The 69,027-nt window shown below is 48.8% G+C and overlaps 5 protein-coding genes across 5 annotated transcripts in view; 4 read left to right on the top strand and 1 right to left on the bottom strand.

Annotated features, from left to right (window-relative positions):
• The window catches only part of FLOT1 (flotillin 1), a 9,222-nt gene extending 4,679 nt beyond the window's left edge, over positions 1–4,543 (top strand). Inside the window, exons 9-13 of the mRNA XM_049765383.1 lie at positions 201–382; positions 553–598; positions 706–843; positions 1,031–1,195; positions 4,224–4,543. Coding sequence (XP_049621340.1) covers positions 201–382; positions 553–598; positions 706–843; positions 1,031–1,195; positions 4,224–4,253 — 561 coding nt within the window. The 3' untranslated portion in view covers positions 4,254–4,543. The remainder of the gene's footprint in view (positions 1–200; positions 383–552; positions 599–705; positions 844–1,030; positions 1,196–4,223) is intronic.
• A 5,243-nt stretch (positions 4,544–9,786) lies between these two features.
• On the bottom strand, positions 9,787–13,915 carry TUBB (tubulin beta class I). Its single transcript, XM_049765381.1, has 4 exons — positions 13,700–13,915; positions 12,234–12,342; positions 11,843–11,953; positions 9,787–11,028 (listed from the first exon to the last, which is right to left on the bottom strand). Exons 1-4 carry the CDS (start codon positions 13,754–13,756, stop codon positions 9,971–9,973), a joined length of 1,335 nt encoding a protein of 444 aa, XP_049621338.1. The 5' UTR covers positions 13,757–13,915; the 3' UTR covers positions 9,787–9,970.
• Positions 13,916–26,544: 12,629 nt separating this feature from the next.
• Positions 26,545–44,068, top strand: MDC1 (mediator of DNA damage checkpoint 1). Its single transcript, XM_049764770.1, has 14 exons — positions 26,545–26,689; positions 28,489–28,866; positions 28,980–29,040; positions 29,651–30,999; positions 31,435–31,509; positions 31,647–31,730; positions 34,688–34,936; positions 35,580–35,620; positions 36,369–38,036; positions 38,116–38,232; positions 38,346–38,528; positions 38,867–38,992; positions 39,088–39,198; positions 43,536–44,068. Exons 1-14 carry the CDS (start codon positions 26,554–26,556, stop codon positions 43,701–43,703), a joined length of 4,746 nt encoding a protein of 1,581 aa, XP_049620727.1. The 5' UTR covers positions 26,545–26,553; the 3' UTR covers positions 43,704–44,068.
• Positions 44,069–51,521: 7,453 nt separating this feature from the next.
• Positions 51,522–52,337, top strand: NRM (nurim). The gene is made up of 2 exons (XM_049765454.1): positions 51,522–51,654; positions 52,135–52,337. The coding sequence occupies exons 1-2, from the start codon at positions 51,522–51,524 to the stop codon at positions 52,335–52,337; spliced, it is 336 nt and encodes a 111-aa protein (XP_049621411.1).
• A 3,742-nt stretch (positions 52,338–56,079) lies between these two features.
• Positions 56,080–65,116, top strand: PPP1R18 (protein phosphatase 1 regulatory subunit 18). Its single transcript, XM_049765344.1, has 3 exons — positions 56,080–58,049; positions 62,935–63,145; positions 64,252–65,116. The coding sequence occupies exons 1-3, from the start codon at positions 56,469–56,471 to the stop codon at positions 64,269–64,271; spliced, it is 1,812 nt and encodes a 603-aa protein (XP_049621301.1). The 5' UTR covers positions 56,080–56,468; the 3' UTR covers positions 64,272–65,116.
• The last annotated feature ends 3,911 nt before the right edge of the window (positions 65,117–69,027 follow it).

Here is a 69,027-nt window from a genome sequence, read left to right as displayed (position 1 = left end):
ATGCCACTAGCTCAGAGGAGAGCCCAGGCCAGGTCTTGGATCTGTGCAAGGAAATGGACTCCTCTGGACTGAGCCCCTGACCCCTCCACGTATCCCCTTCATGCCCCTCTGCTTTCACATCCCACCCAGGTGTCCTGGGCTTGTCTCTTGTTCTGGGTGCTCGCTCTTTAGCTCTGACTCTGCCTGTGCCTCCCACTCAGGTGGCCAAGACGAAACAGCAGATCGAGGAGCAGCGGGTACAGGTGCAGGTGGTGGAGCGGGCCCAGCAGGTGGCAGTGCAGGAGCAGGAGATCGCCCGCAGGGAGAAGGAGCTGGAGGCCCGAGTTCGGAAGCCCGCGGAAGCTGAGCGCTACAAGCTGGAGCGCCTGGCAGAGGCAGAAAGGTAAGGCCCCTCTGGTCCCTCTCGACCCCTTCGCTCACTCTCAGGCTCACCCCACACCCGAGATGAAGAGCCTTCACACCGGATTCATATGCAGATCTGGTCGCTGAAGCTTCTTGTTCTTAGGAATAAAGCCCATTGGAGCCTCTCCCTTTTTTCCTTTCTTTGCCCAGGTCCCAGATGATCATGCAGGCCGAGGCCGAAGCAGAGTCTGTGCGGGTGAGTCTCCAGTGGATTTGTGGAAGAGGTGGGGATTTTACTGCCTGAACTGCCATTCTGTCTTCACTGCTGTCCGCAGTCTGAGTATTTAACCAACCCCTGCCCAGATGCGTGGAGAGGCTGAGGCCTTTGCCATAGGAGCACGGGCCCGGGCCGAAGCTGAACAGATGGCCAAGAAAGCAGAAGCATTTCAGCTCTACCAGGAGGCTGCTCAACTGGACATGCTGCTGGAGAAACTGCCCCAGGTCTGGACTTATGTGGGCCCAGGAGAGGAGGAACAGAACCAGGGAATGAAGAGTAGGGGAGAACCAGGCCGGGGCCCATAAAGCATGGTGTGATTGAGACAGTGACTACAGTGAGGAGGGCAGGATGGTAGGCCCAGGCCTTAGACCCAAGTGACCACAGGCACTCAGTGGGCATGTCACCCGTCAGGTGGCAGAAGAGATCAGTGGTCCACTGACCTCCGCCAACAAGATCACGCTGGTGTCCAGTGGAGGTGGAGCCGTGGGTGCAGCGAAAGTGACCGGAGAGGTGCTGGATATCCTGAGCCGACTGCCAGAGAATGTGGAGAGACTCACAGGCGTCAGCATCTCCCAGGTGAGGCTTTTTAGGATGGGGACTGGGAGCAGAGCTGTGCCTTCCTAGCTGTGGATATAGCAGCTCTGCGGTACTGACATTAATTACTGTGTGCTACACAAAGGGACTTTGAGAGAAATTTTTTCTAATTAAACTTCCCTGGGGTAGGCAATATTTCCAAAGAAACTAAACTCAGTTTGTTAAGTCATCAACCTTATGCTGACAAAGATCCAGACTAGCTCTAGATCTTGTGCACAAGATCACTAACTGGTCCAGATCTCAGGATTAACTGTCACGAATTGGTCCAAGAAACTAATGGCGGCATGTGACAGTTAATCTTGAGATCTGTCATGACTTTCCTTGGCGCTTGTTTGTTTACCTGCATGCTCTGATCCTGGACATGTTATCAACTTCTCCCTACTTGTTTCCTCCCCCTTAAAAATCAGGTTAAGCAAAGCCAGAGAAGTAGTACAGTGAGTATTTTCCTTACATACAGCCGACCCTGATTCGAATTCCCTCCACCCATACGGTCACTTCGCAGGTGTGAAGGTCTCCCTCCCCCAAAAAATCAGGTTAATGATCAAACCTAGCAAATCCCACTAAGTGTATTAAATAATACACAAAAGTACTGAATCCTGGGGTGAAGTGTTAGCTCAGCAGTAGGGTGTGTTTGCCTTGTACAATGCCTACCTAAAATGGACCCAGGTTCACTCTCCAGCATCCCGTATGGTCCCTCGAGCCTGCCAGGAGTGACTTCTGAATGCAGGGCCAGGAGTACCCCCTGAGCACCGCCGGGTATGGCTCAAAAACAAAACAAAACAAAACCCACAACCAAATCAGGGACATTCAGGCTGGGTCCCTGGAGGCCTACAGTTGTGATTTAAATATTAGGGCTCTATGTACCAGGCTCTGGCCTCTCCTTACGTTTTTATTTGGTGAAGCAAGATAGATGTTTTTTGGGAGCCACACCCAGCAATACTCGTATTATCCTGGCCATGTACTCAGGAATGATACCTGCCTGTACTCGGGGAACTATATGGGATAGCAGGAGTTGAACCTGGTCAACCACATGCAAGGCAAGCACCTTACTCACTGTAGGCTCTGACCCTGTAGCAACATTGTTTTTGGTTTGATTTATTGTTTTGTTTGGAACCATTCTCAGCAATGCTCTAGGACTATTCCTAGTTCAATTCTTGGGGTATCTTGTAGTGTTGGGGATGGAACTTGAGGATCCCATATGCCAAATATGCTCTCTAACCCTTTTAGTCACCTTCATAGCTTTTGTGGGGGGCACACCCTGTGGCAATCAGGTTATTCCTGGCTCTGCGCTTAGAAATCAGTTCTGGCAGGTTCAGGGGACCATTTGGAATGCTTGGGATCAAGCCTAGATCGGCCACATTCAAGGCAAACACCCTACCTGCTGTGCTATCTCTCCTGCCACTCTTAACAGTAATTTTTTGTTTGTTTGTTTTTTGTTGTTGGGCCACATTCGGTGATGCTCAGGGGTTATTCCTGGCTATGCACTCATAAATCACTCCTGGCTTGAGGACCATATGGGACACTGGGGATTGAACTCATGTCCGTCCTGGGTCCGCTGCATGCAAGACAAATGCCCTGCTGTTGTGCTATTGCTCCAGCCCCTCTTCATGGTATTTTTAAAGGTTTAATTCTGTCACCAGATACTACTGACTCCAATTAAATAATCTAGCCACTTTAAGTTTTGGAAGGTACTCCAGTTTTCCAAGTACCAATCAGTTACCATAAGTCTTAATTTTTTTTGGTTTGGGTCATACCCGGCAGCACTCAGTGGTTACTCTTGGCTCTGCGTTCAGAAATAGTCACTGCCAGGCACAGGGAACCATATGGGATGCCGGGATTTGAACCACTGTTCATCCTGGATCAGCTGTTTGCAAGGCAAATGCCCTACCGCTGTGCTATTTCTCTGGCTTCCATACGTCTTAATTTTGTTTTGTTTTTTTGTTTTTTTGGGGGGCCACATCTGATAGCATTCAGGGGTTACTCCTGGCTCTGTGCTCAGAAAATACTCCTGGTAGGCTTAGGGGACCATTTGGGATGCTAAAGATAGAAACTCAGTCATACAAGGCATTGCTTGGTTGGCTGCATGCAAGGCAAACGCCCTACCTACTGTGCTATAACTCTAGCTCCTCAAGTCTTAATTTTGAAATGGTACATTTGGGGGATGGTGTGGGGGCTGTGGCCTTACTCACTGTAAGAAGTATCTTATCACTATCTCTCCAGCCCCAGACATAATTTTTATCAAAACTTACTTAGAAAGAAATTTAAAAAAATTTACTTAGAAAGATATGAGGGTAGATAAAGAGAGGAAGTACATGTTTAAGAGATCTTGGGCTTCTTTAGAGTGGAAAAATCAAAAAGCCATTGAGACAAGCATGATATGATACATGTGAAAGGGAGAATAGAGGCTTCAAGAGCAAGCTCCCCTGTCCCTTTTTTAAAAATAAATTTATTTTGGGGGCTGGAGCGGGCACTTGTCTTGCACACAGCAGATGTGGGGACCTAGTTCGATCTCTGGCATCCCACGTGATCCTCTGACCACCTCCAGGAGTAATTACTAAGTGGAGAGTCAGGAGTAACCCCTGAGTATCTCTGGGTATGTGACCCAAAAACAAAAAGCAAAAACAAACGTTTTTTGTTTTTTGTTTTTCAGCCACACCCATTTGATGCTCAGGGATTACTCCTGGCTAAGCGCTCAGAAATTGCCCCTGGCTTGGGGGGACCATATGGGACACCGGGAATTGAACTGTGATCCTTCCTTGGCTAGCTCTTGCAAGGCAGACACGTTACCTCTAGCGCCACCTCACCAGCCCCAAAAACAAACTTTTATTTTAAGCATTGTGATTTACAAAATTGTTAACAGTAGTGGTTGATATTCAGTGTTCCAATTCTACTCACCTTTTTATTTATTTGCTATCATGGATGCCAGAAAACTTCAATATTCCTGAAGATTCCTGGGGGTTGGAGACAGGGTTCCTAGTTTCCAAATTCAATTTCTTTGTCTTTTTCCCAGGTAAACCACAAACCATTGCGAACAGCCTGAGCCTTCATTGATACTACAATACTACCCTCGTGATACAAGTTGTCTGAATGGTCTCCACATTGCATGTATTTCAGCTGACCTCCAAGCATGTCTTTTGACAGTGGGGCTCCACCCCTGTGTCCTTGCCAAATAGCTTGTGCCTTGCCTGGGAGGGGAAGGGTTGTTGTTCCCCTTTCATGATCCCCATACTGCCAAGACTGCCAGTCCCCAGGGGATCCCATCCAGCCTTCTGATGATCCCATCCCACCCCCAACTTATTTAACTTCTTGATTAAATTAGACTGTCTACAATTAGAATGTCCAAAATTCATTCATAAGGGATGTGCTCAGAAAAAGCATGTGCATGGGGAGCTATAGCAAATGATTTTCATGCAGGAAGCCCAAGTTCAATTCTTGGTACCACTTGGTCCAGGCATTACCAGATAGGCCCCCAAAACAGATACAATGCCACCACAACCACCACCATCCCCCAAAACTGCTAGTGTATGCCCTGGAGATTCACAACTGTTTTAAATGACTAATGTGCACTGACACTTTTGAACAATTAAGAAAACAACTAGGGACTGAAAAGATAGTACAAAGGTTAAGGCAGTTTGTCTTGCACACTGCTGACCCAGATATTATCCATAGCACTGCATATGATTCACTGAGCCCTTTCGTGAGCAATCTCAGAGCACAGAGCTAGGAGTAAACAGCATTGCTAGGTGTGCCCCCCCCCAAATAAACCAAAAAGTTGCCTTTAATAAGGCCATACATGCTTTGTAATGCAGGAGGCCCAGGTTTGAACCCTGACACCTTATCAGCCGAGCACCAAGACAGGAGTAGCCCAAGCTTACTGAGTGTAACATCCTCTCCCAAAACAAAACAAAACTATAATTGTAAAACACCACACCCAAGGGTAAAATGAAAAGTTGTAGAATTTGGGGCCGGAGCAGTGGCACAGTGGTAGGGCGTTTGCCTTGCACGTGGCTGACCTAGGATGGACTGCAGTTTGATCCCCTAGTGTCCCATATAGTCCTCCAATCCAGGAGCAATTTCTGAGCGCATAGCCAGGAGTAATCCCTGAGCATCGCAGGGTGTGGTCTGAAAAGCAAAAACAAAAACAAAACAAAATAAATAAAACATGGAATTTGAGCTAAGACACTTAGCCTTGCATGCTATCAAAGGTTGAAATCCCCATACATGGTCGGTCACCTGAGAACAGCCATGAGTACAGAGCCAGGAATAGCACCATTGTAACTCAACACCCCCAGGTCCAAAACTGTAAGACTTGGATTGGTAAGATACCCCAAAAGGCTGGTGTGCATGTTTGAGGTCCTAAATTTGATCTCTGACCTTATGGCCACTCAGCACCACTAGGCCCAAACATTGAACCTTTTAGCCTACTTGGAGATGATATCTTTGGGAATGTTCTTCCCCCCCTCCCACCCAGCATTGCTTGAAAGGTTTTGTTTTGTTTTGTTTTTTGGGTTTTTTGTTTTGTTTTTTGTTTTTGTTTTGGTTTTGGTTTTTGGATCACACCCGGCAGCACTCAGGGATTCCTCCTGGCTCTACACTCAGAAATTGCTCCTGGCAGGCTCGGGGGACCATATGGAATGCCAGGATTCAAACCACCATCCTTCTGCGTGCAAGGCAAACGCTTTATCTCCATGCTATCTCTCCGGCTCCCATTCGTTTTCAAAGTCAAAAGATGGTGATAGTTCAAGGAGTAAGATGCTTGCCTTGCATGTGTCCAACTCTGCTACCTCATGTTCCCCCGAGTAATACCAGGACTGACCACTGAACATAGCCAAGTGGCCCCAAAAATTGCCAAAAGACAAAACTGGAATCAAATGGGTTTTTTTGGTTTGTTGGTTTGTTTTTGATTGCCCAAGGATGCAGAGCCTAGGGCAGGTGTGTCGAGCAAGAGAGGTGTGGAGAAGGAGTGGAAGAAGGGGAGAGAGAAAAGGGGAGAGGAGAGGAGGGAAGAGGAGACAAAGGGAGAGGAGGGGAGAGAGAAGTGAAAAGTTGGGAGAGGACAGGAGAAGGGGGGGGCAGAGATAACATGGAGGTAGGGTGTTTGCCTTGCATGCAGAGGTTGGTGGTTCAAACCCTGACATCCTATATGGTCCCCTGAGCCTGCTAGGAGCGATTTCTGGGCATAGAGCCAGGAGTAACCCTGAGCACTGCCAGGTGTGACCCTCCCCCCCCAAAAAAAGAGAGAGAAGAGAGGGAAGGGGGAGAGAGGCAAGAGTGGAACCAAATGTTAATTGTATTAGTGGGGGCTGGAGTACTTGCCTTGATGCAGATCTGGATGTGATCCTCAACACAACCTTGAGCACAGAGCTGGGAGTTAAAGACCTGAGCACTGCTGGGTATGGCCGAGAAAACAAATTGCCATTAGTGGGGGAATTCAGGCTGAGCATATGTGCTTCTTATGCAGAAAGCTGAGGTTTAAAGCCTGGCACCACATGGACCCCAACCAAGCATGAGACAGTAGTCCAAGTATTATGTGCCCACCCTCCAGAGTAAAATACTATCTCCCAAGTATACCTCCCCACAGATTTAGTATTGCATTCGTCTCTACAATTACTGAATGTGGCCAAAAAGACAACCTGCTTGTAGTGGCTGGCCCGGAGCCGATCCTTGGTCCCCTGAACAGCTACAGTAGTATAGAACTAGGAATTAACCCTCCCCATAAACAAAAAAGGCAGTTCTGAGCCAGAGGGTAGACTTTTTCTTGCATGTGACTGACCTGGGTTCAAGCCCCAGCACCACCCCCCAAAAAAGTAAGTGGTCCCTGGAAACACCAAGTGTAACACAGAAGCAAAGCATGGTGGCTTAGGGGCTGGCCCCTTGCCAGAATTCTTGCTGAATTTCCAAGTATGACCCCTTTGGAAAAATAGGCTGGAAAAGTTGACACATAGGCCTTCAATAAGGCATATTAGGGCATGGAGACAATACAGCAGCTAAGGCACATTCGTCTTGCAGATGTAAACCTGGGTTCAATCCCCAGTACTCTATGGCTCCTGAATACCAGCAAATGGTCCCTGAGGAGCCAGAGCTAGTGTTGTTATATATGGAAGCCTTTATATTTCTTTTTTGGTTTTTGGGGCCACACCCATTTGATGCTCAGGGGTTACTCCTGGCTAAGCGCTCAGAAATTGCCCCTGGCTTGGTGGGGGGGACCATATGGGACGCCGGGGAATTGAACCGCGGTCCTTCCTTGGCTAGCGCTTGCAACACCTTACCTTACCTCTAGCACCATCTCACCGGCCCCAGAAGCCTTTATATATATATATATATATATATATATATATATATATATATATATATATATATATATATATTTTTTTTTTTTTTCGGTCACACCTGGCGGTGCTCAGGGTTTACTCCTGGCTGTCTACTCAGAAATAGCTCCTGGCAAGCACGGGGGACCATATGGGACACCGGGATTCGAACCAATCACCTTAGGTCCTGGATCGGCTGCTTGCAAGACAAACGCCGCTGTGCTATCTCTCCGGGCCCAGCCTTTATATTTCTTTTTTTTTTTTTTTTTTTTTTTTGGTTTTTGGGCCACACCCTGTGACGCTCAGGGGTTACTCCTGGCTATGCGCTCAGAAGTTGCTCCTGGCTTCTTGGGGGACCACATGGGATGCCGGGGGATCGAACCACGGTCCGTCCTAGGCTAGCGCAGGCAAGGCAGGCACCTTACCTCCAGCGCCACCGCCCGGCCCCCTATATTTCTATATAAAATCTTTCTCTGCCTGTTGTCCCACCTACGACCTTCCAGGTGGGGGCGCTGTTGGGAGCCTAATAGTTTTCAAGCAAGGTGCTCAGGGTCTTTTGGGGCAGCTAACTGGCAGGCTCAAGTTTTTGGAGCTGCTGGGAGGCTGACAAAGGATTCTTCATCCGACCTCCTTGCCTTTTTTTTTTTTTTTTTTTTTTTTTTTTTGGTTTTTGGGCCACACCCGGCGTTGCTCAGGGGTTACTCCTGGCTGTCTGCTCAGAAATAGCTTCTGGCAGGCATGGGGTATTCGAACCAATCACCTTGGCTATCTCTCCGGGCCCCTCCTTGCCTTTTTATCCTCCTGTCTGGATTATTTGCAGCACATAAATATTACCAAGACTGCTCCCCTTCCTAGGGGATAGGAGGATGGGAATCAATTTTCATTCTGGGAGCTCTTTGGGAATCCATCGATAACCAGTCTAGGAGTAAACACAGAACTGTAGTACCTGGTTAGGTCATTTGCAAGGCTGACCTTAACTGTCCCAACCCTAGTTATGACCAGGAATAACTTAAGTACAAAGCACTGATTATCATTGTTACCACCCCCTACCACCCCAATCTGGGAATTGCCCCTATCCACAAAATGTCATCCATCCTGGCTTAGGACAAAAGGGGTTAAGGATATAGGTGTAAAAGTTGTAGGACACCCCAAAACTAGGGAAAAAGGGGGGACATAACAATGAACTGAGTACCTACATATGGTGCTAATCTAAGCTTTCAAGTCTGGTGAGTAACAGCCCAAGGTTTTTGTTTTGGGCCTGAGCATCTCTATCTTCTAGTTCCTTTGGGAAATGGTACTATTTAAGCAGATATTCACCTCAGACCCCACTGCACCCCTATAGCCTATTATTCTAAGAATGGTATTGGTGCAGGTAGTTTGAGTCACTAATACTTAACTGTGCTAGAGGTCAATTATGATTCTCAATTTATTTAGAACAAATGTGTAATGGAATTCTGCATCCCAAACCTCCACCAGCGAACTTTCTCTAAATGAGCACACGTCTTGCAACCTTTTTTTCAATTCCCATTTATTTTTGGCTCGTGGGGCAATGTCATCTTTTCAATATGAAAAAAAGCAAGTTCAACACAAAATAGAAACTTGAAATGTAGGGTAGGACATAACCAAGAGAAAAGGTAGTAGAAATGGAAAAGATCAGATGTTGCCAAAGGGAGGTCTCCTGCCCCCTCCCCTCTGGGGTGTGACTTAAAAAAAACAGTAATGGCAGTATATGCTTTCCCACATATATACAGCAAGCAAGGCTGGTTTTGGAAGAGATGCAAAACTAGAAACTTAATGGTCAAATCTTCCCCTTCCTGACCCTCTCTCCAAATAGGGGAAGGAATTCTATCAATGTTCACAGATTAAGAAAGGATTCTCCACTGATAGTGGGATAGACACTGGGAAGAGGAAACAGCAGAGGACAGAGCTTGGAGAGTGATAATGGAGATAATACTGTTACAAAGAATTTGGACTTGAAGAACCTAAAATACCCCACTACTCTCCAAACCTAAGAAAGAAAAACCCCAGCCTTCAATCATAGGGACAGTGCTACCTGCTTCGAGGTAGTTTTTACTCTTCTCATTTTGGCTGCCCTGAGGGCTTGGAATGGCCAGTTTCGTTTTCTGCACCATCTGCAGTGGGATCTGGATAAGATCCAGCTTCTTGGAGAATCATCTCAAAAAAAAGAGAGGGGAATATTAACTTGAGAGATGAACGGGTACCAGAGGAAATACAGGGCTTCCCAGAGTGGAAAGAGAGGAGACATTCAACGAACAAGAATTTATTGAGCGCCTTCTCATGTGCCAGGCACCGTTAGAACTCCCCCCTAGAGAAATAAACAAAAATAAAGGGATGGAAGCAGTAGAAGCAAAATCTGAGGGACAGGAACAGGGTAGTTGAAAAGCTGAGGGAACTGAGAATGAGAAGCCTGGGGTGCCGGGCTCTGCCTTTACGCCTCCTCTTCAGCCTCCTCTCCGAAATCCTCCTCCTCTTCTGCGGTGGCATCCTGGTACTGCTGGTACTCGGAGACCAGGTCGTTCATGTTGCTTTCAGCCTCGGTGAACTCCATCTCGTCCATGCCCTCACCGGTGTACCAGTGGAGGAAGGCCTTTCGGCGGAACATGGCAGTGAACTGCTCTGAGATGCGCTTGAAGAGCTCCTGGATGGCTGTGCTATTGCCGATGAAGGTGACTGCCATCTTGAGGCCACGGGGCGGGATGTCGCACACGGCGGTCTTGACATTGTTGGGGATCCATTCCACGAAGTAGCTGCTGTTCTTGTTCTGCACGTTCAGCATCTGCTCATCGACCTCCTTCATGGACATTCGCCCGCGGAACACAGCAGCCACGGTGAGGTACCGGCCGTGGCGCGGGTCACAGGCAGCCATCATGTTCTTGGCATCAAAGACCTGCTGGGTGAGTTCAGGCACTGTGAGGGCCCGATACTGCTGGCTGCCGCGGCTGGTGAGAGGGGCAAAGCCAGGCATGAAGAAGTGGAGACGTGGGAAGGGCACCATGTTGACCGCCAGCTTGCGGAGATCAGCATTGAGCTGGCCAGGGAAGCGGAGACAGGTAGTGACACCACTCATGGTAGCCGAGACCAGATGGTTCAGGTCCCCGTAAGTGGGCGTCGTCAGCTTCAGGGTGCGGAAACAGATGTCGTACAGCGCCTCGTTGTCGATGCAGTAGGTCTCATCGGTGTTCTCTACTAACTGATGGACCGAGAGGGTGGCATTGTAGGGCTCGACCACTGTGTCGGACACTTTGGGCGAGGGCACCACACTGAAGGTATTCATGATTCGGTCGGGATATTCTTCACGGATCTTGCTGATGAGCAGGGTGCCCATTCCAGAGCCTGTGCCTCCACCCAGTGAGTGGGTAAGCTGGAAGCCCTGCAGGCAGTCACAGCTCTCGGCCTCTTTCCGTACCACATCTAGCACTGAGTCAACCAACTCAGCCCCCTCTGTATAGTGGCCTTTGGCCCAATTGTTGCCTGCTCCAGATTGACCTAGAATGGGTCAGAAGAAAAATGATTTACTAAATACTAAGCGTGGAATTCATAATGACATATCTACTTTTTTTTTTTTTTGTTTTTGGGCCACACCGGCGTTGCTCAGGGGTTACTCCTGGCTATCTGCTCAGAAAATGCTCCTGGCAGGCACGGGGACCATATGGGACACCATGGTCCCCGGGATTCGAACCAACCACCTTTGGTGCTGGATCGGCTGCGTGCAAGGCAAACGCCGCTGTGCTATCTGTGCTATCTCTCCGGGCCCGACATATCTACTTTTAAATGCAGCAGAGGGCTAGAAAGACAAGCATCTCAAAGGTATCCCCCTAAAGCCCACCAGGAGTGATTTTTATTATTTTTTATTTTGGAGCCACTCCTGATGACGCTCAGGGGTTACTCCTGGCTATGCGCTCAGAAATTGCTCCTGGCTTGGGGGACCATATGGGATGCCAGGGGATTGAACCCACAGTTTGTCCTAGGCTAGCACGTGCAAGTCGCCTTACACCCTGTGCCACTGCTCCAGCCCCAGGTGTGATTCTTGAGTATAACTGCATATGGCCCCAAAATAATTAAAATAGGAAACAGAAAACAGGTGTATCCTTGTCTATGATAGATTTCCTTTCAGGAAATGAATTCACAAAGGAAGCTACAAATGTCCTGATCATTTATCATAACCTTTACCCTCCGTAGTTCTCAGAACACATCTTTATAGATCAAGCCCACTGATTCAATAATCATGCACTAATTTTTGCTGGTCCCTTTATAGTCAAATAAACCATGTATGACAGTCATCTACAAGACTGTAACTCACCAAAAACAAAGTTGTCTGGTCTGAAAATCTGGCCAAAAGGACCTGAACGAACAGAATCCATGGTCCCAGGTTCCAAATCCACCAAGATAGCACGAGGAACATATTTGCCACCTACAGAGGAGAAAAAAAGAGTGAAAATTGATACTGGGACTGGGGTATATAGCCAGGAACCCAAACCTGAAATATCAGGCGCTGCCACCAGGTGGCAGCGAAATCTAACGGATCTGGGCATTTTCTTTAAATCCTAGTGGTGAGAAATCAAGTAAGGATTCCAAAGGGGAAAGAAAGGATGGATATTCAATGAGTGTATGAGGTCCTCTAGAGATGGAAAAGGAGAACCAGAAATAACGGGCGAGGAGATGGGCCCCCGGTTTCTGACCACTGCCCTCACCTGTGGCTTCATTGTAGTACACGGAGATGCGGTCCAGCTGCAAGTCGCTGTCGCCATGGTAGGTGCCGGTGGGGTCGATGCCGTGTTCATCGCTGATCACTTCCCAGAACTGTTGGGACACAGCAATGTGCCCTCAATGGATTGGGTTCGGCCACTTATACCTCCCCTGTACCCCAATCATTTTAATTCCGGGCACCAAGGTGTTAAGAGCTAAGCCCAGGGCACCCCTTAGGTGCATGCCACACCCTTTCCCCTAAGGTTTGTTTTTTGGGGGGCTCACACCCGGCAGTGCTTATGGGTTCCTCCTAGCTCTGCATTCAGAAATTGCTCCTGGCAGGCTCAGGAGGACCATATGGGATGCCGAGATTCGAACCACCGACCTTCTGCATGCAAGGCAACCGCCCTACCGCTGTGCGGAGACCCACCCGCTACAGGCCCCGCCCCTCCGCGACTCGCACAAAGGGCCGGAAGTCGAGAAACCCGCGGCTGCCGCAGTCGAACGCCCCGCCCACGTGACTGCGGCGCGCGCGCGCGCATCTAACGGCCGACCAAGGGAAGGGCCGCGTGTGGGCGGGGCCGAGGCCGGATTCGCGCGCCATGGGCGGGGCGGGGCCAGCGCGCTCCCTGGCCCCGCCCCGCCCTCGGGCCGCATTGTCCGGACTGGGAGTGGGAGGCCGGAGCCCGCCCTCGCGGGTTACCCGCCCTTTCTGCTACAACGTAGCCGAGCCACTTCCTCCCACCCCTCCCCCGCTACACTGTAGCAGCGCGCGCCAAAAAAAAAAAAAAAATCCCCCTCCCTCCTCCGCCTCTGAAATTGATTCCCTTGTTAATTTCCCCTTCGCTGTACCGTTCGGTTCAAAAACCCTGCCTGGCCCCTGAATTCAGAATCTGTTCTATAGAAGGGAAAATTCAAATGGGCCATTTTATTTTCTAAAAGGGCGATCATTAATCCTGCACACGTTAGTCCCGTCCCCGGAGATCGCGGGAAATCTTCCCCAATCTTTTGTGCTAGGTAGCACGCAGTGCAGCCCACCACCCTTGGTGCATCGATGCAGCCCCATCTTTGGACCCAGCATCTAGCCCAGCCTCGCCCCTTGCTTGCACCTCTGGCTTCTAGCCTCACAAAAGCCACACCATGGTAGATATGCGGGAGTGGGAAAACCTCGCCTCGCTTTGTTTCTGCACCTTCCTCCCTCTCCCCGTTAGAAGATAGCTTTTTTTAGTGAGATCTTACAGATCCTAGATCTTTCAGTAGCTTCCACCCCCGATCGAGCCTGCCAAGGAAAATACCCATCTTTAAAAAAGCAGATCCTAACGGCTCAGGAGCATTTTACAATATCTAACTTTCTCACCTGGGCAAAATTTGATCAAGGATAGAGCCGATATCCATAAGCATTTTTCATAACATATCAGAACATATTTTCCTTATCAATAGAAATACTTTTTTAAAGGTTGAAAATTCTTACCTTGGCACCGATCTGGTTGCCACATTGACCGGCCTGGATATGCACAATTTCCCTCATGGTTGGAATTGATTTGAATGTGCTCGCCTCAAGGTGTAAACGGGGCAAGAAACTAAGTGATTTTTTTTTTCCCTGTGGCCGATCTCAGGCTGGGAGCCCCGGAGGCTGGAGCAGCGAGGTCCGAACACGGCGACAGGAAGGTTCTGAGAGGGAGAAAGGAGGGGAGGGCGCGGGAGGGAAGGCGGGCAGGGCGGGGCGCGCGTGCGCCGGGCCCAGAGGCGGGAGAACTCGCCTGGCGCAGCGATGGGCAGACAAAGCCCCGGAGAAGCGAGCCCTGATTCGTCGAAGCCGATCAGGCAGTCGGCTTCCATTGGCCCCCGAGAGCGATGCTCCCTGGGAGTCGTAGTTCTCTATTGTTGTCCACGCTGCAAAATGAAGGGGAATGATGATGGGTGGATACTGGATTTTTTTTGCATTTTTATTGTTTTATGGAAAATGATCTTGGGTAAGATTCATTTGCCTCTCTGCCCGAGCTTTTTATATACGAAGGAAATTTTGTGGGTTTTTTGGGGGGGGTGGATTCAGAAATGGGGAACTCCTGGGTGCATGCACATAGAAGCAGCAGCCACTCCCTGAAGCTCCCTTGCTGCGGTAGCTGGACTGCTTAGATCAGCGAAAAGTGGAGCCAACTGCGGAATCCCGCTCTGCCAATAACTGAACCTTTGGTGACCCAGGACTTGAACTCCTAGTAAGCTGTGTCTCTTCCCAAGAGAGCTTAAGAAATAAGATAGCCTTCTGGCCACTTCCTGGGGAGTGTTCTAATAATGTTTAGAAAGAGAAACAATAGTTGCAATGGCTTAAGTGTCTGGAAGATAAAGTCTAAAAATTAAAAAGTATACTGCAGGCTGTCGAGATAATAAAGCTGTCAGGTCCCTGAGCATAGAATCAAGAATAAGCTCTGACCTCAACTGGGTGTGGCTCGGAGTACGACCCCCACTCTAAAACATTTAATGGCTCCAGAAAGCTAAAGCTGTGGTTTGGGAACCTAGAAGTCTCTGTAGATCAGTACCAGCTTTGAATATGGTGAAATACGGTAGAATGCATGTGTATTTACAGCCTAACTTTAAACACTGATAAAATCTGATTTTTTTTTTTCAATTCAGTGTTTTCACTGGCCAGGCAGCTAGTACTATATAGCAGTATTTTTCATTTGTTGTTTTGGAGCCAGAGGGTACTCCTGGCCCTACACTCAGGAATTACTCCTGGAGATGCTCAGGAAACAATATGTAATGGTCCTGAGTCACCATCTGTGATGGAACCTGAGTCAGCCACATTTAGGCAAACATCTGTTTATTATCTCTCCAGGCCCCAACACTGCAGTACTTTCCAAAGTCCTCAGTATAAAATGAAAAGCTGGAACAGGGCCCCAGAGCAAGAACAATAAAGACGATGGTGCACACAGGATGCAGGCACCCCCAATGGTCCCTTACCTCAGAGCAAGACCAGGAGTGATCTCTCTTGCTACTGGGTGTGGCCCAAAAATAGAAAGAAAAAAGAAAAGCAGGGACCTGGGTTTATGGGAGAAAATCATGTGGGTTCAAGTCAGAGATACTAATCTATCAAACCAGAAGGTAGAGATGTGAAAATTATTAAGGTCCAGGATCTGAGAGATAGCACAGCCATAGGGTGTTTGCCCCGGTTCGAATCCTGGTATCCCATATGGTCCCCTGAGCCTATCTGCTCAGAAATAGCTCCTGGCAGGCATGGGGGACCATATGGGACATCGGGGTTCGAACCAACCACCTTTGGTCCTGAATCGGCTGCTTGCAAGGCAAACACCGCTGTGCTATCTCTCCGGGCCCACCAGGAACAATTTCTTTTTTTTTTTTTCTTTCTTTTTTTTTTTTTTTTTTTGGTTTTTGGGCCACACCCGGCGGTGCTCAGGGGTTCCTCCTGGCTGTCTGCTCAGAAATAGCTCCTGGCAGGCACGGGGGACCATATGGGACACCGGAATTCGAACCAACCACCTTTGGTCCTGGATCGGCTGCTTGCAAGGCAAACACTGTTGTGCTATCTCTCCGGGCCCAGGAACAATTTCTAATCACAGAGCCAGGAGTAACCCCTGAGCAGTGCCAGATATGCTGCCCCCCCCCAAAAGAAACAAAACAAAACAAAAAAGAAGTCCAGGGCCCAGAGTAATACTAGAGTGGTAGGACACATCTTGTACACAGGCAATCTGGGTTCAATCCCTGGCAACTCATATGGTCTCCCAAAACATCCAGGAGTGACTCAAATGCAAAACCAGGAGTAACTCCCTGAGCATCGCCTTGTATGACCCAAAAACTTAAAAAAAAAATTACTAATAGAACTAATGAGATAGCTCAATAGAGTGGAGTGTAGGGCATGTAGGAAACAGGAGTCAATCAGGCTCAAACTCTTGGGCAACCACTGGGTTTGGGAAAAAGATTTTTTGAGAGTAGTGAAGGTGTATACCAGGCTATTTGCATAAGGATTATTTCTGACTCTGTACTCATGAATTATTCCTAGCAGTGCTCAAGAAACTATATAGAACTGTGAGGTTGGAACCTAGGTTGACTATGTGCAAGACGACGTCCTATCTGCTGTACTGTCACTCCAGCTACTAAAATAACTTTTTTTGGGGGGGGGGTTTGGGTTTTGGGTCACACCCAGCGGCGCTCAGGGGTTACTCCTGGCTATCTGCTCAGAAATAGCTCCTGGCAGGCAAGGGGACCATATGGGATGCCGGGATTCCAACCAACCACCTTAGGTCCTGGGTCGGCTGCTTGCAAGGCAAATGCCACTGTGGTATCTCTTCGGCCCATACTAAAATAACTTTTAGAAATCACTAAGATCTGGACAGAAGATCAAAGGACTAGTCAAGTGAGAGAACCTAGATTGGATTCCAACCTGGTCCCCCAGTGCCTCTAAAAGCAACTCTCAGGAGTAGCTCATGAGCCTTCCCGGATGTGGACCCAAAACCAAAAATAAAAAAATTAAATTAAAATGATTAGGAATTAATTCACTGATTTGGTGGGGGAGGCAGGGGAGATAGTATAGCTTAGTTGTAGAGCAAACTCATGTGCTCTATCCCTCTAGGACCAAAATTAATGGATCTTTATTGTTTGTGGTAGGTTGGTTTGGGGAATCACACTCCAAGGGTGCTCTGGGGAAGGAGTGTTGGAGAAGCATGTGGTGCCCAAGATCAAAACCTCAGCAGAACAGTTAAAGCATGAGCTCAGCCTCTCTGGCCCAAGATAAACGTTGAGAAGAGATGGTGCAATTTGAAGTAACAGGCAGATAGACAGAAGGACACTGGTAATAAGCTTTTGAGAAATAATAAAATTGAAAAGAGGCAGAGCAATAGCACAGTGGGTATGGCAACTTGCTTTGCACAGTCGACCAAGGTTCCACCCCTGACATCCCATGAGGTCCTCCAAGCCTGCTAGCAGAAGTAATTTCTTTCTTGGAGCGGGGGAGGGTTGGGGTCACATCCGGTAGCGCTCAGGGGTTACTCCTGGCTCTATGCTCAGAAATCTCTCCTGACAGACTCGGGGGACCATATGGAAAGCCGGGATTTGAACCGCTGACCTGCATTCAAGGCAAACGTCCTTCTGCATGCCTTGCCTCCATGCTACCTCTCCAGTCCCTGGAAGTAATTTCTAAGCAGAGGTAGGAGTAACTCCTGAGGACTGCCAAGTGTAATAAAGTCCAGAGATTTGTGACAATTCCCAGGTTAACGTGTTTGCTTGCTTTTGTTTGGGGGCCACACAAGGGCTATTCCTGACTCTGCCTTCAGAAATGACTTCTGGCAATCTCAGGGGACCATATAGGATAGTAGGGCTTGAACGAACCCCAGTCGGCTGCATGCAAGGCAGACTCCGTACACGCTGTGCAATCACCCCCAATACTTCCTAAATTAACTTGTTCAGGCCTAGCATGAAATAATAAAATGTTTTTCTCATTTTTCTTTCACCCCTTGACAGACTTTGGTTATTTTTTTTTATGTTAACAAAAGTCTCTGTTCTGTTCACTTTAAGATTTTTATGGGGCCAAAACAGAATGATAGTTACATCAGGTTTTGCCAGATATGATCCTTGAGTGCAGAGCCAGGAGTAAACCCTGAGCACAGCTATGTGCTTCTCCCAGGCAAAAAAACAAAACTTGCTTTTAGGAAAATATGCACCAGAATGTCTACCAAGATGTCTTTTCACTGATGACAATACATGCCTTCTACAGAAAGCAAAATCAATAGGGAAGTCATGGTTTCCAGAACACAGCTTCCTAGCCACGACTGCAAAACCCACAGTCGTTTCTCCTGAGTCAGCGGATAGCCCTCCTTGGGAGAACCGAAGAAGGGCGCTATGGCCGCAGACTGGGGCGCGGACTTCGGTGTGCCCATCTAGCCACCGCGAACGGCCAGACTCGGTGGTTGCGGTTGCGGTTTGGAATTTGCGCGGGAAGTGGGCGTCGCTGTGTGGGGCGATGACAGGGCTGTCCTTTAGCGCCGCCCAATCGACGTGCACTGCCCTGTTCGCTTGCGGCGCCCTCTGATGACGACACCACTTAACCGCTCTGAAGGTTCCCGGGAGACCACGCCCCTTGGAGCTCCGAGGGGCGGGACTCGAGGAGGGGGAGGAGTTTAAATCTAATTTTTGCGGAAGAGCTCAGCCAATGAGCGCGCAGCACGCTCGTGACAGACAGCGGCTGGAGCCAATCAGCGAGACGACGCCGTTCTAGAACGCGCCCTCGTGCCGTTCAGCGCGTGGTAACGGTTAACTGGAAGCGCTGGCGCGCGCGGGCTCTCCAAAGTCAGTGCGTTCTGGGCGCGTCTCCGCGCACACGTCGCCCCGGGTGCCATCTTGCTTCTCCCGGAAGAGCGGGAGGGGCGTGCCTTATTTAGGGGTGTCTCTGGGCGGAGAAGATTTGCGCTTCTCGGATTCGAATCCTCATCCCAGCTTGACGCCCCCCCGCCCGAATTTAGGTAGGAATACGTAGTAGGAACTGTGGGGGGCCCTGAGGTAGGGAACCTTTCTGAGGTGAGAAACTGGCGTCTGGGCCCTTCCTGAGCTTTCATCCAGAAGGCTGATGGAGAGAGTTTGCTTTCTGTCCTGAAAGACGGGAAGGAGAATTTGGGCGGCCTGTTGAAGTGAATGCCACCCCTGTCATTCGAGCTTTGCGTCCTTCCCGTTAGTTTCCTGTCAGGGGACTCTGAGGTAAATCTGGGGGAAGGCGTTTGATTCCAAGTTGGACGCCACAGTGTATACTTCAGGTACTTGGAGCGGCGCCAGGTGCTCCAACTCTCCTTGAGTGGTGGGGTGTCAAGGAAGTGCCACCCCTGTCGTCTCATCCTTCTGGTTAGTTCTCTGAGGTAATCTGAGGGAAGGCGAGTTGACTTCTCCAAGTTGGACCCTCAGGTACTTCGACCGGCACGAGGTGCGCTCCAACTATCCTTGAATGAGTGAGATGGAAAGCGAATGCCACCACTGTCATCTTAACAGTTGGTTTTCTGTCAGTGAACTCTGAGGTAAATCTGAGAGGCAAGTTGGCTTTTGCAACTTTGGCTCCAAAGGTTTGGGTTTTTTTTGGGGGGGGTCACACCCGGCATCGCTCAGGGGTTTACTCCTGGCTCTACACTCAGAAATTGCTCCTGGCAGGCTCAGGTGGGATGCCAGGATTCGAACCACCGTCCTTCTGCGTGAAAGGCAAACGCCTTACCTCCGTGCTATCTCTCCGGGTCACATCGGGTTTCGGGCCACACCCGTTTGATGTTACTCCTGGCTATGTATCAGAAATCGCCCCTGGCTTGGGGGGACCATATGGGACGCCAGGGATCGAACCCCGGTCCTTCCTTGGCTACCGCTTGTAAGCAGAAACCTTACCTCTAGCGCCACCTCGCCGCCCCGGCTTTTGCAACTCTGATTCCACATTGTAGCTCAGGTACTTCAAACCAGGTGCGCTCCAACTATCCTTGAACGAGTGGGATGAAGTGTGAGGTGGGGAGACCGAGTTCTACAGGTCTGCGACTGAGGGCTTGGAAAAATAGTAGAAATGGAAAGTTGGGAAGCATTAAGTGGTAAGCTTCCCCCACTCTAGAACATGAGAAAACTGCAAGAATTGACTTTTTTAAAAAAAAAAATTTTATTGTGGCCAAAGTGAATTACAAATCTTTTCACAGTACTATTGAAGGTACATAGTGACAATGAGTCACGGACATTCCCACCACCAGTGATGTCCTCCCTCCCTCCATCCCTGTTCCCAGTATGCATTCCATATCTCCCTTCTTTAACCCCCCTCCCCAGAATACTAGTGTAACTGGTCCCCACTTGTACAACTTGCTGTGGATTAGGTATAGATTCTGTTGTCGTTGACTTTGGGTTTGATATTCAATTCTGATCATTTTATTTCCACTAAATGTTCATGCAAGTGTCTGGACCTGGTACCAAAGAATAGACTTTTGAATTGTAATGGGAAGCTAGGGGATGAGCTAGAAAATGCCAGTGAAGAGTCAGGATATGAAGATGTTGAGGACAATAAGGATCTGTGGTGGTTTTCTTTTTTTGGTTTTGGGGGCCCACACCTGACAGTACTCGGGCATCAATCACTCTTGGGGAAGTCTTTTGGATGCTGGGGATCAAATTTGGTTCGGGGGTGGGGCTGGAGGATATAGCACAGGATAAGGGCACTTGTGGAGTACACTGTGGTCCATCTCAGGCACCCGATGTGTTCTCACAAAACGAGTGACTCCAGAGCACAGAGCCAGGAGTAACCCTCGAACGCAGCGCATGTGGACCACAAATAAAAAAATTTTTTTTTACTTTTTTTGTTTTGTTTTAGAGGACTCTCTACTTGCTCTATACTCAGGATTCGTTCCTGGCTCAGGGGTCACTCAGGACCACACATCAGGTACCACATGGGGATATGAGAAATGGAACTCTGGTCAGCCTTGTGCAAGGAAAGTGGAGAACCTTATTCTCTGTACTATTTCTCCAGTTCCCACTAATCAAATAATTTTAGAGAAGAGACATTTGGACAAGATATTTTTTTTGGGGGGGGTCACACCTGGCAGCGCTCAGGGGTTACTCCTGGCTCCATGCTCAGAAATTGCTCCTGGCAGGCTTGGGGGACCATATGGGATGCCGGGAAGATTTTTCTTTTTTTTTTTTTTTTTCTTTTTTTTTGGGTCACACCCGGCGGTGCTCAGGGGTTACTCCTGGCTGTCTGCTCAGAAATAGCTCCTGGCAGGCACGGGGGACCATATGGGACACCGGGATTCGAACCAACCACCTTTGGTCCTGGATCGGCTGCTTGCAAGGCAAACGCCGCTGTGCTATCTCTCCGGGCCCTTTTCTTTTTATTTTTTAGTTTTTTAGTTTTTGGGTCACTCCCAGCTATGCTCAGGGAGTTCTGAACTTGGAAATTGCTTTTGGCTGTGCTTGAAAAACCATATAGGCTTGGATCGAACCTTGTCAGGTGCATGCAAATCTCTAGCACCCAGCCACACCCAGTGGTTCTCAGGGACTCAAAATCACTTCTGGCTCTGGGGACCATATGGGATGCCAGAGATTGAACCCATGGCTGCCAAATGCAAGGCTAATGCCTTACCTATTTTACTAACACTTCAGCCATAGGACAAGTTTTGTTTTTTAATTTTTGTTTTGTTTTGGGGCCACACCCATTGACTTCAGAAATCGCTCCTGTCTTGGGGGGGACCATATGGGACACTGGAGGATCGAACCGCTGTTTGTCGTAGGCTAGCCCTTGCAAGGCAGACACCTTACCTCTAGCGCCACGGCTCTGGCCCCAGAACAAGATGTTTTGTTTGTTTGTTTGTTTGTTTTCGGTTTGGGGTCACACCTGGCAGCACTTGGGTTACTCCTGGGTCTGTGCTGAGTGTTAGCAAGGCAAAGTGCTCTACTCTCAGTACTTGGAAATTCCAAGTACTGCCTTTTCAATTCACCATTCTCTCTCTCTCTCTCTCTCTCTCTCTCTCTCTCTCTCTCTCTCCTCTCTCTCTCTCTCTCTCTCTCTCTTTTTGTTTGAGCCACATTTGGCAATGTTCAAGTAGCTTCAAGGACCATATGGTATTCTGGGGATCAAACTTATGTCAGCTACATACAAGGCAAGAGCCCTACCCGCTGAACTACAGCTCCAAGTCCCCAGTTCTCTCTCTCTCTCTCTCTCTCTCTCTCTCTCTCTCTCTCTCTCTCTCTCTCTTTCTCTCTCCCCTCCCCTCCCCTCCCCTCCCCTCTCCTCTCCTCCCCTCCCCTCCCCTCCCCTCCCCTCCCCTCCCCTCCCCTCTCCTCTCCTCTCCTCTCCTCTCTTTTCCTCTCCTCTCCTCCTCTATCTCCTCTCTTCTCTCTCCTCTCTCTGTTTTGGGGCCACACCCCGTGGCGCTCAGGAGTTATTCCTGGCTCTGCACTCAGAAATCGCTCCTTGAGATTCACTCAGGGGACCGAGGTTCCTCAGGGGTTGGCCATGTGCAAGGCAAATGCCCTACCACTGTGCTACCGCTCTGGCCCAGGACAAGTTTCTTAAACTGTCTGTGCTGAGGTGATTTACTTGAGAAATAGAAGATTTATACTTTATTGTGATGATAAAATGAGTCTCTGAATGTAAAGTAATAGCTAACTTCTCTCTCTTTTTTTTGTTTTTGGGTCATACCCATTGACGCTCAGGGGTTACTCCTAGCTATGCACTCAGAAATCACTCCTGGCTTGGGGGGACCATATGGGACGCCAGGGGATCGAACCTTTGTCTGTCCTAGGCTAGCGCTCGCAAGGCAGAGGCCACCACTCTGGCCCCAATAGCTAACTTCTGTGTGTGTTTATTTTGACGATTATTTGTGCCTAATCAGACCATATTGATATGATCTAGTAATGTATGAAATGATGAAGCCTAAAAAATAGGAAAAAAAAAGAAGAAAAAGAAATGGTGAAGCTTGCAGCCAGAAACACCTTTTTTTGTTTGTTTGTTTGTTTGTTTTTGGGCCACACCCATGAAACTCAGGGGTTACTCCTGGCTATGTATCAGAAATCGCTCCTGGCTTGGGGGACCATATGAGACTCCAGGGATCGAACCGAGGTTCGTCCTGGATCAGTCGCGTGAAAGGCAAATGCCCTACTGCTGCTCTATCACTCCAGCCCTCAGAAACACCTTTACAACAGTCCTTTCCACATATCTGTTGTATTATATCAGCATATTATATAATATTTTTAGCCTTAGTATCTTAAATGTTTTTGTTTGTTTAGTTGATTTTTGGGCCACACCTGGCTGCGCTCAAGGGTTACTCCTAGCTCTATGCTCAGAAATGGCTCCTGGCAGGCTCAGGAGACCATATGGGATACGGGAATCAAACCCAGGTTCATCCTGAGTTGGCCGCGTGCAAAAGCCCTGCCGCCCAATAGCCTAAATGTTTGCATAGTTACTATGCCTGATGTTACACAATGCCTGGGCCACAGCTAATATTGGTTAAAAAAAAAAAAAAGCCTTACTTTCTATAAAAAGGTGTGGATTACAACCATTTGTGGATAATGAAATCAGCTTAGTAGGTTGCAAATTGACATTTAGAAAAATAAGAGAACTAGGAAGGGGCCAGGGTGGTAGCGCATTGGTGGTAGGGTGTTTGCTTTGCATGCAGACTTATCTGGAATGGACCTGGGTTCAATCCCCGAGCCTGCCAGGAACAGTCCCCAGAATACCATATGGTCCTTGAAGCTGCTTGAACATTGCCAAATGTGACATGTGGCTCAAAGCGGGGGGAGGAGAGGGGAGTGGGAAAAAGGGAGAGGGGAGGAGAGGAGAGGAGAGATAAGCCTACCTTGCATTTGGCTGATCCAGGTTCAATCCCTGGCACCCCAGATGGTCCCTCAAGTCCCATCAGGAGTTATTTCTGAGTGTAGAGCCAGAAGTAAATCCTGAGAACTGTTAGGTTATGCCCCCAAGTTATTATATAAACATAGCAGATATGCATGTAGTTGGGATCCTAATTTCTCCCCACCCTTTCACTTCTCTGTTAATATTCATGTTTTGATAAGCACAGATTGCACATTTATGGATATTTATAGATAGCCATTGATGGATATGCAATCACAGATTGCACCAACAGTTATGGTGGTTACACATTTGGCTGTGGTGCTTGCTGGGGTTCACACATTAGGCTGCATTGCTTATACTTCGCCATATTGCATCCCAGGCAGGATTTATACTTTTTAGTTATGTTCAAGCACACTCTGTTTATAGTACTCTCTGGGGGTTGCCCCTTTAGTGATAATGTTCATATCATCACTTTTATTTTATTTGCAGGGATGGGGATCATGGAACTCAGGCATCTTTAATCACTTGCTGTCCAGGAATCACAGACGGCATAATCATCAGAATTGTGCTCAGCCATCCAGGTAGCCCCAGGGATCAGATTCAAGCCTCATGCTTACAAGGGTGGCGTATCTCCCAGCCACCTAATTATTGGAGCAGAATTGCACCTTACAGTGATTAGGGGTCATTTTTTGTATGCTCAGAGCACCATGTGGTGTTAAGGTTCAAACCTTGGACTTCACATGGAAAACATGAACTCCAACCCTTTAAGTCATTTGTCTGACCCCAGCAACCTATTTTTTGGGGTAAGGTTTGGGTCACACCTGGCAGCACTCAGGGGTTAGTCCTGGCTCTGTGCCCAAAAGTCGCTCCTGGTAAGCACTGGGGACCATACGGGATGCTGGGATTTGACCCACTGTCTGTCTTGGTTCGGCTGCATACAAGGCAAACACCCTATCACTGTGCTATCTCTCTAGCCCTACACTAATTATTTATTTTTAGTTTTTAGTTTTTGGCTAACACCCGGTGATGCTTAGAGGTTACTCCTGGCTATGTGCTCAGAAATTGTTCCTGGCTTAGGGGACCAGATGGGACTCCAGGGATAAAACCCAGGTCCATTCTGGGTCAGCCTCATGCAAAGCATGCAAAGATGGTTGGTTCGAATCCCGGTGTCCCATATGGTCCCCCGTGCCTGCCAGGAGCTATTTCTTTTATATTTTTTTAGTTTTTGGGTCACACCTGGTGTTCAGGGGTTACTCCTGGCTGTCTGCTCAGAAATAGCTCCTGGCAGGCATGGGGGACCTTATGGGACACTGGGATTCGAACCAACCACCTTTAGTCCTGGATCGGCTGCTTGCAAGGCAAACACCACTGTGCTATCTCTCCGGGCCTGCCAGGAGCTATTTCTGAGCAGACAGCCAGGAGTAACCCCTGAGACCGCCGAGTGTGGCCCAAAAACCAAAAAAAAAAAAAAAAAAAAAAAATTAGAGTGGAGGCCACACCTAGCACTTCTTTTCTTTCTTTCTTTTTTTTTTTTTTTTTTTTGGATTTTGGGTCACACCCGGCGGCGCTCAGGGGTTACTCCTGGCTGTCTGCTTACAAATAGCTCCTGGCAGGCACGGGGGACCATATGGGACACCGAGATTCGAACCAACCACCTTTTGTCCTGGATCGGCTGTTTGCAAGGCAAGCACCCTATCTCTCCGGGCCCGTATCTCTCACTTTTTTAAGGGCAAAACATACAGAGTGAGGAGTAAGCCCTAAGTACTACTAGTTATGCCTCCCCTCACCACCAGAATAAGGGCTGTTGGAGAAGATAGAACAATAGTTAGCAGGTAGGGTGTTTGTCTTGCAGGCTGCAGACTGAGGTGTTTTTTTTGGGGGGGGTTTTTTTTTTTGGTTTTTGGGTCACACCTGGCTGTGCTCAGGGGTTACTCCTGGCTATTTGCTCAGAAATAGCTCCTGGCAGGCACGGGGGACCGTATGGGACACCGGGATTTGAACCAACCACCTTTGGTCCTGGATTGGCTGCTTGCAAGGCAAACGCTGCTGTGCTATCTCTCCGGGCCCCAGACTGAGGTTTTATCCCCAGTACCTTACATGGTTTCCTGAGCTTGCCATGATTGATCACTGAAGCACCACCAGGTATGGCCCAAAAAGAAAAAAAATAGCTACTAGAATACATACTTGCTATGCATAGGTCCTGGACACTGGCCATGGTAGTATCACGTGACTTTCCAGGTACTGCCAGTTATATAGCCCAGGTAACTTAGCTCTGCAGAGAGGCCACCCAAATATTTGTGTATTTGTTGTTGTTTTGGGCACCCCACCCAGTGGTGCACAGAGCTGCCTCCTGACTCTGAATTCAGGAATTACCGCCGTGGAGCTTAGGGAACCATATGTGATGCCAGAGATCAAACCTGAGTAAACCAGACACCTAACCCACTCTACTGTGTCTCATGCTTCAAATAATATGTAGATATAGATTTATATAAAAAAATTTTTTTTTTTTGGTTTTTGGGCCACACCCATTTGATGCTCAGGGGTTACTCCTGGCTATGCACTCAGAAATCGCCCCTGGCTTGGGGGGACCATATGGGACGCCGGGGGATCGAACCTCGGTCCGTCCTTTGCTAGTGCTTGCAAGGTAGACACCTTACCTCTAGCGCCACCTTCCTGGCCCCTAAAAACAATTTTCTTTTGAGGGGGAGCCACACCTGGCAATGCTTAGAGGTTTCCTGGCTCTGTGCTCAGAAATTACTCCTGGCAGGCTTGGGGGACCATATGGGATGCCAAGGACCAAACCAGGTTGGCTATGTGCAAGGAAGATGCCTTTCCCACTGTGCTATTTCTCAGGCCCTAAATTATTATTTTTAGTGTATTCAAAAATAAGACAGGATGCTTGACCAAAAAAAAAACACAACCATCAAGCTTCAAAACTCAGTTCTCAGTCTCCTCTCTGAGGCTATATGTATGTGTGTGAAATAGTGTGATATGGATGATTATAACATTTTCTTTCCCAGATCATGGAAGCCACCCAGATTATTAAATGGGAAGATGAAGAAGAGGAGGAAACAGAGGGACCCAGTGAACCCTTAGGGTGTAACTTGGAACCTGTAGGGCGACTGCATTTCTTCAGTAGTCCCCATGCACCAGAAAAAGGTCAGGGTGTATTGCATGTTGAAGTAATGATCTGGATCTCTAATTTGTGTGGGGAGGTAGTTGGTGGGGGAGGGGGATTTGCAAGAAACTTATAAATGTTTTAAAGAGATCTTAGGGAAAATTTGGGGGGGAATAGAGAAGACTGATGAAGTTGATTGTTCCAAATGACTATCCTGAAATGAATGTAGGTAGTTTTACTTTGATAGAAGATAAAGAGAATCAAATAAATCTAACATGTAGTAGTGAGTGAGAAAAATAGAATGCCTGTCTCAAAGACAGGCAGGGGTTGGGGGAGAAGGGAGATGGAGGACATTGGTGGTGGGAAGGTTGCACTGGTGAAAGGGAGTGTACTTTTCTTTTTTTGTTTTTGTTTTTGTTTTTTTGGTTTTTGGGGGGCCACATCCAATGACGCTCAGGGGTTACTCCTGTCTATGCGCTCAGAAGTAGCTCCTGGCTTGGGGGACCATATGGGAGGCTGGGGGATCGAACCTCGGTCTGTCCAAGGCTAGTGCAGGTAAGGCAGGCACCTTACCTCTATCGCCACCGCCCAGCCCCAAGGGAGTGTACTTTTCTATGACTGAAACCCAACTACAAGCATCTTCATAATCATGGTGCTTAAATATATATATTAATTTTAAAAATCTAATATGTGGGGCCCGGAGAGATAGCACAGCGGCATTTGCCTTGCAAGCAGCTGATCCAGGACCAAAGGTGGTTGGTTCGAATCCCGGTGTCCCATATGGTCCCCCGTGCCTGCCAGGAGCTATTTCTGAGCAGACAGCCAGGAGTAACCTCTGAGCACCGCTGGGTGTGGCCCCCCCCCCCAAAAAAAAATCTAATATGTGGACAACAGAGGTGGCTCAAGGGAATGAGCTCATAATTCATATTCAGAAAGTCCATGTTTGATTCCCCAGGTGCTCATTATCTCTCACGTACCAAAAAACAAAGTTCTAGTGTAGTTTAGAAGCAGATGGTAGTTGGGCCGGAGAGATAGCATGGAGGTAGGGTGTTTGCCATGCATGCAGAAGAACGGTAGTTCGAATCCCAGTATCCCATACAGTCCCCTGAGCCTACCAGGAGCAATTTCTGAGCGTAGAGCCAAGAGTAATCCCTGAGCACTACGGGGTGTGACCCAAAAACCAAGAAAAAGAAGTAGATGGGCCCGGAGAGATAGCACAGCGGCATTTGCCTTGCAAGCAGCCGATCCAGGACCAAAGGTGGTTGGTTCGAATCCCGGTGTCCCATATGGTCCCCCGTGCCTGCCAGGAGCTATTTCTGAGCAGACAACCAGGAGTAACCTCTGAGCATCGCTGGGTGTGGCCCAAAAACCAAAAAAAAAAAAAAAATGAAGTAGATGATATCAGTCATTACATAATGATGTGAATGTATTTAGTACTGCTAAATTGGACACTTTAGGTTGGTGGAGTTGCCCACACTCAGTAATATTCAGGGGTAATTCCTGCCTCTACACCCACAAATTATTCCTGAAGGTATTTGGGCACCATGTGATATGCTGAGGATTGAATCGTGTCAGCTCTGTGCAAAACACAACCTACTGTACTATGGCTCCAGTCCCAAGAACATACTGTTTATTAGGTATACACTTTCCAAATAGTTTGAATATGGGCTGATAATAATAAACTGCATATATGTTCTTCAATTCCCAGATGTCCTATGACCTATGGTTTTTCAAATGTGTGTGGGAATCTTGAGTAGTGTGTTTGCTACAAAAGTAAAAGTTAATTTCCTAATAGGCCAGGCCTCTGGCCTTAGAACCTCTCTCCCTTTCTTTTCCATAGATTTCTCACTCTACCTGGGGAAGAATGTGGTGGGTCGAATGCCTGATTGCTCTGTGGTTCTGCCCTTTGCATCCATCTCCAAACAACATGCAGTGATTGAAATCTTGGCCTGGGACAAAGCACCTATCCTCCGAGATTGTGGGAGCCTTAATGGTACACAGATTCTGAGGCCTCCAAAAGTCCTGAAACAAGGAATGAGTCATCGCCTGAGGGACCTGGAGTTAATTCTGTTTGGTGATTTACCCTGCCAGTATTATCGCCTGAATGCCCCCAAGCCTTTTGTTTCCAGAGGCCCTCTAACTGTAGAGGAGACACCGAGAGTTAAGGGAGAAACTCAAAAGGGGATCCTGTTGGTTGAGGACTCAGAGGAGGAAGTAGGTATGTGTATTGGGGAGGGAGTGAGTTTGTGTGTTCTTGTGTCTTGTCTGTCTGTCTATCCCTCTGTCTAGATAAGGATAGTGAACCAATTTAATCCTTTCTGTTCTTGACAGAACCTACTATTGAAGAACCAAAACACACATCTTCCTCTTTGACATCAATAGTTCCAGAGAGGTAAGTGCCAAAGGGTCAAATGTTCTTGAGCCTTCAAAAGGAGCCATTTCTAGAGAGCGTTATTGTAAAAGTGAAAGGTTACACTTACTCTTTAACCACTTAGCTGAATTATTTTTTTATTTACTTATCATGTGTCTGGGCATAAAACTCAGTGGTGCTCAGAAGACCATGCAGTACTGGGCATAGAATCTGAGACTCCCATCTTCATTCCTTGGCTGAATTTTTTGTTGTTGTTTTTCGTTTTTAGGCTATATCCAGTAGTGACTGAATTTTTATTGTGTATTTTTCTTTTCCTTTGTGGTTTTTGGGCCATACCCAGTGACCCTTAGGGGTTATTCCTGGCTATGTGCTCAGAAATCGCTCCTGACTTGTGGAACTCTGGGGATCGAACCATGGTCTCTCCTAAATTAGCCTCGTGAAAGGCAACCGTCCTACGGCTGCGCTATCGCTTCGGCCCCTTGTTGTGTATTCTTGACATGTCATATAGAAAACTGTTTACTGAGTATAGCAAAACAAATACTAACTCTGCCTCCTAAGAGCTTACAGTAAATAGGGTGTCCTTCCTGGGATATAGATTCTTTAGACTGTTTCCCTTTTATCCTCTTCTCAGTGATGAAGAGGGTGGGATACCTACCTCACCTATTGTCTTCAAATTGGACAGTGACACAGATGAAGAAGAAATTCAGTCACCAGTTTTAGCAGCAAACTTCTTTAATTCCAGAAGAGGTGCCACTACAGAAACAGAACAGCCTAAAGCTGATGGAGCTGCAGCTGAGTTCCAGATTGCAAAGAATCTGTGTGCAGTGAAGGAAAAAGGCCATGACAGCAAAGTTAATAGGGATGCAAAAAAAGAGGCAATTGCAGAAGGGATGAACCTGGAAAATATCAAAGTTGTCAGTGAGGACAGTGACACAGATGTAGATGATGAGAGCATATCCACAAGTCAGCTTGCTGGAATCCATATAGAAATAACACAGCCTTTTGACTTCAGTGACAATGATACTGATGTAGAAGAAGAGATACCTGCAACCCCTGCTATAGTTCCTGTGAAGAAGAGGCCAGTCATCCGTGGAATTGGCACGAAGGGCCCTGGGTTACCTGACGTGACACATCAGCAGGAGAATCTGACAGATGTGGAAGAAAGTAAGGCCCCACTGTTGGCTCTTTTGGAGAGAAATCAAGGCTTCATGGCAATTGACAGCAAGAAGGATGAAAAGGAAGAAATCTCAACAGCTCTCACTCTTGCACCTCTAAAAGAAAGCCTCGCCATTACCTGCAACATAGAAGGGAACAGAGCACAACCTGTGGGTCTTCTGAAACAGAACCAAACCTCCACTATGAGAAACAGTGACACAGACATGAAGGAGCAGGGATTCCCTGTAGAAAAGCAAGGGAGAACTGTCTCTGAGGATCACCCAGACAAGGCATATCTAGAAAAGAGCCAACCTCCTCTTGGGAACAGTGATAAAGGGATAGGTAACAATTTACCTGTGGTCTTCTTGGAGAGAAGCCAAGCCTCTGCTACAGGGGTCATCAACAAACAAGTAGAGGAAAAGCAGCCTATACCTGTGATATCGACAAATCAAAGAGATGTGGAAGAAGGGGATCCAAGAAAACTTTTTGTAGCAGCCCAGCCTCCTCCAGCTAAAGCCTGTGAAACAGACGTGGAAGAGGGCACATCCTTACCATCCTCAGCAGTGGCAGATGCAAGCAAGAGCCAAGTTGGCACAGAGGGGAGTATGGCCACTCTTGAGCAAAAGAGAACACTTGAGGCAGGAGTTCTGGGTGGGTTACCCATTATACAAGTGGAGCAGGACCATCGCCCTTTCTCAAAGGAGAACCCAACAGATCTGGTGGTGAACATAGGTATTCCATGGGAAGAATCCACTCAGAGCTTCCTAGTAAAGGAGGAAAAGCATGATGTCAGCAGAACCAAGGACTCAGGAGATAACCATGATGGTAAGGAACCTGCTTTTCCTCCCATGGCCCCTAAATAAACTTCATCCATCCATTTGATAAAATAATTACCATAGACTAGGTGGTTGATAAATAAGCATTTGTTTCTCACAGTTACAGAAACTGGCAAGTCCAAGATCATTATATTGGCTGAATCATTGTCTGTGAAAGCCTGCCTCCTTATTCATAGGCATCCACCCTTTCAATGTTCTCATATGGCAGAAAGGCACAAAGGAGCTAAGGGTCTTTTTTACGAGGTCATTAAATTCATAAGATTCTACCCTCACAATCACCTCAAAAGGCTCCTGTATCTAGGTTGCAGCATTTGAATATTGATTGAATACAAACAGTCCTTTTGCATAGGGTTTTGAATTGGGTGAGAATGATGAGATATGAGTTCTGAATCAGATGTGATTACTTATTTATTCTATGTTCCAGCTTTACCAAATTCTGAAGATTTAGACTTGCAAGCCACCCAATGCTTTGTGAAGAAAGAAACTGAGAGCCCGGAAGGTGAGGCCAGCTGTGTCATGTGACTACAAATGCAAATGAGAGCTGGGAGATTAGACTGGTGGGCCTTGAAGGAGCCGAAGGTTGACAAGGCAGGGAATAGGAGACTATAAAGACTGAAACCATCTTTCCTTTTGCAGTAGTCCATCGTGTGGAGGATGAATCCACTCAAGCCTTCCTGTTGCACCTACCCAAGGAACCTGGACCTTCCTTGCAGGTCCAAGGTATAAGCAATTTACAGTTCCTCTGAGCCTCTAATTAGCATTTTTGTTTTCCTCCTTCTGCACTTTTATGTTGTTATTTTTGTTTGTTTATGGACCACAGCCTGTAACAGGGCCCGGAGAGATAGCACAGCAGCGTTTGCCTTGCAAGCAGCCGATCCAGGACCAAAGGTGGTTGGTTCGAATCCCGGTGTCCCATATGGTCCCCCGTGCCTGCCAGGAGCTATTTCTGAGCAGACAGCCAGGAGTAACCCCTGAGCACCGCCCGGTGTGTGACCCAAAAACAAACAAACAAACAAAACAAAACAAAACAAAACAAAAACAGCCTGTAACAGTGCTCGAAGGACTATGCAGTGGCAGAGATAGAACCCAGGCCTCCCATATACAGAGCATGCACTCAGCATGAGCTACCTCTGTAAGTCCTCTGACCCCAAAATAAGAAATGTTTTTGTTTGTTTGCTTGTTTTGTGGTTCCAGAGACTGAACCCAGTTCTAATCTCATGTATTCAACACATGCACATTACCACTGAGTCACATCCCCAACTTTTTTTTTGGGGGGGGTCGTCACACCCAGCAGCACTCAGGGTTACTCCTGGCTCTCTGCTCAGAAATCGCTCCTGGCAGGCTCAGGGGACCATATGGGAGGCTGGGATTCAAACCACTGTCCTTCTGCATGCAAGGCAAATGCTTTACCTCCATGCTATCTCTGGCCCCATCCCCAACCTTTTTGATTGATGTTTTATTGATATTTCTTCATTTCATTGGGGGGAAAATGACATTAAGACAGACCCATTGAGCAACTATTCTAGCATCTTTTTTTATTTGTTTTGGGCCACACCTGGCGGTGCACAGGACTATATATTCCTGGCTCTCTACTCCTAGAATCATTCCTGATGGGCTCATGGGACCACATGGAGTGACAGAGATAAAACCCAGATCAATTGTGTATAAAGTACTCTACCCACTGTACTATTGCTTCTGACCTTCTAGCATAATTTTTTGGGTGGGGAAGGTTTGCCAGTGATCAGGGGTTAGTCCTGCACTCATGAGTCACTCCTGGCAGGCTCCAGGGAACATATGGGATGCCAGAGATAGGACCTGGGTAGACTGTGTACAAGGCAAATGTCCAACCCACTGTACTATTGCTCCAGCCCCTCTCTAGCAATTTATTGTTATTATCTTTTGGTTTTGGGGCCACACCGGTGGTGCTCAGGGATTACTACTGGCTCTGTGCTCAGAAATCGCTCCTGGCAGGCTTGGGTGACCATATAGGATGTTGGGGATTGAACACAGGTTGGCAGCATGCAAAGCAAGTATCCTATCTACTATACTATTGTTCAGACCTATTTGGCATCTTTTTTTTCTTTTTCTTGATTTTGGGCCACATTCAGCAGCACTCGAATTACTCCTGGCTCTGAGCTTAGGAATCACTCCTGGCAGGCTTAGGGGGGACCATATGGGGTACCATAGATCGGACATGGGTCCATCCTGGGTCAGTAACATGCAAGGCAAATGCCCTACCACTGTACTATTTCTCCGGCCTTATTTGCATCATTTTGAAGGGGTTACTATGAGAATTCTATGTGAAGGTATATAGTCTTTGAGTGATAGATTTTTGAGCCACACCCATTGGTGCTCAGGGACCAGGAGCTAGAGTACCTAGCTCTCTGTTCATGATTTACTCCTTATTGTGGTGCTTAGGGTTCATCTGGGTAAATATCTTAGCCCCTATAACTATCTCTCCAAGTCAAAGGTATAGTCCGGATAAATATTTATTGTAGAACTCTTCCCCTTTTTTGTTTTCTGGTTTTTGAGCCACACCTCTTGGTGCTCAGGGATCATTCGGAGTGGGGCTCAGAGGACCATATGTAGTGCCAGGAACTAAAAGTAAGTTGGCCTTGTACAAAGCAAAAGCCCTACCTGTTTATCACTCTAGCCCTGAGCTTTTCCTCTTATCCCAGCTTTCTCTTATTATTCATTCATTGTAATCTCTTTCCTTTGTTGTTATTGTTGTTTTTGGGTCACACCCAGTTGTACTCAGTATTGTGGAGTTATGCAAGACAAATGCCCTACCTGCTACACTATTGCTTAGGTCCCTCATCCCTTTTTTTCATTTTGTTTTCGGACCACACCTGGCAGTGCTCAGATCTGACTCCTGGCCCTGTTCTCAGGAATCTAAGTGTCCAATCTTCGATATTATCTTTTTTTGTTTGTTTTTTTTTGTTTTGTTTTGTTTTTTTTTTTTGTTTTGTTTTTTGGGCCACACCCAGCGGCGCTCAGGGGTTACTCCTGGCTGTCTGCTCAGAAATAGCTCCTGGCAGGCACGGGGGACCATATGGGACACCGGGATTCGAACCAACCACCTTTGGTCCTGGATCGGCTGCTTGCAAGGCAAACACCGCTGTGCTATCTCTCCGGGCCCTATCTTTTTTTTTTTTTAATTTAAACACCTTGATTACAAACATGATTGTGGTTGGGTTTCTGTCATGTAAAGAACACTCCCATCACCAGTGCAGCATTCCCATCACCAGTGTCCCAATTCTCCCTTCTTCCTACCCCACCTCTGCCTGTACTCTACACAGGCATTCTGTTTCCCTCATACATTCTCATTGTTAGGATAGTTCTCAGTGTAGTTATTTCTCCAACTAAGCTCATTACTCTTTGTGGTGAGCTTCATGAGGTGAGCTGGAACTTCCAGCCCTCCTCTCTTGTCTTTAAAAATTATTGCAAAAATGTCTGTCATTTTTCTTAAAACTCATAGATGAGTGAGACCATTTCGCGTCTTTCTCTCTCTGACTTATTTCACTCAGCATATAGATTCCATGTACATCCATGTATAGGAAAATTTCATGACTTCATCTCTTCTGACAGCTGCATCATACTCCATTGTGTATATCGATATTATCTTTTCAGCCCTGTTTTAACTATAACCTTTTCTACCTTTCTCACCCTCTTTCTAGATTCCCTGGACAATTCATGGGATGTCTTGGCTACTCAGCCATTCTGTCCAAGAGAGTTGAAGGCCCTGAAGAGTGAGCCTACTACAGACTTCCCTGAAAACAAGACTGAGTCTTGCCCCTTTTCACCTGGAGTAGCACTGCAAGACCAGCATCCTGAGAGTCCTGTTCCCACCGAGCCACAGGGGATTAAAGAAAAAGAGACACAGATGATACAGACTATGAAGAAAGACTTGAGTATACCAAGAAATGGTAGGGCCCAAGAAAGGGTTATATTGGCAAAGGAAATCAAGGAATTACCACTGGGGGAGAGAAGCTATGATGGGGAAGAACAGCTGGGCCTCTAGGGTAGAATAAAAAACAAAGACAGATTAGTCCAAGAAATGCAAATAGAATAGTTTAAGAGAAGAGAAAAATATTAGTTCTGAAAGGGATATGAATATCTGAAGATAGTAATTGACAGCCAGGAAAGTACCAGAAAAAGCACTAGAAAAACATGCTCTTGTAAGAGAAGTATCTAAAAGAGAAACAAGAGAAACTAGTTCATGGAGAAAGTGGGAACTAGGGGAGTTTGAAGTCAAGGTTCCTGGGGTGATGTTGAGGAGAGCCCCACCAAGAAGGGAGAAGGGGGACAGAGCCAGGATCCACAAGGGCAGGACTCCAGTACCACAGCAGAACTTGGAGTGGGGCCAGGGACTCTCAGGTTCTGACTTTAGTCCTGATAGTTCTGGGAACTAATCAGGTGGAACAAGGGGAGTCTCAGTGAATCCCATTAGGCAGCATAGAGATAAAGGAAGGCAGAGACGTGCCCAAGGTAGTACACAGATGTCATGTGTAATATGTCAACTCCCAAGGCTGCTTAGACCTTCGACTTACTGTCTTTACTTTCTGTCAGGCGTCTTGAATTGCTGGATACCAATCTCTGAGATTTCCGGGGTGAGTGCTACCTTCTCCACCATGACATCACTGCATTTCACTGCCTTTTCCTCAACCTTAACCTTAATTGACTCCTTTCCCCCATATTCTCTTTCTCTCTCTCTTTTTTTTTAATATTCTCTTCATTTTCATCACTTTTTAGGGGGAGAAGGGACACAACACACCTGACAGTGCTCAATGACTAGTCTTAATTCTGTGCTCAAGGACTGCTTCCATGCAGTGCTAGGGATTTAATCCAGGTCTTCCACATACACTCTCAACATCTATTTTCCATCTGTTTTTCAAGTTTGTCTCTAATTCAAAGTTTTTTCTTGATGTCCCTTCTCTCCTTCCCCAGCTACACTATTCATTATAGTCACCCATATATGGGGAGCAGTAAACTGGTTGAGTTATTGGGAGAGGTTTATTGAAAGAGGATTGTTTCTATTCCAAGAAGTTTCCTATCTTTTTTTTTTTTTCCTTTTGGTTTTTGGGCCACGCCCGGCAGTTCTCAGGGGTTACTCCTGGCTATCTGCTCAGAAATAGTTCCTGGCACGCTCGGGGGACCATATGGGACACCGGGATTCGAACCAACCACCTCAAGTCCTGGATCAGCTGCTTGCAAGGCAAACGCTGCTGTGCTATCTCTCCAGCCCCGAAGTTTCCTATCTTAATAAAGAGGTCACAGAAATGCAAACACCCCTCCTAGCTATGAACTAGTATTTGAGTCTCCCCCTCTTCTTTCCTCACTTGCTTTTCTCTCTCCTAGGGTGATCAGGAAGCTCCAGATGTTTCCCTGCCTTCTGCAGTACCTGAACCCTCAGCCTCACACCAAAACCCCCTCATCTTTCAGAACCCAAAACTAACTGGATCTCAGGCCCTACTCTCTCCATCTTCAGAGTGCCCCAAGACCAGGCAAAAAAGGAATCAGAAAACTTCTGAGACTCCCTTGTCTGCAAAGCTGAAACCACTCCCCACAAAACCCAAAGTTAAGACTCGGGAGTCTTCTAGAAAGGCTCCCTCTCTAGTTTCTTCACTTGACCTTGAGTCCCACCTTATCACTTCAACAGACCAGCCCATTAGCTCTGAGCCCACATCTTGTGTCACTAGAGGCAGGTCATGCAGATCTTCTGTTGAGACTCCAGAACTAAGCATCCCTATGGCCACTGAGCTCCAGCCTTCTGCTTCCACAGACCAGGCTGTCATCCCCAGACTCACATCTCAGGCCTCTAGGAGAAGGACACGTAGATCCTCTCTTAAGACTCCAGAACCAGGTGAATCTATAGCTCCTGAGCTGCAGCTTTCCTTCGTTGATGACCAACCTGTCGCTTCTAAGTCTACATCTCACATGATCAGGACCCGTAGATCCTCTGTCAAAACCCCTGAACCAGTTGTCCCCACAGCTCCTGAGCTCCAGCCTTCTACCTGTGAAGAGCAGCTTGTCTCCCCAAAATCGACATCCCGGGTTACTCGGAGAAAGGCTAATAGGTCTTCTGTCAAGATTCCTGAACCAGCTGTCCCCTCAGCCCCTGAACACCAGCTTTCCACCACCCCAGTTTCCCCTGAGCCCACATTTCATGCCACTCGAAGTAGGACACGAAGTTCTTCAGCCAAAACACCTGAACCAGCTCTCCCAGCCTCCAGACTTCAGCCTACTGTCCCCACAGATGAACCTATCCCATTGGGGATTATTCAGGGCAGAACACATAGATCTATTCAAAATCCCAAACAAGCTGATCCCCAAATCCCTGAGCTTCAGCCTTCCACTTCCACAGATCAACCTGAGCCCTCATCTCGGACTACTCGAGGCAAGGCACGTAGGTCATCTGTGCAGACCTCCCAATCCTCTGAACCTACACTCTTTGAACTTAGCCCCACAAACCAGTCTCACATCCCTGAGACCAAAGCTCAGCATGGTCAGAGCAAGATGCCGAGGTTGTCTTTAGTAAGTGCTGTGCCAATGCCTGCCACCCCTAAATCTCAGTTACCCATCCTCACAGAACAACTTACCCTCCAGCCCATCCCTCAAGCGTACTGCAGCAAGAAGCCAAAGGCCAGTAAGAAACATGGGTCCCTCATGGTTACTGATGTCCGTGAAGTGTGCTCTGCAACTCCTGAGCCTAATTCTCAGTCATCAAGGAGCCAGAGACTAGCTATGAGAGCAGCCAAGACCCTTCAAACCACACCTGAGTCTGTCATTGCTCAGTGTCCTCATTCACTTGCTCATTCTTCTAAAATCCAAAAAGAAGAGGCAACCTGTAGATCTGGACATACCCCACAGTCCCAACCTAAGATCTCTCAAAGTCTAAAGAGGTCTTTTGTCACTGTGGATTCACCCCCACTTCAAAAACGACTCAAAAGAGGGAAGATTTCTCAGAAGACAACATTCCTCAAGGAAAAGGAAGAAGAGACAACAGTGAACCCTGAAAACAAAAAGGTGAGAAAGGCTGGGGCCTCAAAGCTAAGAAAGGGTTAGGGGACTTAGAAACTCTCACCAAAGTCTTTCTTGATCCCAGGATGTTGTGATGCCAGAAGCAGGCAAGAAGAGAGCACAGGCCAAGGAGGAGCCAGAGGGAATAGCGAAACGAAGCCTCCGACACAACAAACCAAACCAAGATTCCACAGCCCCTAAAGTAAGAATAGTACCGGTCTTCCTGAGGGACAGGTGGGAGGAGACCAAGGGGGTCTTGGGGGTGGGGTCAGAGGGCCTGGGTGGCAGGAATCAGCCCAGCTAATTCCTCCACAGGTGCTTTTCACAGGCGTGGTGGATGAGCGAGGCAAGCAGATACTGCTAGATCTTGGGGGGAGCCTAGCCAATTCAGTAGCAGAAGCTTCATACCTGGTGACTGACCGAATTCGACGAACGGTTAAGTTTTTGTGTGCCCTGGGACGGGGCATTCCCATCCTCTCCTTGGACTGGCTGTACAAGGTAGGAGACCATTCACAATTGCTCAAAAAAGTGGTAGGGACCTGAGCTGTAGTACAGTGGGTAGAGTGCTTGCCTTCCATGTAGCCAATCCAGGTTGAATTCCTGGCATTCTATATGGTCCCCTGTGCACAATATGGAATAATTGCTGAGTATAGAGTCAAGAAACCCTGAGCACTGCCAGGTATGGCCCAAAAAGAAAAAAAAAGGTTGTGGGTGGGGAATAGTAGTCAAGGAGAAAACAAGGAGGCAAAATGTTTTTTGATCTCCCTGAAAATGTTGGGCGGAGAATTGGGGAACAATTTGGACTGAGCGTGAATGTTGACTGCCACTGTCTTTAGTCCTATAAGGCTCGTCGCTTCCTACCCCCGGATGATTATATTGTGATAGATCCTGAACATGAGAAGAATTTTGCCTTCAGCCTTAAAGAATCCCTGAATCGGGCTCAAGAGCGGAAACTGTTGGAGGTGAAGTGGTCGTCAACCCCAGGCTTTAGCTCTCCTGGAATTTCCTCACTGGCCCCAGTTTCTCAGAGTTTATATCTCTGTTTCCCTCCTCTTAGGGTTATGAGATTCATGTGACCCCTGGGGTTCAGCCACCACCAGCCCAGATGGGAGAGATCATCAGCTGCTGTGGAGGCACTCTCCTAACTAGCATGCCTCGGGTCTATAAGGTATGAGGGGCAGGTTCTGGAGCAGGTGAGATGGCTGAAATGGGAAAAGGTTGGAAGACAAGATAGATACAGATGGGAAGTTTGGTTGGGGGGGGGAGATAGATACAGATGGAAACACAGGAAGAACATTTGGAGAGAAGGCTTTGTTGTAGAAGGAAAGAGGACTGAAGAAATCCGGTGATAAAATGGACTTAATTTATACGTTAAAAAGCTTCCAAAGAGGGCCCGGAGAGATAGTACAGTGGCGTTTGCCTCGCAAGCAGCCGATCCAGGACCAAAGGTGATTGGTTCGAATCCCGGTGTCCCATATGGTCCCCCGTGCCGGCCAGGAGCTATTTCTGAGCAGACAGCCAGGAGTATCCCCTGAGCACCGCCGGGTGTGGCCCAAAAACCAAAAAAAGGGGGCCGGGCGGTGGCGCTAAAGGTAAGGTGCCTGCCTTGCCTGCGCTAGCCGAGGATGGACAGCGGTTCGATCCCCCGGTGTCCCATATGGTCCCCCAAGCCAGGAGCAACTTCTGAGCACATAGCCAGGAGTAACCCCTGAGCATTACTGGGTGAGGCCCAAAAATAAAAAAAAAAAAAAAAAAAAAAAAAGCTTCCAAAGAGAAAAGGCTACTGCAATAAGCCTCTCTGGATCAATCAGGCTCAATGAATGTAGATTTTAGGGGCTAAAGAGAAAGTACAGTGGGTAGGGCACTTGGCTAACCCAGGGTCAATTTCCCAGCATCCCCTAATGTCTCTGAAAACCACCAGGAGTGATTTCCTGGGGCCGGAGAGATAGCATGGAGGTAAGGCATTTGCCTTGCATGCTGATGGTCGGTGGTTCAAATCCCAGTATCCCATATGGTCCCTGAGCCTGCCAGGAGCAATTTCTGAGTGTAGAGCCAGGATTAACCCCTGAGTGCTGCCGGGTGTGACCAAAAAAAAAAAAAAAAAAAGGAATGATTCCTGAGTGCAGAGCCAGTTAAGTTGTTACCCCTGAAGCATCACCAGATGTTGTTCAAAAAGTAGAGGATGATCGAGGGTGGTTGGAGAGATAGTGTAGGAAGTCATCTATGCAGTCAGTCTAGTTTGAATTTCAGTATTATATGTGGTGCCCCAAGCACCACCATTCCTGAGCACAGAGCGAGGAATAGTCCCTGAGAACTGCTGAGTGTTGCCAGAACTATCTCAACAGATAGTTTTTAAGAAAAGGTGTTTTGGGGTTATTTTTTGGTTTTGGGGCTACACCCAGTGACTCTCAGGGGTTACTCCTGGCTATGCACTCAGATATCGCTCCTGGCTTGGGGCACCATATGGGATGCCAGGGAATTGAACCACAGTTCATCCTAGGTCAGCTGCGTCCGAGGCAAACATCCATCCCACCACTGCGCCATCACTCCAGACACAAGAAAAGTATTTTTCTTTTCCTTTTTGTTTTTGGGCCACACCTGGTGACACTCGGGTTACTCCTGGCTATGGGCTCAGAAATTGCTCCTGAGTTGGGGGACCATATGGGACACCGGAGGTTCAAACCGCAGTCCATCTAGGCTACTGTGAGCAAGGCAGATGCCTTACCCCTTGAGCCACTGCTCCGGTGCTGTAAGCGTCTTGAGTCTCAGCAATTCTCGTGGGTCATAGTCCATAGAGGAAAACGGGTAACACAAGCAGCCAAATATGAAATATTAAATAAATGAAATCACACAGGGAATGTTTTTTTGTTGTTGTTTTTGGGCCACACCCGGCGTTGCTCAGGGCTTATTCCTGGCTGTCTGCTCAGAAATAGCTCCTGGCAGGCACGGGGGACCATATGGGACACCGGAATTTGAACCAACCACCTTTGGTCCTGGATCGGCTGCTTGCAAGGCAAATGCCGCTGTGCTATCTCTCCGGGCCCAAGTTTAATTTTTTAAGCAGGGGATTTATAGGGGTAAAATTAGCCACAGGTGAAGAATAATTGTAATCACAAAGCCTAGTACAATAATAACAATACCTAAGCTATGGGTATGACTGTAAAAATTCTAAATTACAAGAGAGAAGGTCACAACTCAAGGTAACTCCTTGCAAGCTTACTTTAAATGCAAAATCAGGATTAGGAGGAAGTAGGAAATATCTTGAAACTTGATCTTTCTAGGCTGGACTCTATAGTTTTAGAGGTTAAGTGAAGGGAGGAATTAAATCCCCAATAATGAGCTTCCCTATTTCTAAAGGAGGGTCAATAGTCAAGATCTGCATTCTGGTTACGCCCTTGATTATCAGAAATTGCAGTTGCAAAGAGAAAAATTATCTTTGCTTTTAGGGCTGACTATATCCAGAAAAAGGGGTTCTCAAATAATCTTTGGTGCTGGAATTTCTGAGCCAAATTATTTGATATAGGCTAATATTTTGCCTGATATATACAAAGGAGAGATAGTCAAATACTGGCTGAAAATGTACTGCCAGGCATTTCTTTGGAAATTCCTCAACCATCCACATAGGGGAAAAAGGTGTCCACAGCGGGCCTTTTGAGGAACCCCATGGGGGTTAAATTAGTTCTACCCACCAGGAAAATCTGAGGATACATCTGGTAGGCTGAGCCCCCCTAAAAGCTTAGGTATGCCCTAGCACTCCTGCTCTCCAAGAAAAGTTTTTTTGTTTTTGTTTTGGTTTTTTTTTTTTTTTTTTTTTTGGTTTTTCGGGCCACACCCGTTTGATGCTCAGGGGTTACTCCTGGCTAAGCACTCAGAAATTGCCCCTAGCTTGGGGTACCATATGGGACGCTGGGGGATCGAACCTCGGTCCTGATCCTTGGCTAGCGCTTGCAAGGCAGACACCTTACCTCTAGCGCCACCTCACCGGCCCCCAAGAAAAGTATTTTATTTTTTGTTTTGTTTTTTTTTGTTTGTTTGTTTTGGGTTTTGGGCCACACCCTGCGGTGCTCAGGGGGGACTCCTGGCTGTCTGCTCAGAAATAGCTCCTGGCAGGCACGGGGGACCATGTGGGACACCGGGATTCGAACCAACCACCTTAGGTCCTGGATTGGCTGCTTGCAAGGCAAACACTGCTGTGCTATCTCTCCGGGCCCAAGAAAAGTATTTTAAAGAAAAATACAAACATTTTTTCCTGTATACTCAAAAATATGGGGCAAGAGCAATATATTTTTTTGAGATGCTGAAAAGATAGTACCGTGGTTAAGGTGCTTTCACATGCAGCCCATGTGAATTCATCCATGGTATCCCATATAGTTCTCCTAGCCTCAGAGGGACCAGGAGTGATCCCTGACCCAATCACAGAGCCAAGAATAAGCCTCTATCACAATGGGTGTGGCCCAAAAACAACAAAATATATCTGAGAAGAGCATATTATATATCTGAGAAAAGCATACTAAGTAATCGCAGTAGCATCAGACGACCCATACAAAATTGACAATAGTTTTTGGTCATTTTCTTATTGTTTATTTTTTTTTTTTTTTTTTTTTTTTTTTTTTTTTTTTGTGTGTGTGTTTTTTGGGTCACACCCGGCAGTGCTCAGGGGTTACTCCTGGCTCCATGCTCAGAAATTGCTCCTGGCAGGCACGGGGGACCATATGGGACACCGGGATTCGAACCAATGACCTTCTGCATGAAAGGCAAACGCCTTACCTCCATGCTATCTCCCCGGCCCCTGTTTATTAACTTAATTTCTTCAATTCCTGCTATACAATCTCTCCAGCTCCACCTTACTTTTCTTTTATTTCTTTTTTTTTTTTTTTTTTTGGTTTTTGGTTTTTGGGTCACACCCGGCGTTGCTCAGGGGTTACTCCTGGCTGTCTGCTCAGAAATAGCTCCTGGCAGGCACGGGGGACCATATGGGACACTGGGATTCGAACCAACCACCTTTGGTCCTGGATCGGCTGCTTGCAAGGCAAACACCGCTGTGCTATCTCTCCGGGCCCACTTTTCTTTTATTTCAATGTATTACCCTAACCTTACAGTCTAAGCACCATCAGATCACTAGCTATTACTCCTGAGCACAGAACCAGTAATATCACTGGGTATGACCCAATAACAGGAAAAAAATAAATTTACAATCAATAGTGCAGTGTACTTCATTTGACCTAATATCAGGATGCTGATATGTGGATATAGGACCTATTTTCTTGGATTTTGGAGTGAGGGGAACAGTTGGAACACTCTAGGCAATGCTCAAGCATTGTCCTAGCTATGCACTCAGGACTAACTCCTGCCAAGCTCAGGAAACCAAATGGGATGCCAGGGATTAAACCGGAGTTGACCACATGCAAGGCCAATACCCTTCCCACTGTGCTATCACTCCAGCCACTTGGATTCTTTTTCACCTTTGACTTTGTCTTTGTTGTATCTTTCCCTGTCTTTCCCCAGCCTCAGAGAGTTGTGATCACATGCTCCCAGGACTTTCATCGTTGCTCCATTCCATTTCGAGTTGGACTGCCCGTCCTTTCACCTGAATTCCTACTCACAGGAGTGTTGAAACAGGAAGCCAAGCCAGAGGCCTTCATTTTCTCTACTTTGGAAAGGTCATCCACCTGAAGACCACATTCCCCAGCATCCTGCTTCCCATTACCAATAGAAAATATTTGGGAGGAAAAAAAACAAACAAACAAACAAAATATTTGGGAGAAAATTTAGGAATTCAGAGAGGATTGAGGTATACTAATCTGATATGTCTGGGCACATGGTAGTGTCAAAAAGGATTATGAGTTAACAAAGATAAGGATATTTAAGGCCTTGGGTTTTCTTAAGTAACCATTAAAAGTTGGCAGATATTATGTTTGAGTATCTTTAATATCTGCTCAGATTTAGCTAAACCAATGTCTTACTGCTTCATGACACACGTTATCTAAGCTGTCTTCCTGTTTGGTAGCTATCTCTCTTTTTTCTTACTGTGATTCTTTCTCATCCTTTGAAAGATGTTGAACATAGTTTAGCATCAGAAACTTGAAGGGATGCTTAGGGTCAGTAAGTTGGAAGGTCGAGTTCTCCAGTGTTACTAAACTTCTCCCTCCTGATCTTATCATGTTAGAAGTGTTCCTTAGCTTTGACTTTAAACAAGTCACTATTTTCATGGCTGCTTTTCCAGTATTTATAAAGTTATAGCTTAAGTTCATACTCCATGATAAATAAATATTCATTTTGCCTTATGGTGTCTTTTTTTTTAAATAACTTTGAAGGGTGGGTGGTGGGTGATCACATCTAGCAGTATTCAAATGTGCTACTCCTTACTAAGCATCTCTAAGGATCATACTTTCTGGGAATTCAGCCTTGTCCTGAATGTAAAATAGGAGATCACCTATCTTTCTGTTTCTTTTTTTACTCCCTGCCCCCTTGTCCTAATTATGATGTCCAGGAGCCATATACTAGGTTGTATTGCACAGTGCTGTGCTAGAATCACTAAAAGTGATGTGGGAATATACTGATGGGGTCAAGCTCTGCCATCAGGCTCTCATTCTTGGACTTTGAATTTTTTTTATTTTCCTAGATTTTGGGCCACTTGACAGTACTCAGGTCTCTATCCTCAAGGATTACTTCTGGCAGAATTAAGGGACTATGTGGAGTGGTGGGAAATAAAATTCTGGTGAACCATGTATAAGGCAATCACTGTACCCTCTAGCACCATGTTTTTTCTTTTTTCTTTTCTTTTTTTTTTTCTTTTTTTTTTTTTTATGAGGAGACGGAATAATACCCAGAGTTTCTCAGGAACTACTACTGGCTTTTGAGTTCAGGAGTTTGGTGGTGGTTCTTGGGGGACCATATATGGTGCTGGGATTGAACTGAATTGTTTTTGTTTTGGGGCCACACCCGGTGACGCTCAGAAATCGCTACTGGCTTGGGGAACCATATGGGACGCCGGTGGGATCGAACCGGGGTCTGTCCTAGGTTATTGGACGCAAGGCAGACACCTTACCACTTGTGCCACTGCTCTAGCCCCTGAACTGAATTGTCAAGTGTGCTTAACCCTTGTACTATCTCTAGTTCTCCTAATGTAACTTCTTTTATATTACACTTCTTTTTCCCTGTTTGGTTTGTTTTTTTGTTTGTTTTGGGGGGAAGTGGGAAGAGTTGGAACACATACAATGGTGCTGTGGGCTATTGTTTGTTCTGTGCTCCTGAATTATTGGGTGGTGTTGGGGTACCACATCCAGTGCCAGAAATTGAACCAGTGTGAGAAAGTACAAAGAAAGAACCCTGGACTGTTTCTCTGACCCACATTTCTTTATTTGGGGGGGGGGTTGCACCCTGCAGCTCTCAGGGGTTACTCCTGAGCTCTCTATGCTCAGAAATTGCTCCTGGCAGGCTCAGTGGGACCATATGGGATGCTGGGATTCGAACCACTGACCTTCTGCATGCAAGCCCAACGCCCTACCTCAATGCTATCTCTCAGCCCTGACCCACATTTCTTATATTTAAACATTTGGGGCCAGAGTGGTAGCACAGTGGGTAGGGCTTTTACCTTGCACACTGCTGACCCCGGGTTTGATCCCTGGTATCCCATTTGTTCCCCTAAGCACGACCAGGATTGACCCCTGAGCACCACTGGGTGTGGTCAAAAAATTGATTAGAGGAACTGGAACAATAATACAGTGAATAGAGTGTTTGCTTTACATATGGCTGACCCAGGTTTGGTCCCCAGCATTCCATATGGTTCTATGAGTGCTGCCTGGAGAGTTCCCCTGGGGTAAAGTTGGTATACCCTTTCTTCCCCCAGAAAATAGCAGACTCTTGCTTTCCATGTGACCAACCGGATTCAATCCCTGGTACCCTATATGGTTCCCCAAGCACCTCCAGGAGTTATTCTTGAGTGTAGAGCCAGAAATAACCCCTGAATGTTGTTTGGTGTAGCCCAGAAAAAAAATTTTCAGAGGCCAGAGCAATAGCACAGTGGTAGGGCTTTGCACACAGCCGACCCAGGATAGACCCAGGTTCAATTCCCAGCATCCCATATGATCCCCTGAGCCTGCCAGAAGCAATTTCTAAGCACAAAGCCAGGAGTAACCCCTGAGCACCACCAGCTGTGGCCCAAAAACAAAAACAAAAATAAAAGGAAAAAACTCTTCAAATGAATGTAAATTGAACTTTTTGTTTGTTTTATTTTTCTCTGTTTTTGTTTTGGGGCCTGAGTTCAGGACCTTATCCCTAGTTCTATCCTCAGGTATCACTCTTGATGGGGACTATGTGTTTTGCTGGGTATTAAACTCAAGTCAGCCATGTGAAATGAAAACCTTACCCACTGTACACAGTTTCTCCTCCATCATCATTAAGCACCAAGTTTTTTGTTCATTTTTTACACTTACAATATTCCTGATGACATGACATCTCTAACCTGAAACTCTGCCACAATCCTTGGCTACCACACAAATGCAACTGAGCACTTTATTGGGTTTCCCAGTCAATTTTATAGACGTCTACTCAGGTGCTAGAGAGACAGAACACAGGTTAAATCTCTTGCCTTGTACACTGCTACTCCTGCTAGATTCTTTGATTGCAACAAGAAAGCAAACAAACAGGCCTTCCCAGGTCCTAGTTGATTCTCCTACTTTCTGGTCATCACCTTCATGAGAATGACTTCCACCAACTTACCACATAGATGTTTCACAGTTGGATGTTTGCACACAGAGTTGTTTTGGTTATTGTTTATGTTAGGTAGCTTCTTGAATTCCAGTTGTTGGGCCACTGTGGATGTGATCAGCAGCAGCACCAGCATCTCTGGTGAGTTACTATTAATGGCAATTATATATCCAATAGTAATATGTTCTCTGGCGATGGCATTGTTTATTAGGGATGCCAAATTTTCAGTGTCCCAAGCCTCCATCTCTATATAATTTGGTGATGATGAAAGTTAGAGTGTGGGGCTGGAGAGATAGCATGGAGGTAAGGTGTTTGCCTTTCATGCAGGAGGTCATCGGTTCGAATCCCGGGGTCCCATATGGTCCCCCGTGCCTGCCAGGAACAATTTCTGAGCCTGGAGCCAGGAATAATCCCTGAGCACTGCCGGGTGTGACCCAAAAACCACAAAAAAAAAAAAAAAAAAGAAAAAAGAAAGAAAGAAAGAGTGTTTGGGATAGACCTTGGTTTGAATCCTGGCATCCCATCGCCTGCCAGGGGCAATTTCTGAGTGCAGAGCCAGGAGTGACCCCTGAGCACTGCTGGGTGTGCCCCAAGAACCAACAAATCAATAAAAATAATATATATATAACTTTATATATATATATATAAAGTTTAAAAATAAGATCGCTCTGGCTTGGGGGACCATATGGGATGCCGGGGATTGAACCAAGGTCAGTCGTGGATGGGCTGCATGCAAGGCAAATGCCCTACTGCTGTACTATCATTCCAGCCCTTCCTTCCTTCCTTCCTTCCTTCCTTCCTTCCTTCCTTCCTTCCTTCCTTCCTTCCTTCCTTCCTTCCTTCCTTCCTTCTTTCTTTCTTTCTTTCTTTCTTTCTTTCTTTCTTTCTTTCTTTCTTTCTTTCTTTCTTTCTTTCTTTCTTTCTTTCTTTCTTTCTTTCTCTTTCCTTCCTTCCTTCCTTCCTTCCTTCCTTCCTTCCTTCCTTCCTTCCTTCCTTCCTTCCTTCCTTCCTTCCTTCCTTCCTTCCTTCCTTCCTTCCTTCCTTCCTTCCTTCCTTCCTTCCTTCCTTCCTTCCTTCCTTCCTTCCTTCCTTCCTTTCTTTCTTTGTTTTTGGGTCACACTCGGCAGCACTCAGGGGTTTCTCCTGGCTTATGCTCAGAAATCGCTCCTGGCAGGCACAGGGGACCATATGGGATGCCAGGATTCGAACCACCATCCTCCTACATAAAAGGCAAACGCCTTACCTCCATGCTATCTCTCCGGCCCTATCATTTCAGCCCTTCTAAAGTTATTTTGTTTTGTTTTGTTTTTTTGGGGGGACACACCTGGCAGCGCTCAGGGGTTACTCCTTGCTCTCTGCTCAGAAATAGCTCCTGGCGGGGGCAGAGAGATAGCATGGAGGTAAGGCGTTTGCCTTTTGTGCAGAAGGTCATTGGTTCGAATCCCGGCGTCCCATATGGTCCCCCGAGCCTGCCAGGAGCAATTTCTGAGCATGGAGCCAGTAATAACCCCTTAGCACTGCCGGGTGTGACCCAAAAACCAAAAAAAAAAAAAAAAAAAAAAGCTCCTGGCAGGCACGGGGAATTATTTGGCATGCTCGGATTCAAACTGTTGGTCCTTGGTCAGCGGCCACTTGCAAGGCAAACGCCCTACTGCTGTGCTATCTCTCCAACCATAAAGTTAATTTTTTAAAAGTGTGTGCCTATTTAATTTGTCATAAAGGGGCCGGAGTGGTAGCGCAAGAGGTAGGGTATTTACCTTGCACGCACTAACCTAGGACTGACCACTGTTCGATCCTCTGGCGTCCCATATGGTCCCCCAAGCCAGGAGCGATTTCTGAGCGCATAGCCATGAGCAACCCATGAGTGTGAGCAACCAGACGTGGCCCAAAAAGAAAAACAACAAAAATTGTCATAAAAGTATAAAAAATTCCAACAGCCTTGTTGGAATTCCATGTAGAAAACCCCTCTCACTAAATCTGGGGTCTTTCTGCTGTCCTGTATGCTTTTTTCTTCAGTAAACACTTTTTATGAGGGCTGGAGAAATAGTACAGCAGGTAGGGTATTTTCCCTGTAACTGGTAGACCTAGATTCAATCCCTGGTATCCCATATACTCTCCTGAGCACCACCAGGAGTAATTCTTAAATGCAAAGCCAGGAGTAAGCCCTGAACATAGCCAGGTATGACCCCCCATCAAACCAAACAAAACAAAACAAAAACTTTTTTTTTTTTTTTGGATTTTTTGGGCCACACCCGGCAGTGCTCAGGGGTCACTCCTGGCTGTCTGCTCAGAAATAGCTCCTGGCAGGCACGGGGGACCATATGGGACACCGGGATTCGAACCAACCACCTTTGGTCCTGGATTGGCTGCTTGCAAGGCTAACGCCGCTATGCTATCTCTCCGGGCCCAACAAAAACTTTTTGCTCTGTCCTCAATCCATTCCTCCCATCATAATTTTCGGTGGCAAGAAATTATTCAAAGTAACAGAACACTGGGTGTGTCCCAAAAGCAGCAGCAAATACAAGTTGTGAATTTTATTGATATTTCATTCAGTACAACTTCCTGGAACAGGGTGTAGAGTGAATCTGGGAGAAAACAAACTAGTAAACTATAGAGAACAGCGCAGAGAAAGTAGGCTGTTTGCTTTGCATGATCCCAGGTACCACATACGGTTCTCCAAGTTCTGCTAAGATTAAGCCCTAAGAACTGTCAGGTGTAGCCTCAAAATAAATAAAAATTATGGGAAAAAATCTTTACTTTTACTTTGCTATTTGGATTGACTATTATTCCAAAAGTAAAGTTTTCTTGTTTTGTTTTTTTTTCATTTTTTGTTTTTGTTGTTGTTGTTGTTGTTTTTTAGTTTTTTTGGCCACACCGGTGACCCAACGATTCTACCATTCCGCTCTGTGACACAGAGATCAGGGGTTACTCCTGGCTATGCGCTCAGAAATCGCTCCTGGCTTGGAGGACCATACGGGACACCAGGGGAATCGAATTGTGGTCCATTCTAGGTTAGTGCATGCAAGGCAAATGCCCTACTGTTGTGCCACTGTCCCAGCCTCTGAAAAGAAAGTATTTTAAGACAAGATACTGGTCATTTATTTAGTTTTGTATTTTGTTGTTGTTGTTTTGGCTACACTTGCCAGTGCTCAGGCTCTGCATTCAGCTTCTATAGGTGATTTCTGCTGGTAAGTGGAATCAAAGTAGCTGAGTGAAGTCAGTTGTTTATCACAAGCTTGAGTATCCTTATCTCAAAGTTACACGTATGATAAAGTTATATATATAAACATATATAATATATACATATATGTGTGCATATATATATTTATATATTTTGGGGACACACCCAGTAGCGCTCAGAAGTTACTCCTGGCTCTACGCTCAGAAATCGCTCCTGGCAGGCTCAGGGGACCATATGGGGTGACGGGATTCCAACCAGGGTTCGTCCTGTGTTGGCCGCGTGCTAGGTAAATGCCTTACCGCGGTGCTATCGCTCCAGCCCCTCAAAAAATATTTTAACAAGGGCCAGAGCGCTAGTACTGCAGCCAGGGCCTTTGTCTTGCACACTGTCCAACTGGGTTCAATCCCTAACAATTATGGGCATTCCCTATGGTTCCCCAAGTGCAGAGCTAGGGGTGAGCTCTTGAGCACTGCTGGGTATAGACCCAAAACAAAATAAAACAAAATTTTAACATTTCAACTTTTTTGTTTTGTTTTGTTTTTGGGTCACACCTGGCAGTGCTCAGGGGTTATTCCTGGCTCCAGGCTCAGAAATTGCTCCTGGCAGGCACAGGGGACCATATGGGGCGCCGGGATTCGAACCGATGACCTCCTGCATGAAAGGCAAACGCCTTACCTCCATGCTATCTCTCCGGCCCCCACATTTCAACTTTTTAACATGATTACGAATGAACAACTTGACATTTTCTTTCTTTTTTTTTTTGGGGGGGGGAGTCACACCCGGCAGCGCTCCGGGGTTACTCCTGGCTCTATGCTCAGAAGCCGGGATTCGAACCACCGACCTTCTGCAAGAAAGGCAAACGCCTTACCTCCATGCTATCTCTCCGGCCCCAACTTGACATTTTCTGTAAGAAATCTCCCGGTATTACAGTTCTCTGCCCTTCGCAAGTGAAAAAGCAAGCAACACAAGATGAGCATTCATTTACCCTGTGAAAGACGTGAGTGTATGTATGCAACCCGGGGTTCTGCCAATACAAGAGCCTCATTCTACCGCTGACTTTTTTGTTGGTGGTGATGGTGGGGCCGGCTCTGTGGGCAGGGATCACTCTCGGTGGGCGCGAGGAGCAAAGCGTGCAGCTCAATGCGAGTTGGCTGCTCGCAACTGTCACCGACTCAGTGACTTAATTGGCTTTCAGCCTGGAACTGCTTCTTCACCTTATTAGTGTTAACGGAAGTTTTGTAACTTCTTTTTTTTTTGCCCCGGAGCCCCAGTTTTGTAACTTCTAACTGGTTGTAAAAGAAAAAGGACTCGGAACACCTTTTCCACAAAACCCCTGCAAGACACTGCCTTCATTTTAAACAGCGCCCGGGTCCTTTTCCCCACTCACCAACGATTCTCCCATTCCGCTCCGTGACGCAGAGATCAGGAGCCGGGGAAACGCACTCCCCCGGCCCCGCAGCAGTCGCCCAGCGCCCGCGGCCAGCTGGCACCGGAGCCTTCCCACCGGGGCGGCTCCCAAGGGCGGAGGGGCGGGCCGGGGCGGAGCCTGCGGCCGCGGGAATCCCAAACCCTCCACTAGGCCCGCCTCTTCGCTTCTCGCCATGGCCCCTGCGCTGCTCCTGATCCCTCCTGCCATCGCCTCCTTCATCCTGGCCTTTGGCACCGGAGTGGAGTTCGTGCGCTTTGCCACCCTTCGGCCACTTCTCGGAGGGAACCCGGAGACCGGTGATCCGGGTGAGCGGGAGGAACCCTGGGTGGCTCCTGGGGTGGAAGGTGGAGCGGGAGCGGGGCGGGGTTTGGAGACAAATGACAGGGGAAGTCGGGAGAGGGATATGAAACCGTGAACCGCGCGGGGAACTGAGCGTTAAGTGGGCACTTTGAAAGAGTGGGATAGGGAGTATTGAAGGCGAGGGAAAGGGCAGAGACTTCTACGTTGAAAGGACTGAAAAAGGGGTGTGTTTGAGAGTCCCGAAATAGGAGGCGCCATCTAACCAACGCTGCCTCTCGGGCCCGCCTTTGTGACTGCCCGGCCTGAGGAGTCCCTTTTCCCAGCTCTGAGTAGACATAAAAGATGGGAAGGGGAGAGAGGAAGCATTAAGGTTCAAGTTATCACCCATGGCCTTGAACTAGAGGATGAATCCCTAGGGGCGTGTGGGGGAAGAGGAGGGTGTGTCCCACCTTCTTGATCTTGTTCTTTTCTCCGTACCCCCCTAGAAACTCGCCAAGGCTGGCTGGCTGCTCTGCAGGATCGCAAGGTCCTCGCTTCCCTGACTCGGGATCTGGGGCTTCTGCTACTATTTGTGGTACAGCACAGCCTCATGGCAACCGAGACAGTGAAGGCGTGGATGTCCCGGTACTTTGGGGTCCTTCAGAGGTCACTGTATGTGGCATGCACTGCCCTGGCCTTGCAGGTATGAGGCCTTGCCAACTTAATCCTGAAGTCTCCCGGAGGGATGGCCAGATTGGAGGAAGAGCCCTAGTTTCTGATAAAATGTAATAAGGGAGACTAAGCTCAGTTTGCAGTTCTTCACAGTACATACCCTACTTCGTATCAAGTGTGAAACTTGATATTCCCCAAGTACCAAATGCACTTTCTCATCTTTGTAACTTTTTTTATGTTGCACAGAACAAAATCCCTTCTGAACGCCTCAATCCTAATCTGTTTTGTTGTTTAGGGCCACATCTAGCTGTGCTCAGGGTTTACTCCTGGCCATACTCGTGGGAGCATAAGTGGTTCTGAGGACCAAACCCAACAGGGTCTGCTATGTGTAAGACTAGAACATAGCATCTTACCCACTCTACTATCACGTCAGTTCCCTTTGAACTATCTTATTTTTCAAAACTTTCAGGGCCGGAGAGATAGTACAACAGGTAGGGCCTTGCAGGCTGTCAACCTAGGTTGGACCGCCGGCATCCCATATAGTCCTCTGAGTCTGCCAGGAGTAACCCGAGTGCCTCCAAGTGTGGCCCTCCAAACAAACTCAAAACAAAATCACTTTCTACATCTCTTAGGAACTGGAGAGATAGTGCAGTGGTTAGGGAGCTTGCCTTGCAATCAGCCAAGCTGTGATCCATCCTGGTACTCTACCCCCTGAATCCCTTTACCCCACCTGAAGTGATCCCTGAACCCAGAGCCAGAAGTAAGCCCTGAGCATTGCTGGGTGTAGTCCAAACAAAAAATAACTGTAGATTTCTACAGAATGCTTAGCCAAAGGCTACTTTATTTGCCTTTAATCAACTCCTTTCCCTTTGGAAGTCCTCAGGACAGAGACAGGTCAGCTTTTATCCGTGGGCATCCTAGGCGTGGGTATGCTCATGGTGGGTGTAGAGCTCTAGGCCAGCCTGCTCCAGCAATCTCTAAGCTTAGGTGTCTCAGGGTAAGGTGCTAGCATACCCATCCTTTTCCAGATTGTAATGTGGTACTGGGAGCCCATACCCACAGGCCCTGTGTTGTGGGAAGTTCAGGCAGAGCCCTGGTCCACCTGGGTGCCGCTCTTCTGCTTTGTGCTTCATGTCATCTCCTGGCTCCTCATCTTCAGCATCCTCCTAGTCTTCGACTACGCCGAGCTCATGGGACTCAAACAGGTGAGGCTCCCACATCCTTCTGCTGCTTCCTAGGAGGTCTCTTTGCCTTCCAGGAATGTGCCCCTCCTCCCATGCGGTTGGTCTCCGTCCTCTTTCCACCCCCTGACCTACCTCCTTTTCTTGTGAAATATTCTCCTCCTCCTCAAAAGCCTGCTCCAACTGGGGCAGGTTCAGGAACCAGAGATGAGGGTAGGGCCCCAGGCCACTGAGGGTATTTTCTGTGCCTGAATAACAGGAATGTTAGGGCTGATGGCTGCATTGCAAAGGGTCTTGACTCCATTTCCACCTGATCTCCCGCTCCTAGGTGTACTATCATGTGTTGGGACTTGGTGAGCCTCTGGCCCTGAAGTCTCCCAAGGCTCTGCGACTCTTCTCCCACCTGCGCCACCCGGTATGTGTGGAGCTGCTGACGGTGCTGTGGGTGGTGCCCACACTGGGCACTGATCGCCTCCTCCTTGCGCTCCTCCTTACCCTCTACTTGGGCCTGGCCCACGGACTTGACCAACAAGACCTACGCTACCTCCGGGCCCAGCTGCAGAGAAAACTCCACTTGCTTTCCCGGCCCCAGGAGGGCGATGCTGCCGAGTGACAGAGTGAGGGGCCCTGCTCCTAAGCCCTGCTCTTCCTCTCCCTCTCAAGTTCCAAACCCTTGATTAACCTGTGCTGCCTGCTTCAGCCCCGAAGCCCAAATCCATGAACTGAAGGAGCTGTCCCTTGCCCTGATCACACAGCCACTCCATAGCCTAAATCCAAGCACTGCTTCTCAGTGGCCAGGAAGGAGAACAGAAATACTGTCTCTTGAACAACCTTCTCCCCAGGAGATAGGTCCAACCTGTTGGTAGTTTCCTCTGAACCTCAGGGATCCCCTTCTTCACTTCACCTTCCCTTCCTAGAGAGCCTGCAAAGTTGTGAGTCGTGGGCCTCTACGGCGAGCATCTCCTTACACTCACCGGAGCACCGTCCTCGAACTCCAATTTTTTGTTGTTGTTGTTGTTGTTGTTGTTTTGGGGCCACACCTGGCATTGCTCAGGGGTTACCCCTGGCTGTCTGCTCAGAAATAGCTCCTGGCAGGCACGGGGGACCATATGGGACACCGGGCAAGGCAAACGCCGCTGTGCTATCTCTCCGGGCCCTCGAACCCCAAGTTAGAGCAGTCTCCCGGCCCTCCAACTAGCTTCCCCCGAGTTGCGTTGCAGTCCAATAAACTTCTGCTTGGTCTTTTTGCACATGGAAGCACTCCTGGGAGTGTCCCGCGCGGCAGGGCTGCTCCAGAGCCAAATCGCGGAGGCCGGGCGCCCCGAGTTCGGGCCACGCGGCAACCGCGCCCTCTGGCGATCGCAGGCGGCGGCCACTCCCCGCGGACCCGCCCACCCGAGCGGCCTGAACCCCGGCTGCCGAGACCCCTGATTTTCCTTCCGCGGCCACCCACCCAGGGGGTTGCTGGGTGGGCGCCGGGTCCACAGAGAGAGGGGCAGCTCCCAGCTAACGGGACAGCTCGGCACCCGCGTGGCCCGCAAATGCCCAAGCTCCCCGAAGCCGGGCCGCCAGCCGCCCTGGACCCCGCTGTAACAAAGGCTGTCGGGGAAGGCAGCGGCGTGGGGAGGAGCGGCGGGCGATGGGAAGGGCGGGCCCGGCTCCGAGCAGCTGCAGCTTCCTCCCGGGTCCCTCGAGGGACTGAGTCACGGGCCGCCGCCCTGGGTCGGCGGGCTGGGACCTGGGGGGTCTGGATCTCCGGGTGCCCGACACCGCCGGGCGCACGCGGCGCAACCAGGGAGTCCTAAGACAGCGGGGACGGGGACGCCCCGGGGCCCAGACCCGCACCCACACGCGGGGGGTCCGTGGGCGCGAGGCCACGCCTCTTCCTCGGGCCCGGCCGGCGCCCCCTTTCTCCTCCCCATTGTCCTCAGACAAAGCGGTCGCCGCCCCCCGCCGGCCCCCGGGTCCCGGGCTCCGACCCTCCTCCCCGCCCCCCGACTCCGGATCTCCCTCCAGTCCTCTCTCTGTCTCTCCTCCTCTTCCTCTCTCCGGACGCCCGGCTCCGGGGAGCCCCCGCCCGGCGTGTGAGTTGACAGGGGGGTTCGGCCTTGGGGTTCGGTCTGGGTCTCCTCCGCCGGCCTGATCTCGCTGTCCGGGGCGGCTCTTCTTTGGGCCGAGATTGCTCTAGGGGGTGCCGGGGTCTCCCTAAGCGGGGAGACCCGGCTCCGGCGAGCAGAGGCCCAGCCGCGGGGTGTCCGGGTCCGAGGGGTGGACGGCGGGGTTCAGGCGCTGGCAAGCCGGTGCGCACCGCCGGTTCCGAAAGCCCCCCCCTGCAGGAGGGTTTTCCCCCCCTGGCTCGCCCGGGCGGTGCGGGGCAGTGGGTGGGGGCTGAGGCCGGAGAGGCGGGGCCCAGCGGGGCTGAGAAGGGGAGCCCGGCCCAAGGGGACCCGCGCGGAGACGCGTCCGCCGCTGCCGCCTGCTAGCTAGCTCCCTCTGGCCCGTCGCCTTCGCCGCCGCCCGGGCTGGCACCCTTCCTTCCCCCGGACCTGGCCACTCCGCCTCCCCTTTCCTCCTGCACCCCCTCTTCCTTCTGTCCTCCCAAACTCCTGGCCTCCCTCCTCACCCCGTTGGACCGTTCTGAACCCCTTCTCGAACCCCGGCCCACTGCCCCTCTCTCTGCCCAAGCGCTTGCATCCTTCTTGGGACTGTCCTGGTCCCCTTAGCCCGGTCCATCGGGACTCCTGCCTCCAGCCCGTCTCCACTCTCCTCACTCCAACGCAGCCCAAAGCTTTTCCTTCCCTTCCTCAGTTTCCCCTTCCTCTCTTCTTCCTTCCCACCAGCTCCTCTGCGCCCTGTGTCCCACCCAGCTCGGGCTCCCCCACTTCCTCTCTCCTTATCCCCAGCTGCCCTCCCGAGCCCTCCAGGAGCCTCTCCTTCCTGTTCTCTGCCCCCTAGTGCTCCCCGTCCTCCTCCCCATCCTGGACACCATGGCCACCATGCCTGACTGGAAGCTCCAGCTGCTAGCCCGGCGCCGGCAGGAGGAGGCGGCCGTTCGAGGCCGGGAGAAGGCCGAAAGGGAGCGGCTGTCACAGATGCCAGCCTGGAAGCGGGGGCTCCTGGAGCGGCGCCGGGCCAAGCTTGGCGTGTCTCCTGGAGAGCCTAGCCCTGCCCCTGGGCCCACTGAGGCAGGCCCTCCAGCCCCCGATGAGTCGGCTGTGCTCCTCGAGGCCATCGGGCCGGTGCACCAGAACCGATTCATTCGGCTGGAGCGACAGCAGCAGCAGCAGCAGCGCAATGAGGAGCTTGCGGAAAGGAGAACTGCGCCTTTGGAGTCTCGGGAGAGGAGACCCAGCCCTGGGGAGATGCGGGATCAGAGCCCCAAGGGAAGAGAGTCTCAAGAAGAAAGGCCCGCTCCCCGAGGGACTGGGGGAACCCGAGAGTTGAGCCCCAAGCCTTTGGAGCCTAGAGACTGGAAGCAGAGTCCAGGAGAGTCTGGAGACAGGAGCTCCAAACTCTCAGAGACCTACAAATGGAGATTGAGTCCTGGAGAACCCGCAGAGCGGATTCCGAGACCAGCAGAGCCCGGAGAACAAAACCACCGGAGGAAAGAAGGGGAGGAAACTAGAGTGAGTTCCCCGGAGTGTGACGACCCGAAGCTGGGCCTGCCAGAGGCCCATCAATGGAGGCCTGACTCTGGAGAGGAGCCAGAACAAAGTTTGGTCCATCTGGAGGCATCTGAGTGGAGGCGAAGACGGGGTGAAGACCGCAGAGACTGCCTAGAGGAAAATGGGGACAAATGTCAGCAGCAGAGTGCCAGGGTGGTCCCCGAAGGGCCATCAGGATCATCGGAGGTTGTGCTCCGGGAGGGGCCAGACCATAGCTCTGGGCAAGTGGAGACAGCTGAGTCGAGGCCCAGCCCTGTGGAGGATGGTGACAAGGGCTTGAGACTGACAGAGGGGTGGAAATGGACCCTGAACTCTGGGAAGGTTCGAGAATGGACACCCAGAGACACAGAGACTCAGACTCAAAAACCAGAACCTCCAGAGAAGCACATGGTACCCAGCAGAGCAGAGACCGTGGACGGGGAGGCCAAGGAAGAGGAGGCGGGCGCTCAGAGCTGGCCTCTGAGCACCCTACAGAGCCGAAGCTCTGAGCCCGCCCCCCGCCCAACAGAGCACGCTGGGACTGAAGGCTCTAGACAGCAGGAGGAGGAAGCTGGGGTGCTCAGGTCCCCACTGTCAACCCCGCTCTCTCCCACACCTCCAGCCCCACCTGCCCCCCAGCCTGCTGGGGATCCCCTCATGAACCGTCTGTTCTATGGAGTGAAGCCAGGGCCAGGGGTGGGGGCCCCCCGCCGCAGTGGACACACCTTCACAGTCAACCCCCGTCGGTCGGTGCCCACCGCGGCCTCCGCCTCTCCAGCCAGCCCAGCCTCAGCTGATGCAGCAGCCCCCGGAGCGGGCAAGAAGCGGTACCCCACTGCCGAGGAGATCTTGGTACTAGGGGGTTACCTCCGCCTCAGCCGCAGCTGCCTTGCCAAGGGGTCCCCAGAGAGGCACCACAAACAGGTAGGGAGCAGCTGAGCCAGACTACTTGACCCCCTTCATCTTGTCTGCAGCCTGAGTCTGTTATTTTTGTTTGTTTGGTTTTGGTTTTGGGATCACACCTGGCAGCGCTCAGGGGTTACTCCTGGCTCTATGCTCAGAAATCAATCCTGGCAGGCTCGGGGGACCATATGGGATGTCAGAATTTGAACCTTTTGCATGCAAGGCAAATGCCTTACCTCCATGTTATTTCTCTGGCCCTGAATCTGTCATTTTTTGTACCTTGTCTCCTCTGTTCTTCATTCCTGCTTCCACCCTTCCTCCTCAGCCCACACTCCCTTCCTCCGCTAACCCAAGGATCCTGTCTGCTCACCCTGCTGCTCTGTCCATGGGTGTGTCTCTGCCTGTGGGGCGAGCCTGGCCGCTCCCTCTCTCTTCCCTCAGGCTCAGAGTTCCCCCATTTCTTTCTTCCTTTCCTCTGAGTTTGTGACCCAACCCAGCCCATCTGACAGGATCCTGAGCCCAAAGCTGAGCCTGGAGTTTCTCAAGGCATGACCCCACCCTGTCCCCAGAAAGCACTTGCAGATTCCAGAGGAGAGAATGTGCTGGAAGGTTTTGGGAGAAAGGAGAGGGAGGAAGACCTCAGTCTTGAGAAATAGAGGGCAGAGCTGAGAAAACACATCCCTGGACAGTGCAGTCAAGGGGTGGAAGAAGGCTAGTCAGAACGAGCAGAGAGAAGGCTTTTGAGCCCCAATTCGGCCCCCAGGGAGAGACACATAGAGGCCATTTGAAGTGAGTGACCTCGGGGTTGCACACCCCCCTCTGGGCCACAGCCTCAGACAGTGCTCCCTTCTCTGCTGGGACAAGAACGCCTTCTCCTCTTCCCAAATGCACCCCCCCCTCCCGCCTTGCAGACTCCCTCTTGATGCTTCCAGCCCCAGAAGTGGCTTAGTCCTCAGTTTTCCTTTCCCTCTTCCCCCCTTCCCCTGGGTTAGAAAAGAGAAGTGAATTTGGACATTTTGTACTGAGTGCAAGGGCTGGCTGGGAAGTACCATGGAGTTGCAAATGGGTTGGGGCCCAGGGCTGGAAAGTGGGAGGCCTTGGCGGAAGGTCGGTGCAGCAAGGGCCTTCTTCCCCACCTTCCTCCCCACAAAGCTGGCATCATCCTTCACTGCTTGCCAGTCTTTTCTCTTGCAAATCTCTGAAGGAAGAGAATTCCCTGCATATAACCTCTCTCCCAGGAGCGGCCCCTCTTAGAATCCAATCCTTTCGTCCAATTTGTGTTTTGAATTCTCAGTGCGAGTGAGAAAACACAAGAACCAAAGACCTGGGAGAAGCTTTGTTGGTCAGTTGATTTCCCCTGTTCAGCTTCCAGGGTAGCTTCCTTCCTGCCCAGGTAGAGCCAGAGCCTGCTGTAGGTCAGGAAACTGTCTTGAGGGCTTCAACAAAGTTCTTTCTTTCCACTGAGGTCAGTGCTGCCCCTGGGGGAAATGAGAAGGGGAGACATGGCACTTTGAGGCTCCAAGCAGAGACCTGCTGCGTGCAAGGCAGGACCTGTGATGGTGACCATTACTGACCATACTGAGGTCAGAGAGCAGTGGAGCCGGAAGCAGATCGCCCAAACAGGAAGCCTGGGTGGGGGCCGGAAGGCCGGTGGGTGCATGGGGAAGGCTGGGCCCTGGGCCTGCCAAAACTATGCTCAGGATGTGGTGAGAGAATAAGGAAGCGACTGCTCGATGGGGGTGGGAAAGGGGAAGAGCTGCTCAGTTCTCCAGCCCAGACAGACACCTGCCCTTCCTACTGGCCAGCTCAACCTTCAGCTCCCAGCTCAGCTGCCTGGCATGCCCCCTGCTGCCTGTCCCAACCTGCTAGCTCAGGAAGAGGGGAAGTTCTGGCCCCACTTCCCTAAATAACTCCTGTTTGCAGTCTCATTCCATCAGACAAATCCTATCAGCAGAGTTCCAGGGCTGGACTGTTCTGATGGGGCCCTTCCCCAGAGGCCCCTCTGCAGGGAAGACAGCTTCTCTGCTCCCCAGCCCCCTTGTGACCTTATATAGCTGATGAGAGGAGTTAGTGAGTCACCCCACTTGTACTCACTCCCCCTCCCATGCAGACTCTGCATTCCTTAGTAGCCCAGTCAGAAGCTGGTATGGGGGGAGATGAAATTGAGGGGGGCAAGGGAGAGACAAATCTAAATTGAGTTCAAATGAAATGAATCCTTGTTTAGAGTGGGTAATAACTTAGAGAGCTTTTTACCCATCCCAAAGGAGTTCCCAGAAGGTTGGTTAGATCTCTCAGCGACAGAACTAGAACTTTGAAGAATTTGGGGTGTAAAAAAAATCTGGTCAGGGCCCGGAAAGATAGCACAGCGGTATTTGCCTTGCAAGCAGCTGATCCAGGACCAAAGGTGGTTGGTTCGAATCCCGGTGTCTCATATGGTCCCCCGTGCCTGCCAGGAGCTATTTCTGAGCAGACAGCCAGGAGCAACCCCTGAGCACTGCCGGGTGTGGCCTAAAAACCAAAAAAAAAAAAAATATCTGGTCAGTTCTACTGACCATTCCATAGATTGTGTGTGGGTGTGCAGGAGTTTTGGACACACACACACACACACAATGTACAGCCTAAACTGACCTTTCCCACGTTATTCCCCCAGCATCCAGACCTCTTGTTTAACCTTATCTAGTGTAACAATTTCCATGTCCTATTTTGGGGGGTGGTTGGGGAGGAGTTTGGGTCATACCCGCTGGCATTCAGAATTTACTTAATGGCTCTGCATTTAGGGATCACACCTGGAAGGCTCAGAAAACTATATGTGGTGCTAGGGATTGAACCAGGGTTGTCCACATGCAAGGCAAGCTTCCTCGTAGTGTTTCTCTGGCCCCTCTCTCCATGGTCATATGATAGCAGACACAGGAAAACAAATCAGTAAGTCATATGATAGCAGACACAGGAAAACAAATCAGTAAATTCTCTAATCAAGTTGAAGGTGGTAAGTGATTAAGGGGGAATAACTGGAACCCAGTGTGCTGGATATCTGACCACTTTATGACAGCATGAAAGGATGGCTCTTTAGGGGAGAGTGCTCTAGGCAGAGGGAACTGGAGAGGGATAGTGCTCCCAGAGGAAATGAGGGTGTGTGGCTGTAGAGAGGAGTGGGGGAGGTGCACTGGGAGCACCTGCACATCCTGGTCAGACTGACTTTTGTTCCAGTGAGATGGAAGCCAGTGCAGGATTCCCGATCAAGGAATGTCACTGGCCAGCAGTTCAGCTTCCCAAGCTACCACCACCCAGCCTCATCCTAGCCCCCTTTTCCCCCTTTGGCTATGCAGGGCCACTGCCCATGTTTTCTGGACAGACACTGGAAGGCCTGAATAGATCACTTACTTGGTCCTTTTATTTTTTTTTTTTTTGGTTTTGGGTCACACCCAGCAACGCTCAGGGCTCAGGGGTTACTCCTGGCTCTGTGCTCAGAAGTCAGTCCTGGTAGGCACTGGGGACCATATGGAATGCCAGGATTTGAACCACTGTCAGTCCTGGGTCGGCCACTTGCAAGGCCCTACCTACCACTGTGCTATCTCTCTGGCCCCACTTGGTCCTCTCTGGGTAGCTCATCTGAAATCCTGTGCTTCTCCTTAATTGCTTTGCTTCCCAGAGTTAATCACACTTTATTTTTCCCCACACACTCCTCCAGGAGCTGCTTAGGAGGAGTGAAGGCAGAGGAGATGGATGGACAGGCTGTGAGGACAGCTGGGGCTCCACTAGTCTGATGCTAGGGTGTTTCCAGAGGAAGCACCTGCCCTCTGACGATCCTCTCTTTGGTCTTTTGTCTCTGTGTGTCCTCGCGGTGACGCCACCCCCCCATGTTTGCATGGACTTTCCTCTTTGCTCTGTTACCCACAGCTCACCGTCTCCCCTCTATCCTGGGGGAAAGAGTGCTTCCTCTGAGGCTTCTGTCATTCTCTACTCTCCAAAGCTTTTGACCTCTTGCAGGGGTCCACACCAGCTACAGGAGGAAGTGAGGAAGTTAGGAAGTGAGGTGTCTAGAATTCTGGGTTTCTCAGGCATAGCAAGGGATTTAGTATGGAAAACAATGCATAACCCTTTGCCTGGCACTCCTTCCTCAGCCAGCTCAAAGCTCACCTCCTCTGTAAAGTCTTCCTTTCCTGATTTCTCCCAGGGCACCCAAAGATTCAGTTCTGATCCCAGGGCTTATTTCAGTGTAGTTTCCTTCCTTCCTTCCTTCCTTCCTTCCTTCCTTCCTTCCTTCCTTCCTTCCTTCCTTCCTTCCTTCCTTCCTTCCTTCTTTCCTTTTTTGGTTTTTGGGTCACACCAGCAGCGCTCAGGAGTTCCTCCTGGCTCTAAGCTCAGAAATCACTCCTGGCAGGCGCAGGGGACCATATGGGATGCTGGGATTCGAACCACCGTCTTTGTGCATGTAAGGCAAACGCCCTACCTCCATGCTATATCTCCAGCCTTAGTTTTATTTCTTTTTACCTCTAAAGAGTAGAAACTTGGTGTGTATTACTCACTTCTATCACCTAGGACACTGCCAAAGCTCAGGCCAAAGTATTGTTTTTGAAATATGATGGGTTGGGGGAACTTAGGGGGACATGAAGTTATAAAGGCAGCATATTTTATTTTTGTCTTAGAGCCACACCCTTGGTGCTGAGCATCATTCGGTGTGGGGGAGGGATGCGCATGGAACCTGGAGCTCTTGCATGCAAAGCAAGCACTCCAGCACTCCCAGCCACCTCCCAGCCCCAGAATGGCAGGCCTTGTGGAAAGGAACGTTGAATCCCAGAGTGAATGGGAGGCAGGATGACTGTGAACCTCAAATCCTCCTTTGCCCCACCCTGCACCTGCTCCTATTGACCGACCATTCCTCCTCCTCCGTCTCTCCCATTCTCAGCTCAAGATCTCCTTCAGTGAGACAGCCCTGGAGACCACGTACCAATACCCTTCGGAGAGTTCGGTGCTGGCGGAACTGGGCCCTGAGCCTGAGGCACCCTGTTCCCCCAACCCCCCAGCTGCCCAACCGGATGACGATGAAGATGAGGAGGAACTGCTGCTCCTGCAGCGGGAGCTCCAGGGCGGGCTGCGCACCAAGGCCTTGATAGTGGGTAAGCAGGGGTTCCATTGGCCTCAGCGTGTCACCTGGTGTTCAGAGCAGGCATTGCACTCCATGAAGACTGAAGAAAGGGAGGAATTTTCTTTTTTTTTTCTTTCTCTCTCTCTCTCTCTCTCTCTCTCTCTCTCTCTCTCTCTCTCTCTCTCTCTCTCTCTTTCTTTCTTTCTTTCTTCTTCCTTTTTCTTTCTTTCTCTCTCTCCTTTCTTCCTTCCTTCCTCCTTCCTTCCTTCCTTCCTCCTCCCTCCCTCCCTCCCTCCCTCCCTCCCTTCCTTCCTTCCTTCCTTCCTTCCTTCCTTCCTTCCTTCCTTCCTTCCTTCCTTCCTTCCTTCCTTCCTTCCGTTTGTTTTTGGTTCACACCCAGCAGTGCTCAGGGGTTACTCCTGGCTCAGCACTCAGAAATTGCTCCTGGCAGGCTCGGGAGATTATATGGGATGCCGGGAATCGAACCGGGATCTGTCCGGGTTGGCTCCATGCAAGGCAAATGCCCTACCACTGTACTATCGCTCCGGTCCCAAAGAGGAGACTTTCTGATATCCCTCCTGAGAGAAGCTCAAGCTCCAAGTCCAAACCACTCCTTCAACTGATGTCCAGAAAGCCAACTTCACAGAAAATCCTTAAATTTCAAAGCCAGGACGTTTTAGGGCCAGAGCGATAGTACCGAGGATAGGGCACTTGCCTGGCACGTGAGCAATTTGGGTCCCATCCCCACCACCCCAAATGGTCCTCAGCATGCCAGGCATGATCAATCCCTGAGCACAGAACCTGGAGTAATCCTGAGTACAGCCACGTGTGAAACAAAACAAAAACCAAAAAACCTCAGGACTTTGGATGGTTAAAATGCAGGTTATAGGGCACTTGCCTTGCGTACGAGTTTGATTCCCATATGGTCCTTCGAGGACTTCCAGGAGTGCATACTGAGTGCAGAGCCAGAAGTAACCCCTTAGATCATTGGAGGTATAGTCCCAAAACAAAACACAACAACCAAAAATAACGTGGAAGATCTGATCAGATGACTGCCACCTGGTCCTCAGTGGAGGGATAGCTGGGTGGTGGCTGCCCTCACTCACTCTCCAATCATTATTGCCTTCTGTCTCGCAGATGAATCTTGCCGGAGGTGACCCTCTTCCAACATGGGGCCCTGCTACTCTTCTTTACAGAACTGAAGATTCTAGAGCCTCAAAGATTCATAGCAGATGGACCTTGAAAATGAGCCTGGCAGGGGAGGGCAACCAGTGTCTTCTAACTTGCTTTCCTCATCCTGTTTTTTGGGGCCTATTGCCCCATTTCTTCCCTCACCCCAGGTCATTGGGGTGAGAGTCACAATAGTGTGCTCTAGAGTAAATATGAGCCCTGGGAGGTACAGAGATGATAGGGGCCAGGGTGGAGCACCCCTCCTTCTCTATGGGCAGGGTTCACCCTCCTTACAGCCCTCCTGACTCTCCACCACCCCCCCAGGGGCTCTCAGGATGTAAGTACTCATGTAAGCACCCTGTGAGGCCTGGCCCCTCTCACACCCAGGCACCTCATCCTCCTGTCCAGTGTCACTGGCCCTCTTGTTTACAGCTCCCACCTCCTCCCTGCCCACACCACCAGCTCCCAGCCCCACCTGCCAAAGTCCCATGTTTACAAGCTATGCCCACTTGCCATGTCCTTGTGGACTCCTCTCTCGTCCTCTAGTGTCACCTCCCTGGACTGAAAAGTGTGGCTTCCTTCACTTTTGCTCAGTATTACCGTGTCTCAGTTTTCTCCAAGAGGGAAGACTGCGGATCTTAGCTCTGACTTCCCCAACGGTTATTTAATTCTGTTGTCCTCGTGATTCATCCTACACTTTGCAAATCAATTCAGCTGCAAGGTGTGGGGTGCTCAACATGGCACCTCAACTTTCCCTATTTCTACTTATCAATTGCCCGAGTTTTGATGTTCTTTTTTTAAACTTTCTATAATAAAATGGAGTTTTCTCCAACTCGTCAGCTGTTTTATCTTTTCAGAGGGTGCAGTTGGGGGAGTATATTTTGAGGGAGGCTCTAAGTTCCTCATTTCCACCCTTTCCATGCTTCCTACTGTCCATGAAGAGGAAGTAGTCATGGCAGCCGGAGGGAAAGATGGAATGCAATAGAAATTGTACTACATGTCTACATGTAGTGTATATGTCATCATTGATATGTAGAGAGTGCTGGGAGCCAGCTCCAGGTGCCATGATTACCAGGAAAAAGACTGGTGTGAGGATAGGCAGTGGAGGTATTCATCAGATTGTGGATACCTTGAGGCATAGTCTCACTTGGCATTGTTTCAGTATTTCCACTAGCAGACACAAAATTATTTCTAGATTAAATTATAGCAAACAAACAAGAATAGGTTTGTATTACATACAGCCAACTCTAGTTTAATCCTCATATGGTCCCCTGGAGCACTGCCAGGAGTGACCCCTAAGCACAGACAAAGGAATAAGTCCTGAGAACAGTCAGGTGTGACTAGAAAACTAAAAATAAAATTTAAAACATAGGGGCCAGCGCGGTGGCGCTAGAGGTAAGGTGTCTGCCTTGCCAGCGCTAGCCTAGGACTGACCGCGGTCCGATCCCCCGGCGCGTCCCATATGGTCCCCCAAGCCAGGAGCGACTTCTGAGCGCGTAGCCAGGAATAACCCCTGAGCGTCACCGTGTGTGGCCCAAAAACCAAAAATCAAAACAAAACAAAACAAAACTTTAAGGGCCCGGAGAGATAGCACAGCGGCGTTTGCCTTGCAAGCAGCCGATCCAGGACCAAAAGTGGTTGGTTTGAATCCTGGTGTCCCATATGTCCCCCGTGCCTGCCAGGAGCTATTTCTGAGCAGACAGCCAGGAGTAACCCCTGAGCACCGCCAGGTGTGGCCCAAAAACCAAAACCAAAAAAAAAAAAAAAAAATTAAAACATAGGCTGGCGTGATAGTGCAGTGAGTAGGGTGCTTGTTTTTCCTTTCCTAGTGTTGATGCAGGTTTGATCCTTTGCAGATTAGTTCCTTGAATCGTAGGAGTGATTTCTGAATGCAGAGTCACCACTGGGGGTGACCCCAAAACAAAAAAATAAAAAAAATTGGAAGCGAAGAATGAGTTCTGGACCAGTAGTAATGTAAGAACAATGGTGAAGGGTCCTGAGCACTTCGGTGGTGAAGATGCAATTTGCACATCAAATACCATAAACTTTAACATTAATTTAACCATGTTACCTAAACTACAATAAAATACATGAATTTAAGGGGCTGAAGAGATAGTTTTTTTTTGTTTGGTTTTGGTTTTGGGGCCATACCCACCCAACGGCACTTGGGTTACTCGGCTCTTTGCTCAGAAATCACTCCTGGCAGGCTTGAGGGACCATATAGGATGCCGGGATTCGAACTGATGCCGGCCCTGGGTCGGCCACTTGCAAGGCAAATGCTCTACCACTGTGCTATCTCTCCAGCTCCCTGAAAAGATAGTTAAGTTACTATGCTTAACTTGCATGGGGCCCACCCTGGTTGTAACTCTAGCACCAATACAATTCCTGGAGCACCTCTGGGAGTAAATTCTGAATATCAATGGGTGTGACACCTCCGTCCTCAACAGCAACAATAATACTAATAATTGGAAAGGCTTGGGAGAAAGTTTAAAATCTGAGCTCATGCTTTGTATGTAGGAGATCTGAGCTTCAGACTCTAGCATTGAATTGTCCCCTAAATGTTTGTACATATATAGTACAAACAGAGTACAGGGATATAGTTCAATGATAGGGTCCAGGGTTCAGTCCTCATCCATCAGAAAAAGGAGGACTAAAGCAATAGTAAAATAGGTAAGCTATTTGGCTTGTAAAGGGTCACCTGAGTTCGATCTCCAACATTCCATAGGGCCCCCTGTGCACCTCCAGGAGCAATTCCTGAGTGCAGAGCCAGGAGTAACCTGTAAGCACCTCCATCTGTGACCCCAAAACAAACAAAAAGATGGGCCAGAGTGATAGAGGATGGGTTTGGGAGCTTACCTTGCATATGGCCAATCTGGTTTGATCAATAATCCCCAATATAGTCCCCCAAGACTGCCAGGAGTGATCTCTGAGCACAGAGCCAGGAAAAAGCCCTAAGCATAGATGGGTGTGGCCCAAACAAAACTGAAAGTAACTCCTGAGCACCGCAAGCTGTAACCCCAAAACCAAAAAAACTAATATTGTGATATGATATCCTTTTGTTGTGATCTCCTGGAAAATAGTCTCCTTGACTAGTGATGAGTTTTATGACTCAAAGATTTAGTGGGGGTAGTGAGGTGAGCCTGGCGATGCTCAGGCTACTCCTGACTCAGGGGACCATATATGGCTTGGGGTCCTAAAACCAGTGGTGGTCACACACAAAGCAAGTGCCTTAACTCTTGTACTGTCTCCTACCCTAAAACCTCCCAAGTTAAAAAGTGTTTAGGTGGGGGCCGGAGAGATAGCACAACGGCGTTTGCCTTGCAAGCAGCCAACCCAGGACCCAAGGTGGTTGGTTCAAATATGGTTGGTCCCATATGGTCCCCCGTGCCTGCCAGGAACTCTTCCTGAGCAGATAGCCAGGAGTAACCCTTGAGCACTGCCGGGTGTGGCCCCCAAACCGAACCAAACCAAACCAAAAAGTGTTTAGGTGGACCAGAGCTGTGGTGGAGAGCGGTAAGGCGTTTGCCTTGCCAGCGCTAGCCTAGGATGGACCATGGTTCAACCCCCCCACCCCACCCCCACCCCCGTGTCCTATATGGTCCCCCAAGCCAGGAGCAATTTCTGAGCACATAGCCAGGAGTCACCTTTGAGTGTCACTGGGTGTGGCCCCCCAAAAAAGTGTTTAGGTATAACTTAATGGGAAACTTACCAATTTCAAAAATGCATGTACCATAACTGAGGATGTGTGCATGATCCCTGGTCATTACAACAACAATATCAACAAAAGAAAAAAAGGGGAGGAGAATCAAGAAGATCATTTAAATAAGTAGAGCACAAATCTAACATGTTTAACATACTTAACATGTTTAAGCCCTGAGCAATGAAGCTCCAATTCTTGCCCCAACTTCTCCTCAAGGTGTGGTTCTGATGATTCTCCAGTGCTGCCACTATTAAAAACTAATTGGAGAGACAACTCAATAGGCTAAGCCCATGTTTTGCATGTGGGAGGCCTGAGTTTACCCAAGGTAGTCTTGTGCAGAGCTAGGAGTAACTCCTGAGCCACTCGGTGTGTCTCTCAAACCAAAAAAAAAAAAACCAAAACAAGGGCCCAGAGAGATAGCACAGCGGTGTTTGCCTTGCAAGCAGCCGATCCAGGACCAGAGGTGGTTGGTTCGAATCCCGGTGTCCCATATGGTCCCCCGTGCCTGCCAGGAGCTATTTCTGAGCAGACAGCCAGGAGTAACCCCTGAGCAATGCCAGGTGTGGCCCAAAAACAAAACAAAACAAAAAAAACCCACACACAAATCAGAACTTATTAATGAACCATCTGCTTACTCTCTTTGGCCCTGTTTTATGCTTTTATGATTAAGTAAACACATCAGACTGTTGGGAAGTGGAACATTGTCATTCCAATGAACAGGTACAGGTGGCCACGTATTTTTTTATTTGTTGGGGAGTACATTGTTTTCTGTTTGAGATAGAACATGGGCATCTCTGGCTTTGCAGAGCTTCCAATCACCACTTTCCTGAGACAAAACTGATTGAACTCTTTACCTAATTAACTGTACTAAATATTCTATTTCCTCAATAGCCATTAAGCCAATTGTCTTCAATGATTATGCTTCTCTATTTACCATTTAAATAAATCAGGTCCTCTCAATTTAGAGAAAAAAATTGTCTGTTTGGGCCACACCCAGCAGTATTTGGGGCTCATTTCTGAGTCACTGCTTCAGGGACCATGCA

Source organism: Suncus etruscus, chromosome 18 (genome assembly GCF_024139225.1).
Source record: "Suncus etruscus isolate mSunEtr1 chromosome 18, mSunEtr1.pri.cur, whole genome shotgun sequence".
NCBI classification, from domain to species: domain Eukaryota; kingdom Metazoa; phylum Chordata; class Mammalia; order Eulipotyphla; family Soricidae; genus Suncus; species Suncus etruscus.
This window is presented reverse-complemented; position numbering and strand designations above follow the sequence as displayed.

Excerpts from the sequence above, each read along its gene's own strand:
- MDC1 (XM_049764770.1), top strand. The coding sequence starts at position 26,554 with ATGGAAGCCACCCAGATTATTAAATGGGAAGATGAAGAAGAGGAGGAA. Across the intron at positions 28,867-28,979 it reads GGACTCAGAGGAGGAAGTAG|AACCTACTATTGAAGAACCA; the intron begins GTATGTGTATTG and ends TGTTCTTGACAG. Across the intron at positions 39,199-43,535 it reads GCATGCCTCGGGTCTATAAG|CCTCAGAGAGTTGTGATCAC; the intron begins GTATGAGGGGCA and ends GTCTTTCCCCAG.
- TUBB (XM_049765381.1), bottom strand. The coding sequence starts at position 13,756 with ATGAGGGAAATTGTGCATATCCAGGCCGGTCAATGTGGCAACCAGATC. Across the intron at positions 12,343-13,699 it reads GCAACCAGATCGGTGCCAAG|TTCTGGGAAGTGATCAGCGA; the intron begins GTAAGAATTTTC and ends GTGTCCCAACAG. Across the intron at positions 11,029-11,842 it reads ACCAGACAACTTTGTTTTTG|GTCAATCTGGAGCAGGCAAC; the intron begins GTGAGTTACAGT and ends GACCCATTCTAG.
- NRM (XM_049765454.1), top strand. The coding sequence starts at position 51,522 with ATGGCCCCTGCGCTGCTCCTGATCCCTCCTGCCATCGCCTCCTTCATC. Across the intron at positions 51,655-52,134 it reads CCCGGAGACCGGTGATCCGG|AAACTCGCCAAGGCTGGCTG; the intron begins GTGAGCGGGAGG and ends GTACCCCCCTAG.
- PPP1R18 (XM_049765344.1), top strand. The coding sequence starts at position 56,469 with ATGGCCACCATGCCTGACTGGAAGCTCCAGCTGCTAGCCCGGCGCCGG. Across the intron at positions 58,050-62,934 it reads CAGAGAGGCACCACAAACAG|CTCAAGATCTCCTTCAGTGA; the intron begins GTAGGGAGCAGC and ends TCCCATTCTCAG. Across the intron at positions 63,146-64,251 it reads CACCAAGGCCTTGATAGTGG|ATGAATCTTGCCGGAGGTGA; the intron begins GTAAGCAGGGGT and ends TCTGTCTCGCAG.